Source organism: Trichosurus vulpecula, chromosome 5 (genome assembly GCF_011100635.1).
Source record: "Trichosurus vulpecula isolate mTriVul1 chromosome 5, mTriVul1.pri, whole genome shotgun sequence".
In the NCBI taxonomy this organism is placed as follows: domain Eukaryota; kingdom Metazoa; phylum Chordata; class Mammalia; order Diprotodontia; family Phalangeridae; genus Trichosurus; species Trichosurus vulpecula.
Genome location: NC_050577.1, coordinates 119326826 through 119398270, shown reverse-complemented (window position 1 = coordinate 119398270; position 71445 = coordinate 119326826). Strand labels below are relative to the sequence as shown.

General features: G+C 40.3%; 3 protein-coding genes across 4 annotated transcripts; 2 read left to right on the top strand and 1 right to left on the bottom strand.

Moving 5' to 3' along the window:
• The first annotated feature begins 606 nt into the window (after nt 1–606).
• On the top strand, nt 607–22957 carry FAM71F1 (family with sequence similarity 71 member F1). The gene is made up of 7 exons (XM_036761226.1): nt 607–858; nt 1764–1969; nt 4391–4649; nt 5457–5581; nt 9894–9940; nt 18518–18687; nt 22273–22957. The coding sequence occupies exons 1-6, from the start codon at nt 607–609 to the stop codon at nt 18685–18687; spliced, it is 1059 nt and encodes a 352-aa protein (XP_036617121.1). The 3' UTR covers nt 22273–22957.
• A 6582-nt stretch (nt 22958–29539) lies between these two features.
• Nucleotides 29540–64141, top strand: CALU (calumenin). Of its 2 annotated transcripts, none has more exons than XM_036759441.1 (7): nt 29540–29688; nt 44972–45205; nt 50232–50425; nt 54266–54432; nt 55534–55594; nt 59914–60113; nt 61672–64141. In XM_036759441.1, the coding sequence occupies exons 2-7, from the start codon at nt 44985–44987 to the stop codon at nt 61774–61776; spliced, it is 948 nt and encodes a 315-aa protein (XP_036615336.1). In that variant the 5' UTR covers nt 29540–29688; nt 44972–44984; the 3' UTR covers nt 61777–64141. The 2 variants fall into 2 exon arrangements, with proteins under 2 accessions (XP_036615336.1, XP_036615337.1); XM_036759442.1 differs by lacking the exon at nt 50232–50425 and adding an exon at nt 50493–50686 and having other exon boundaries at nt 29562–29688.
• Nucleotides 64142–65285: 1144 nt separating this feature from the next.
• Nucleotides 65286–69155, bottom strand: OPN1SW (opsin 1, short wave sensitive). Its single transcript, XM_036761795.1, has 5 exons — nt 68810–69155; nt 68076–68244; nt 67371–67536; nt 66716–66955; nt 65286–65405 (listed from the first exon to the last, which is right to left on the bottom strand). Exons 1-5 carry the CDS (start codon nt 69153–69155, stop codon nt 65286–65288), a joined length of 1041 nt encoding a protein of 346 aa, XP_036617690.1.
• Nucleotides 69156–71445: the final 2290 nt, after the last annotated feature.

Sequence of the window (71445 nt, the reverse complement as noted above, 5' to 3'; positions counted from 1 at the left end):
CTGCACTCACTACCCACGTCTAGTGATCTGTCCCCTTCCTCAGTGATGTGGTGGGTTTTGTCTTGCAATGCTTCACAGCAACTCACTGCATTATCCACAGGATCCTGGAGGGAGGACAATTCTGCCCACATCCATAGAAAGTCTAGGGTATTTAGAATTCAGATAGATTAGAAAATATTATATAGGGAAGAAAGAACGAACCACCCTCTTTCTTTATCTTTCCTATTAAAGCATCAAGGTTTTTAGTTATCATAATAGCTCATGTTTAGATGGGATTTTTAAGGTTTACAAAATAGTTTATTCACTACTCTTTGAGGTTGTTGATGTAAATATTTTAAGGTGAAGAAACTGAGGCTCAGAGAGGTTAGGTGAATTGCCCTTGGTCACACAGTCTAGACAGAGCCACAGACCTGGACTTGAACCCAGGTCTTTTGACTCCAAGTCCATCAGTACTTTTTCCCTTATACTACACTCACTATCTCAGTGATGTCATCCATTGTGAGCTGACAGACTTTCCTGGGCCTTGATGAGCAAACTCTAGGCAAGTAGAAGAGGGAGGTCGGATCAGGAACTTACAATTGGCCCCTTGACTACAGAGAAAGAGGCATGTTACCATCAACTCCTCTAAGTGGAAGACCCCAGTGGAAGTCAAAAAAGACACTGGTTGTCCCAAGATGCTATCAAGCCTACCATTCCCCTGATGCAAGAACGGTCATCAGGGGCCTCCCACCTGCAGCAGAAGAACCAGACCCTGGAGTGGGCCTTGGGGTAGAACAAGGGCTACTCTGCCAACTGCTTCATTCTCCAGAGTTTAACTTGTTTCCCAACTCAGCTGTCTTTGAAAGCAACTTCATCCAGGTACCCTTATCTAGCAATTTAAGCAAATTCTTTCCCCCTCTCCCAAACGTTATACCCAGGGCTTGTGTAAGACACTTAAATGAGCCTTGGAATCCCTGGCAGGAAGGGGGACCAAGGATGCATAAAAAACTCAAGAGATTAGGTCCCATGGCCCCTTTGTTTGTATACATAGAACAATGATCTCACCTGCAAGACTTCTGCTGTACAAGGCACCAGGTGTGAACTTTCAGGTAGAGGTCAGTGGTCATTGTACACTAGGGACTGATCAAACTGGATCTCAACCTCCAGCCCTAGGCCATTAGCACAAAAGTATGACTAGTATGGTAATAAGACCAAACTAAAGTCATTACCAAAATCACAGCTTTCAATTTTATAATACTCCAAGCTGAATATGAAATTTCATAAAAATGATGAGTCCTTCGGATAAAAGAACCAAGAACCTAGGTTTGAATAGTCTAAACCAGGGGTCCAAGAGTCTTAACCTGGGGACTATGGCACCCCATGTGGTCAGTAAGTAGTTTTCGTGGATTTGGATAGGGGAAGAAAATGGCAATTTTATTTTCATCAGTGTTTGGTTTCCTTTGTGTAATCCTCTGTATTTCATTTTAAGCATTTAAAAATATGATTCAGAGAAGGGATCCCTAGGCTTCACCAGACTATTAAATGATCCATGACACAAAAAAGGTTAAGAATTCTTTGTCTAAATGGACAAATGAAACAATTATTTTAAGAGACTCAAAAGTAGGTTAGATAGTTGAGGGAACCCTTTAGAGCTGAAATTTTCTTGGGGAGTTAACAACAATACAAACTGTCTACAAGGCAGATAGCTGAAAACTGACTTTCAATTAAGTGATTCAACCAACATGGTTGAAAGTACCTTCTACCCTTTCTTGTTACATGCTTAGATCCATGCCCTTGGGGCTGCTTTTCAGGTCACAAAGAATTGGAGAAACATCTATGATGCATCTACAACTGTGGCTCTTGGTGTGACCTCTTCAGTGGCATGCCTTCCTCTTCCCAATATTCTCCTGATGGCCAAAGTCAAGTGGCCCAAAGGGCAATCTCCAAAGTGGATCAGTCCAGTAGAAGCACCAACTATCACCCTCAAGAGGTAAAGAAATTCATGAGGGTGAAAGAATGAAAGGGGATACCATTGAGTGCCTGAGAGGAAGCTTGCTCTAAAATTGAATTACCTGGGAAGGGCATTAAAGATCGAGTCTTTCAGTTTATACTTGGGGAAACTGAAGCTCTGAGAGTTTTAGTAATTTCCCCAAGGTTGCATGACCCCAAAATGGCCAAGCTAGAATTTGAACCTAGGTCTTTTAGTTCTAGGCCCAATGCTTTTTCCACTATGCCAGAATCACAGATAAAAAACGTAGAGGTCCCTAGAAGCTGTATTAGCTTCTGGTCTAGTTACTTACACTTACAATGTCAGAACTTCAAGACAATTTATATAGTCTAACTTCCTCATTTTACAAGTAAGGAGAAAAAAAAAGACCTAGTGAATGAGGAAAAGGACTAGGGGTATGAAGACAGACCGCCTGGAGAGAGAAAGCTAACTAGAGACTGACTCCAATTATTGGAAATTTTTCCTTTCTTGTCATGAGATGGAATGGAAAGTTATATGACCTTGAGTAAGTGTCTCTGGGTTTGCATACTCATTGGTAAGATGAGGGGGCTAACCTAGACAAATTCTAGTATCCCTTTCCAGTCCTAAAATTTGGATACCTTAAAAAAAATAAAATTGTGCATTGTGTTAGGCACTAGGACTACAACGAAAGGCCAAAAACAGTACCTTCTCTCAAGGAAACCACAGTCTAATGGGGAAGACAATATGTAAACAGCTATGGACAAACAGGTTATATAGAGGTTAAATTCTTGTAATTTTAGAAGGAAGGTATAATCATTAAGTGAGACCAGGAAAGGCTTTTGGTTAGAAAGTAGAGCTTTAGAGGAAAATTGAAGGAAGTCAGGGAAAACAGGAGGAAGTAGGAAATTAGTGTGTTTGAGGGAGTATCAATATGTGTGTTGAAGCCCCCTAATATGAGAGCAGGGGTTGGGAAGACTATGAGGCAGGCACTAACCTTATTGAGGAAGGAAGGAGAGTGTCCTGAGACTTGGTGAATAACAGAATCCTCAGTGGGTGATAAGTACGGATTGAATGAACCTCATTATTAGGCTCTTCACCCATAAAGTCAGTCTTACTCATCAGCCCGTGCCTCTGCATCTCTGACAATTTTCCCCTCAATGGTAGGGAGGGATATTTTGGGGTTGGAAGAGAGAGGAGTAACCTATGCTGCAACCCAACCACTTTCTTTGGTAAGAGGGTTGTGGAGTGTATAGCCTGTATCATATTGAGTGCTGTCTTGGGAAGAAGGGAGGGGAGGGAGGAAGAGAAAAAATCTGGAACCCAAAATCTTATAAAATGAATGTTGAAAACTATCTTTACATGTAACTAGAAAAAATAAAATACTGGGGCAGCTGGGTGGCATGGTGAGTAGAACCAGCCCTGGAGTCAGGAGGACCTGAGTTCAAATCTGACCTCAGACACTTGACACATTTACTAGCTGTGTGACTTTGGGAAAGTCATTTAACCCCACTTGCTCTGCCTTCCCCCCTCAACCAAAAAAAACACTATTAAGTAGGGGGGAAAAGAGGGATGAGGAATGATAGCAGTAAGTAAAGAAGTCTAATGTTACTCTGTCTTCTATTTTTCTCCTTTGGTTCCCTTCCGGTAAGGTAATCCTAGCATCACTGTCCTTCTTTTCTGGAAGCTGGGATTCTCCCAGGAGGCCTGTAACATTCTAGCCACAATTAAGTTTGTAGACTTGGAGCTCCCAGCAGACTCCGTGAAATAGCAGGTAGAGTAGAGAGCCTCTGACCTGGGATCAAAGTTCACCAACCCTGTGGGTCAGTGTTGTCCCTGGTGACCCTTAGTTCCTAGACTCTGGACCCTGTGGGTCTACCCAAACTTACATAATTGCTGGTTGCTTCTTCCCCTGTTCTAGTGTGACCCAACTAGACTTGGTCCCTTTGCCTACCTAGAACTGTGTTATCTGCAGACTTTCCTGCTTAGCTAAATCCATGTCCTGAGCCTTCCTAGCCAGTCTTGACCTGCTACTGCCTATGCCCCAAAATCCTCTTGCTTCTCTTTCTATCTATCCATCTCTGTCTGTGCATCTATCTCTCCCTCAGATCTTTTATTCTCTCTCTCTGCTCTTCCCCCTTTTTCTTCCCTTCTCATATATTTTCCCCTCCCTTTCACTTCTGTCATTTTTTCTCTCTCTTTTCCTTCTTCTCCCCTATTTTTCCCTTTCTGCCCTTTCTCTTCCCCTCTTTTATCCATCTTTTGCCCTTTTGTTACCTATAACTTTCTTTTGGGGAATTGTTTTGGGGGATCACTTTATGGGATTTCATGTAGAAATTCCTCATTGTTCCACTGATCCTACTGACTAGGGATATGGCCCTATCGAAAAAGGATGACTTCTTCTGTGGAGGAGTTTCCATTTTTCCCCTTCTCTCTTGTCCCCAGGATTCTCCCACTAAAGTTTGTGGAACTTCAAGTTTGTGACTTGTCCCAGCGTATCCTGAGGGTCCGGACAGTTACTGAAAAAATTTACTACCTAAAACTCCACTTGGACCATCCTGAGGTTGTGTTCCAGCTCTGGGTCCGGCTGCTGTATATTCTGGAGAGGGGACTGTCCATTACCACTAAAGATCGGAGAATTCATGTGACTCACTGCCTAGTCCCCAAGGATCCCAGCAAATCTCCTGGGAATGCTACAGAAATGGTAAGTGTGCTCCCAGAGGTTATCCAGCCTGACACTCTAGCAGCCGGGTCATTGTAAGGGAGAACATTTTAGATGACGTAACTCTACCATGTGTGGTCTGAAGACTGCCTTCCCCAGTTTTGTTTTGTTTTGTTTTGTTTTGGATGGTTACAAATGTAAGGATCTAAAAAGGGCCAGGGTCTCCCATTGCATCCTGGGCCATCTCTAATCATCCTGATGAATATCTAGTCACTGGACCCAGATGGCTCTGGAGGAGAAAGTGAGGCTGGTGGTGACCTTACACAGCCCTCCCTCACTCAAATCAAAGTCAACTGCAAGCCATGTCATCATTTCCCTGATGCCATGGTCCTCTTTGAAAACAAAGGACAAACACAACAATGGGAGATCTATCAAGAGTCACTAACCAACTGAAGAAACCTATTTGTACAACTAAGAAGCAACTAAATATGGGGTTGGTTTTCCCCTCAGAGAAATAGAAATTATTCCATTCATGTGAACAGAAAACATAAAGCTTTATTACTCAGAAATACCACAAAATTATTCTAGTATGATAAAAAGTATTGGGCGGGAACAATACTTTTCACAGGTAGGAATCCAGGCCTGGCGTATGAAAAATAGATAGGATCTCTGGATTCCACTAGCATGGCTACTCCATGGAGCACATTTTGGGGTCCACAGTTATCATCAAGGAAAATGGTGTTTCCTCATGGCTGGGGCCCCCATAACATGACAAAGAGGCAATCCCTTTCAGACCCAAGACAGTGTGAGCCTAGCAACCTCACTTTACCATATGATCAATCTCTCCAGCTCGAAATTAGCAGACCACAACCTGCTGGACCAAGTGAGAGCCTGGCGCTTCTTATGGCCAAGGGACTGTCTGAAGCCTCTTCAAAGCGTTCAGCAGGCTTGAGCCAGCACAAGAAAACAGCTAGGTAAGTGCATTACACCTCCTACCATTCTTTTCTTCCATTAAGGCTGACAGTAGGGAGATAAGGGAACAAGCCTTGTGACTGAGGAGTCACCTGCTAAGAAACCCTAACTACTCTCTGTCTTCACACTATGACCCTGTGCAATTCATAAGCCCTTGCAGTCCACTATGACCTTCTTCTTGTATCACATGGGCAACTCAGCTTAAAACTCCAGAGTCCTGAGTCAGTGTAGTGGAATAAGAGGGAAGGTCTTGAGAGGCAAGATTTGAAAGAGAAGTTAGGAGAGACCTAATTACTGACTTAGTGCCTCACCTCTCTAATAGGAGAGGCTGGGAGGGGAGGGGAAGAGAGATTAACAGCCCTCAACTTGGAATGGCATAGAAATCTACTCTCCTTTTCCTTATAATCTTTGTTGTCAACTGGGCTTCAGCCCTTAACACCATGGACATGGGTATAGTTTTGGAAGATCACACAAAAAATCACCAGCTCCTGCTCCTTCCCATAGATGCCCTGGGAATGTCAGATTCTGGCTTACTGTGCTTTCCTCAAAAGGGACCTCCAGCTAACCAGATAGACACCAAATATTAGAAAGGTTTTATTTACACAACAAAAATACAGAAAAAGCTTGTACCTGAGCCCATAGTCAAGAAAATAGTTCCACCTTCCTCATGAGAAAAGAATCTCAGAGGCTCTAAAGAGTTCACTTCCCCTCCCCACCACCTGAACTTATATAGACCACATCGCTCATACTACAGGCAAAAAGATAGGTCACTGGGAATGTATTGCTGTAAATTTTGAATCCTCTCTCATATTCTGCTGCGCACATGACAATGCATTTTTTTACTTTTCTTATTTCATATTATTTTAGTTTTAGTATTTGTTTCCTTTTTTCTTATTTTGTATTTAAGTTTAAAATAAAAAAAAACTTGCAAATTAAAAAAGAAAAAGAAATTAAGGGGGAAAGAAAAGGATAGGTTGCATATGTTTTAGGCATACGGATTCACTCCTCTCTTACTGGCTCTGTGCCTCCTTGCTCCTTGGTACATGTAGCTCCCTGTAGGAACAATTTTGATGCACAGGCCTCTCTCCAGGTCACGTCTTCAGTATCTCTCTTTGAGTTCCGTGTGTTCCGGGTGTTCCTTCATACCCAGAAGCAAATGCCTTATGAGGCATTTGAACATATGAACATAGGAGGAACAGCTTCCCTGCACTGCTGTTACATTTTTACATATGTAAGGGAAGCTCCTGCTCTCCTTAGATATACTGTTGGCTAGTTGATAGCTTCTAAGCAGATTCAGTCAAAGGGCTGCACTTGAGGACCTAGAGGGCCACATGTGGCCTCGAGGCTGCAGGTTCCCCACCCCTGTTTTAAGTGATTCTGTTTAAATTCCAAAGCTACATTTGCTAATTGCCCAAGAATCCATGTTAACACTAGATAGCTGCAGAGGAAGCATGGATTAAAAGTATTTGCCTGAAAGTAACAAGGTCAGCCAAAATGAAAAGGGAATGGAAATCCAGGTGTCCTAGAGAACAATGTAGAGAATAAAAAGAAAACAACAGGAATGAAATCATGAGGAGAGGTAGCTAGATGACAGAAATGAAAAATCTGTAGTGGGGACTTCTTTTGGAGAGTGGGGGGATCAACAGCTTAGACACTCAGAAATCAGATAGGAGAGCATCTATGTCTTTGATGAACAAGAGGTCTCAGAGCAGGGCTTAAGATCAGCAGGTTCGCTTTAATTGTGACCTCTTTTCTTCTTCAATATTTTGCTAACTATATTTCAATATAACTAAGTTTCCTTTGTAGTCCTATAGATTTTATTTTATGCATCTAAAAACGTGATTCTTAGAAGGGTTCCAAAGGTTTCACCAGATTGCAGAAGGGGTCCATGACACAAAAATGGTTTAAAACCCCTTTCTTAGAGAGAGAGCCCAAACTTGGGCTGGGGATAGAAACAGGAGGGAAATAAGAAGACTATAGACTATCCAAACAAAAGACCTGGCAGTACAGGACTGAAATGATCAGCCCAGGTGACAGATTAATGGTATCTAAAACCAGGAGGTTTTTACATACCATTTTGAGTGGCAAGCTAGATTTAGATGAATTCTGTGTCAGCACTTTAGCTTAGCACACAGAATAGCTGGCATGCAGAATAAGCATTTAATGAATGTTTAATGACTATATTTTACTATACCTGTATAGAATTTATACTGTGATAAATCCTTTGGTCTTGCTCATGACAGTGCTGAGGAGAGGATATGGGAGAGGTAAAAGGGAATCAGGCAAGGGCACAGCCCCCAGAATACAAGTATTTATTATGTATCTATCATATTAAGAACTAGGGGTACAGAGACAGACATTAAAAACAGTCCTTGCCTTCAAGTAGGACAAAAATCTCTATGCCTTGGGTCACAATAATAGGAATATGACAGATTGCAAAGGGAGGTAGCCTGATACCATTTTGCCACTATGTCTAGGTGGGAAAACCAACACAAGAGCAAATTGGGTCTGCCCATTGGAAGATTGACAGGTGTGGTTTGTCTAAGAAAATGATGGTAGGAAATAGACAAAAAAAAACATGTAGCTAATTTTTAAAGCAAATTATTTTATTAAGTTAAAAAGCAAAATTCCTAGAAATTTTTATTCTCACTGTTTAACCTTATATGAGAGTCTTTAAAAATTTGTTTTTCAAATCACTGTTTCCTTAATAAGGCTTTTTAAAAATAATTTATTTTTCCCCAATTACATGTAAAATTTTTAATATTCATTTTTAAAAATTTTAAGTTCCAAATTCTCTCCCTTCCTTACCTTCCCCCTCATTGGGAAGGTAAGCATTTATATAGGTTATACATATGCAATCTTTTAAAACATATTTCCACATTAGTCATATAGTGAGAGAAGACACAGAACAAAAAAAACCCACGAAAAATAAAGTGAAAAATAGTATGCTTTGATATGCTTTCAGACTCCATCAATTCTTTGTCTAGCTGTGGATAGATACCATTTTTCATCATGAGTCCTTTGGAATGTCTTAGATCACTGTATTGCTGAGAATAGCTAAGTCATTCACAGTTGATCATCATTGCTGTTACTATGTACAATGTTCTTCTGGTTCTGCTGATTTCACTTTGCACCAGTTCGTGTAAGTCTTTCCAGGTTTTTCTGAGATCAGTCCACTTGTCATTTCTTTATAGCACAATAATATTCCATCATAGTCATATATCACAACTTATTTAGCTGTTCCCCAATTGATGAATATCCCCTCAACTTCTAATTCTTTTGACACCACAAAAAGAGCTACCATAAATATTTTTGTACAAATATAGCTTTTTTCATTAGCTTTATAAATTTATTTAAACTTTTTAACTTATATCTTTTGTAATTATGTCACAATGATTTTAGAATCCTAACTATCCTTTCTCCTCCCCAATCTAGTCATCCTTTATGAAAAGAAATTTAAAAAGAAAGGGGGGAAATGCATTCTAACAAAAACAACCAATAGATCCACCATGTCTGAAAGCATATATAATATTTCATGTCCATGGTCTCCCATCTTTGAAATTTTAATTAGTTTAAAAAACTCACTGTTTTCTGAATCTATTAAGTAGTCTTAAAAATTAATATAATGAACAATTTTGGTCCCAGAGGAAAAACAAGGAAATGAATTTCCTTCTTTTTCATGCAGAGGTGAAAAGTTGGGATGCGGAACCTTGCATAGAATATAGTTACTATATCCATTAGTTCTGCTTCACTATTTTCTCTTTGTCCTAAGGACAGACTTATGAAATGAGTGAGAGGGGAAGAGAGTATATCTAGAAATGATTGTGATGTAAGAAGCATCAACAAAACATGAATAAAAATTTGTATTTGAAAAATTAATTTCACTGAAGCCCTGTGTTATTATTTTCTTTCCATGGAGAGACAGGTACCAGTTTGATGGCAATCAAGGCTGTTTTTACAAAAAAAAAATAAATTTTTAAAAGACTTTTTACATATGGGATATATGCAATTTACAACAGATAAAACGAATAAATTTTTCCATTCTCATGATATGTGAGCAGATGGTACCCACTCCTTCTCAGCAAAGACAAAACTTAGCTTTTCTCTGTCCCTCTCCCCTGGCTTTCTCACTTCTCTAGTCACTTTTTAAGTAGGTCATAGTCACCAATATAGCCATTTCCATTTATATCTGTGCCTAAGTCATTTGCACTTGGAAGAACACTATTGAAAGCCGGGTTTGAAATAAAATTTCAATGCTTTTTCTTTTTCCTTTTGTCTTTTTTTTGACCCTGCCAATATTTTCTGGATCATCAGGACCAACGTCATGGAGGTCCCTAGAGATGTTCAGACAAGCAACTCAGGTAAAACAGAATGCAAGGAACCCCCCCACCCCCACCCTTTCTCTTTCTCTCTCTCTCTCTCTCTCTCTCTCTCTCTCTCTCTCTCTCTCTCCCCCTCTCTGATTCTGTCTCTCTGTCTCTGTCTGTCTGATTCTGTCTCTGTCTCTGTCTCACACACACACACACACACACACACACACACCCAGAGTTTTGAGAATCTACCAATAGAGGAACTTGGTGCTTAAGCTAGTTTCTCTTTCTGACTTTAAGGTTTTTGTCAAAAGCTCGATGACTCTCCTTTTAGTCTTCCAGGCTTAAAGACTTGGAGTCCTCTTTGACCCCTCACTCTCTTTTGTGTCCTTTGCATTCACCAAAAGTAAAGAATCAAGCCCTAGAATCAGCAGCTAGGAACCAAGGAGATAATTTAATTCTCTGACCTCCTTGACTTATGGGGTCATCCTTACTTAAGGAAGCCCCATATATGGTATTTCAGAGGTTGAAATCCACCTAATAATTGCCACCAACTTAGTCCTAGCCTTTCTGTTGTGTTTGGAATGCTTCCAGATTCTCAGGTCCAATTGGAACACCTCTTGTCCCCACCTATATCTAATCAATGGAGACAAGCCAAGAATAAACAGAATATTTTATAAGCATGTGATAGGGCAACTCACTAACCACCCACCTATCTCTGCCCCCAAGGAGCTAAAAGTCTAAAAGCTGAAAAGGCTGGGGTACAAACATAGAGCTTGATGGAACTTAAGAGGTCATCTAGCCCAGCCCTTCTTTGTCTTATAGATGAGAAAATTGAAGTCTAGAAACATTAAGTAAATTGTCCAAGATCATAAGTCAAATAAGTGACTGGCCCAGGATTTGAACTCTGGTTTTCTGACTCTATATTATGTCACACAGACTTTAGCACAAAGATGACCTTATTTGCTATGTGTAGCTGAAATACGTGTATGCAGATGACATTCATGGAGAGTTAATAAGCATTAAGTTCTTATAACGTGCCACATACTGTGCAAAACATTGGGAATTCAAAGAGGGAAAGAAAAGGAAAAGAAATCACAGTTCCTGCCTTCAAGGAACTCATATTCTGATGGGGAGACAGTATACAGACATCTATGGTACACACAAGATATGTACAAAGTAGATGAAAGGTATCTCAGAGGGGAGGCACCAGCAGCTAGGAATACAAGAAAGGGCCTCCTGCAGAAGGTGGGATCTGAGCTGAGTCTGGAAGGAAACCTGGGAAATTAAGAATTGGGAGTGAGGAGGGAGAACATTGCAGGATAAGGGGACAGCCAGGCAGTGCAAAAGCCCAGAGATGGGAAATAGAGCTCCCTGACCTAGTAACAACAAAGGTGGCCATTGTAGCTGATTGTCAAATAGATGGAAAGGAGTTAAGGGTCACAAGACTGAAAAGGAGAAAGGGACCTACTTGTGAAGAGCTTTAAATGGCAGCCAGAGTCATTTAGATTTGAACAAGGCGGGACTAGAATTTATTGAGTTGGAAAAATCACTTCAGCAGCTGAATAGATGATGGATTATAGCAGGAAGAGACTTGAGGCAGGGAGAACAAATAGAAAACTACTATAATAGTCCAGGCAAGAGATGATGAGGTACACTAGGGTGATAGCTTGTGAGTGCATGTCAGTGATGTAGCAAAGGTAGTGAAGACAAGGTTTGGCAACAGATTGGATATGTGGGTTGATTGGAAGTGAGGAGTTGAGGATGACAATGGAGGCTGTGTGAACTGGTGCTTTCAACTAGAAAAAAATAAGTTGAGAAGGTGGGGGAGGGGGCATGGAGAGTAGGAGAAGTAATAAGTTCTGTTTTGACATGTTGAGTTTGAGATCCCTATGGGACATCCAACTCAAGATATTCAAAAGGGAGTTGTTGATTCAAGATTGTAATTTAGGATAGAGACTATGTCTAGATTTAGAGATCTGGGAATCAATTCCGTATAGAGATGATACTTTAACCACCGGAGAGGATGAGATCACCTAGTAGGACAGTATAAATTAAAAAGAGAACAGGGCTCAGATGAACCTTGGAGGAGAAACAAAGAAACATCAAACAAAGAACTGCATTTCTCCACTGGGGTGTGGCACTAGAGGAGCAGCTACTTTCTTCCAAGTGCCGGCAGGGTGTGTTGCTGGAATAATGAACTACACCACCTCCCTGCTAACTTAAAGTGCTTAGATGCACCTCCTTCACACCTCTTCAATATCTTTACCAGTTACCATTTAAGATCTAGAGGAATGAATTAGCTTCCTTATGTGATCTTTTTAAAAAATTACTTTTAAAAATAACCGCTCCCCTACCCATTGAGAAGGCAAGAAAAGCAAAGCCCATTACAAATATGTATAGTTATGCAAAAAAAATTTCCTGCATTAGCCATGTCCATTAAAAAAAAAGAAAGAAAGAAAAGACAGTATGATTCTATCTTACTCTAAGTCCATCACTTTTCTATCTGGAGGTCAGTAGCATGTTTCATTGTGCCCTTTAGAATTATGATCAGTTATTGTGCTAATGAGAGTTCCCAAGTCTTTCAGATATGATTATTTTTACAATATTGTTGTTATTGTATAAATTGTTGTCTTGGTTCCGCTCACATTGCTTTATATCAGTTCATACAAGTCTTCCCAAGATTTTCTGAAACTATCCTCTTCATCATTTCTTAAAGTACAAGAGTATTCTATCATATTTATATACTCCAATATTCCTCAGTTAATGAGCATCTCCTCAGTTTACAATTATTTGCTACTACAAAAAGAGCCTCTGTAAGTAAGAGTTGAGGATGACAATGGAGTAAGTATTTTTAAAATATATTAATGCTCTTCCTCTTTTTAAAAAAAATCTCCTTGGGCTATAGTAAAAATTTTATTTTTATTCTGAACTTAAATACTAAATAAAATGAATATTTCCATATACATATAGAACACGAAAAGATTATTATAAAGAACCTGCAGATCTCTGTTACGTATATCTTACTTTTCTTTTTCAACCTCTAGCTTTGAAATATGTCCTGCTTATCTGATATTTTTTGCCTTCTTTCCATTCTCTTCATGTAAAAAAAAAAACGATGCCTCAATGACTTCCTCCTCCTCTTCTTCTTCTTCCTTCTCCTTCTCCTCCTCCTTCTTCCCTAGCCCTATCCTCTCATGTGGGGGGGGAGGGGAGGAAAAGAAAAACAAAGCTTATCATAACAAATATGCATAGTTAAGCAAAACAAATTCCCACATTAACTATATCCAAAAATGTATGTCTTTCTCCCTCCCCTCCCTGAAATGTGTGCTTTATTTTGTATCTTAAATCTAACATATCTCTGGGTAGCATGCTTCATCATCAGTGCTCTGGAATAATGTGGTTGGCCATTGCATTGATCAGAGTTCTCAAATCTTTCAAAGTTGTTTTTCTTCATAATGTTATCAATATCAATTATTATCCTGGTTGTGCTTGCTCTACTCTGCATCACTTCATACAGATCTTCTCAGGTTTCTCTGAAGTTGCCCATGTAATCATTTCTCACAGTGTAATTATATTACATTACATTCATATACCATCACTTGTTTAGCCATTTCTCAATAGATGGGTACCACTTGGTTTCCAGTTCTTTGCTACTTCAAAAAGTGCTTCTATAATATACATTTTATATATGGAGGTCTTCTTCCTTTTAAAATGACAACTTATCACAATGACTCTAGTACCTACCCACTTGGAGACCACAATTATGATTCTTTTCCACCCCAAAGAATTGGCTCATCTAGATTAAGAAATGTATTCAAGTGAAATCAAAAGTAAACTATAACTTCATTAACATCTGTAATGGCAAGCAGAATGAGACTTTTTGCTTTTTTTAGTTTTGGAGTGCTTCTCAGCACTAAGGCAGTCAAGTGCCTTTGAGTCTTGCCTTTGTTTCAATCAAGAGTCTTTGATGACCTGCTTAAGTCACTGGAAGACCTGGGTCACATGGGTTTGAGTTGCGATGTCCTCTGACTCTGAAAAAGTGTATATATACTCTGAGGTTAGCATTTTGCTTGGTGCTCACTCACTGGAAAAGTGTCATGTGATTTGACTAGATGAGACTCTGGGTAGCCATTAAGGAGAGCCGTGCCCCCTGCCCCCCACCCCGGCTTTGGAAAACCCAGATGCTAGTACTTCTCTCTCTGGTAACTATGTATGTAATGTCTTGGTCAGAAGGCTAGAAGTCTGTCTGTTCGTTTGTGTTATTTTGCACTGTTTATACAGGGTGTTCCTAAAGTCTGGACACATAGGCAAAAATGCATATTTTCAAGAAATGAAATGAATGAAATTTTCAACAACATTTTATTTAATTGGAATATTAACAATTAACATCTTCAATTCATTTGTGATGCAAAGGTTGATGTGCTTTGCAAGATTCACATGAACTCGATGCAATAACTCCACATTGATGTCAATTGCCTGTGTCCAGACTTTAGGAATAAATACCCTGTATAATTTCTGCTTGTAATTTCTGTTTCTGTTTTCTCTCAGGTTCAGGGTGTTGACTTTTTCTCTTGAACTAAGTGAATGATACATGTATGTTTAATTAAAGTAAGATTGTCAACCCCTTAAAGTTGCTTTCCTTAGAAAAGCAGATCAAAGAACCTGTGCTAGCAGCCCTCCTGTGTGCTGGTGTTATTGGCCTTACACAGCCACAGTAGTAGCAAGTAGCATTGCTGTTACAACATCTATGATTACAAGTAAAAGCCATAACCTTTTCTCGTAAAGTCAGAGTCTTCGACCTTTTTCCTTCTCTGCCTGGCCCCCTTTATGGGGACAAATATACCCAAAGGCCTTTTGCAGCCGAGTACAACCAAATATACCTGGGTCTCCAAAACAGGGTGGCAAGTTGAGGGTGTAGGAAGAAAAGAAGGGAAATCACAGCTTAGCACAATCAACTTGTACAATCTCAAAATAGACCCAAATCTGCAATTCAAATACTTGGCTGCCTATCAGGCAAATCTGATGGCTCACCTCAGTGGTCCTGGGGGTGTTAGAAGGCTAGCAAAAGGAGGGAGCAGGAGACACTTGTCTGTATAATGCTGGACCATCCTATCCTGGTTATAGTTCTAGTGTAAGATCACAATCCCATTATGAATTGGTATATTGTCTGGGAGACTTGGTGTGACTCCCCCAATCCCCGGCCCCCTCTACCACCACCAAATCCATCTCTCCAAAAGCAACCTAGAAGGGAGTGTCTCCAAACTTAGCTAGCCCGAATGCCAGAAGAGAACAGAAGGATGTAAGGAAGAAAGTGAGGACATGCAAACAGTACAGTTTTGAAAACAAACTGCAGAATACTTTTTTTAAAAGTGGTATGAAATGTCACGGTTTCATAGACAATTGTCTTTTTGTATTCTACTGTGTATAGAAATGGTTTTCTTCCTTCTTTTTCCTTTTTTTTTTGCTATTTAAGTTTAGAATTAAAAAAAAAAACAAAACTTAGTTAGATAGGTTCTTAGAAGACAGACACACACGATCTGTTTTCTGGCCCCTAGTCAAAGCTTCTCAATTTGGTAAGACCTGCCATGGATTTGTGTTCTATTGGCATAACCTTCCAGAGGTCAAGGTTACCTCCATGCCAAAAGGATACAGACCTCTGTGTATATATTTAACTGCTTCTATTTAGTCCTCAACCCTTTTAATCTGGCTTCCAGCCTCCATTCCTCTCACATGACTCTTTCTAAGGTTAAGAGAGGTTTCTTAATCACCAAATCCAATGGCCTTTGCTAGGTTTCCATTCTTCTTTGACTTCTCCACAGCATGTGTTTCAACAACCTGGCTAGCAGCTTCTGTGGGGGTATAAGATTCACCCACAGCCAGCACCCAGAAAGCTGTCAACAGCACAGGTTCTTTCGATCTGCTTAAGCAAGGAAAGCAAGGTGAAGGGGTTGACAAGCTTACTTTTAATTCAAATATCATTCAGTTAGTTCAGGGGAAAAAAACCAGCACCCTGAACTTCAAAACAAAATGCAGACAAATTACAGACATCAACAGACTTTGTCTGATTCAAGTCCCAACAGATAGTTACCAGAGTTCAACAAAGTTTCAACATCCGGGTTTACAAGCTGGAGGGCTCCTTAACTACAGCTGCCCAGAGTCTCCTCATCAACACCATCTCCAGAGCCCTGCACCAATGGCTCTGTCCTCCCTTCTTATAGGGCTTCAGACATCAAACATCATCTGAATCACCAGGGCTCAGGCTCTGGTGATTGGTTCTTGAGTTGGCCCCTCCCCTCAGGACCCTGGGATGTACACATCCACATGGATTACATTAACACCTAATGGGGTTTGGGCCTGAGGCTTAGCACCTAGTATAAAGCTCACTGAGATAAATTGAGTCACTCAAAGAAAACAAAGGCCATTCTGGTTACAGCATGTGATCCCATTTTGACCAGTTCCTTCCTAGACTTTTGTGACACTGACTTTCAGGCTCCCTTCCTACCTTTTCAACTTCTCCTTCTTTGGCTTCCTTTCCTCTCACCTCTTGAATATAGGCATCCCCGAGTCTCTGAGTCAGACACTCAATCTCTTAACATACATTCTCTTCCTCAATGAGCTCATCTGTCCTCATTCCTTCACCTTAGCTCTGTGACTCCCAATTCTCTATATTCAGTGTGGACATCATCCCTAAGCTCCAGGACTGAACTCTTAAAGTCTTCTGGAATATATTCCTAAATTTTCCACCAATGTCTCAAGTCCATGTCTAAAACAGATTCTACCATCTTTGTCCTGAAACTTGTTTCTCTCCCTAACTTTGCTAGTTTCTATTTCACAGGCTGGAAACCATGGAGCCAACGTTGTCTCTTCCTTCTTTCTCCAATCAGCTGCCAAGCCCCTGTCCACTCTACCTTTGCAGGTTCACTCACATTGGTCACAGAATCACAGATGTAGAGGTAAAAGAGACCTCAGAGGCCATTTAGTCCAACTTTCTCATTTTACAGATGAAGAAACTAATGTGCTGCTTTCCATACCCACTGCCAGTACTCCTTGTACCAGAATTCAAGTCCTGATTGTCCCCTACTAAGAATACTTCAGTAAGTTTCTTACTCACAGAGAGCTACCTCTACACATCACTGCCAGGGAAATATACTTAATGTACACCTCTGATTATGATTGCCCTGCTCACAATTCTCAAAGAACATTTAAGGCACTCCACAATCTGATTCCATCCGACTTTTCCAGCCTTATCTCACCATACTTCCCTCTAGACTCTGCTATTTCTGCTCATTCCTACTTCTTCTATTCCTATGCCTGGAATGCAATCACAGGATCTTCTCCTACCAAAATCATCCTTGTCCGTAGAGACAAATAATTCCCATAAAGTCTTCCTGAAAGATTGCATCAGCCAGAAGCAATCTCTCATCCTTTGCCTCTCCAGGAGCACTTTGTATTATGGCTATTTGTATAGATATATTCTCTCCCCTAGATTATAAATTCCCTCAGCCTTATTCATCTTCACATTTCTCTAACTCCTGGAATAGTTTATAATATATGTTGGTTGAACTATATACAACATTCTCTTTATATCAGCAAGCATACATAGCCCTTTCCTAATTTTGCTCTGGATATACTAAGAATGTCATATTATGGAACATTTAAATATTTAGAGGTAAGTACAGGGTAAGAGGTCTGGAAGTGTTTTTCTAACATCCATTTATAAGCTTTGCAGAGCTGAGGCTGTCCAATGTTTCTTCTGTCTTCACAGAAGCCTTCTCTATATAGAGGCAGCACATCATGGGTGGTGATAACCAGGTAGTCAGGAAGACCTGGGTTCAGGTCCTGCCTCTGATATACTAGCTGTATGACCACAAGGAAGTCATTTAAACTCTTAGTGTCTCAGGCAACTCTCTAAGTCACGAATTGCCAATCTGCACTGGTGGAGGGAGTTTCCACACTGGAATTTCTCCATAGGAATGGAGTCAATCACAGGTTTGGATGGGAAAAAAAATCATGGTGATTGATGCATTTAACATCAGGGTTTAGTATAACAAGTTAACTTGATCATGGTATTTTGAGAAGTTCATGTTTTTAAGGTCATCAGACAAGCTGGGATCACTGGGACCATAACAATCAGTTATGATTGACTGATGTCAATCAAACCATCTTGAGATGTCATTGGCCCTTCTTCTTTCCAATTGCCCTCTTTATTTTTCATTCTTATTCGTTGCCTCACACATACGGTTCCATCTGTAATAAGAATAAGGGGGTCGGACTAGATTCTTCAGCTTTCTTTCGGCTCTAAATCCTATGATCCTAATATCCCCTTGGGTCATATAAACTCTCCTTACCCTTGGAAGACCAAACAACCAAAGAGCCACAAACTTAAGTGCTCAGCTAGCTCTTTGTAACTAGGAGTAAGAATCTCTTCAGAAAATAGCAAACAGTTTCAAAGTTAATTTAATTATATTAATAGTTAATTTCTATAGACGAAACCATTTTTTTAAAAAAGGTAAAAAGAGGATTAAGAGTCTTGCAAGCCACTGAGAGATAGGTACATGGTTTATCTGTATGGTTGAATGATCTAACTTGGAAATAAAATTCCTTGACTTTTGTTTTTTCATCTAGAAAAAGAAACTTCCTCCAAAGAAAGCATTCAAAGAACCGAAGGAGAGCTACGCTTAAGAGACTCTTTCTCTTATGGTATGTGGGAAAGAGAGAATCCCTCAGGGCTACAGCCACTATCTCTCCTTAGCACCCTGGCAGCCTCCACATGTTGCTTTGGCCCACAGCCTTAGGTAAGATATCTAGACTAAAATTGTTCTGCTATAGTGAGGTTGGGTTCCTTTATTTTTTAGCTTTAAATATTTTATTCTTTTTCCAATTACATGTAAAAATAATTGTTAACTTTTTAAAAAATTTGAGTTCCAAATTCTCTCCCTCCCTCCTCCACTTCTCTTTCATTGAGAAGGCAAGCAATTTGATATAAGTTAAACATGTGCAGTCATGTAAAACATATTTCCATTAGTCATGTTGTGAAAGAAAACACAGACCACAAAAAAAGCACATGCAAGAAAATAGAAAAGAGCGTACTTCAATGTGCATTGACTCTATCAGTTCTTTCTCTGGAGGTGGATAGCATACTTCATCATAAGTCCTTGGGAATCGTTTAGGATCCTTGTATTGCTGAAAATAGCTAAGTCATTCATAGTTGATCATCATACAATATTACTGTATACAATGTCCTCTGGTTCTGCTCATTTCACTTTGTATCAGTTCATGTAAGTCTTCCGAGGTTTTCCTGAAAACATCTTGCTCCTCATTTCTTCCAGCACAATGGTATTCCATCACAGTCATGTACTACAACTTGTTTAGCCATTCCCCAATTGATGGACATCCCCTCAATTTCCATTGTTTGCCACCACAAAAAGAGTTGCTATATATATTTTTGTATATATAGATTCTTTTTTAAAAAATCTCTTTGGGATACAAATCTAGTAGTGGTATTTCTGGGTCAAAGGGTTTTACAGCTCTTTGGGCATTATAGTGAGGTTTTTAAGGTCTATATGGTATCCTGGATTTTCCCCAGAATATCTGGTCACTGGAAACATCTGCTGAAGTGTCAGAACCCATAACAAGTACTCCTAACCCTCCTCCTTCTATTCAATACTTCCACCTGACCTCTTTTCTGAGACCTGGATCCCTTTGAAAGTCCTAGAGAGACACCTTGAGATTTCACAAAAGGGCTTTCTGGGGAACACCTGAGATACTCCTCTGAGCCAAGGCTGCTTTACATCCACATCAGGAAGGGAGAAGGTTAGGAAAGATGGAGCCAGAATCTATTGTCTCATCTCCTTTAATGGCTACTGTTATCTTGCAAATGAGAGTCATGTTCAGACTTGAGAGTCGCAGATGAGTTGCTGATCAGCACAGATGGAGGGAGTTTCCCCACATCAATGGAATCACAAAACTGGATGAAAAAATAATGATGGTGATGCACAGAGTCATGCTGAGGCTTGGGGTTAGGAGGATGGACAGGAGTGAGGGAGAGAAGAGTATATCTGAAAGGGTTATGGGGAAGGAGAGGCAGAATGCCTGCACACTTGTGGCTTCAGCCCCTTTTCCCCTTTTCTTCTCACTGAGCAGATCTTATTTACCATTTCATTTATCTGACAAGTGTCTATTGAGTAGTTATTTAATAAATGTTTGTTGAATTATCTATTGTTTGTCCAAGTTTGAGAGGTACAGAAACATGTGCTCTTCTTCCAGACTAGGTCTAAATGGTCCTTTCCAAAATCTTGTCATTTCAATTTAAGATCATGGTTCTCAATGCTTCAAAATGACTGATGGCAGAACATGAAGGCTCTGTGGGTCAGTAGAAAGAATGCTGGCTCTGGAGTCAGAGGATCTGGGTTCAAAGCCTTCTGCTGACTGTGGGCAAGACATTTTCTGGGTGTCTTGATTCTTCCATCTATAAAATGGGAGGTTGGATCCAACATAGCCTCTGAGGCACCTTCCAGATCTATGTCTATGATTCTTTTACCTGATTTTGAATTCTGACTCTGTTACTACCTGGATTACATTGGGCAAGTCACCTAAACCCTATGAGCCTTATTTTTGTCATTTGTCAAATGCGAGGGAGTTGAACTAGATGATCTCTAAGTAGCCCCTTCTAGCTCTATATCTATGATCCTATGAGAATGTGGCACCAGCAGCAAAGCCAGATACCCAACATAGATGGATGGCTTTTTTTAAAAAAATCTCATATCCTTTTAATTTTTAATTTTTTTTTAGTTTTCAACATTCACTTTTATAAGATTTTGAGTTCTAATTTTCCCCCTCCTCAAGATGGCATGTAATCTGATATAGGCCATACATGTACAATCTTATTAAACATATTTCCACATTAGTCATGTTGTAAAAGAAGAACCAGGACAAAAGGGAAAAACCATGAGAAAGAGAAGAGAAGAGAGAAAGAGAGAGAGAGAGAGAGAGAGAGAGAGAGAGAGAGAGAGAGAGAGAGAGAGAGAATAATAATATGCTTCAATTTGCATTCCGACTCCATAGTTTTTTCTGGATGTAGATAGCATTTTCTATCATGAGTCTTTTGGAATTGTCTTAGATCACTGCATTGCTGAGAAGAACTAAATCTATCAAAGTTGGTCATCACATAATGTTGATGTTACTGTGTACAATGTTCACCTGGTTTTGCTCATTTCACTCAGCATCAGTTCATATTAAGTCTTTCCAGGTTTTTCTGAAATCTGCCATATTTCTTATGGAACAATAGTATTCCATTACATTCATATACAATAACTTGTTCAGTCATTCCCCAACTGACAGGCATCCCCTTAATTTCCAATTCTTTGCCACCACAAAAAGAGCTGCTATAAATATTTTTGTACATGTGGATCCTTTTCCCTTTTTTATGATCTCTTTGGGATACAGACCTAGAAGTGGTATTGCTGGATCAAAGAATATACAGTGTTTTATAGCCCTTTGGGCATAGTTCCAAATTGCTCTCCAGAATGATTGGATCAGTTCACAATTCCACCCAACAATGCATTAGTGTTCCAATTTTCCCACATCTTCTCCAACATTTGTCCTTTTCCTGTTTTCTCATGTTAGCCAATCTGACAGGTGTGATGTGGTACTTCAGAGTTGTTTTAATTTGCATTTCCTCTAATCAATAGCGATTTAGAGCATTTTTTCATATGACCATGGATATCTTTAATTTCTTCATCTGAAAACTGAATAGCTTTTTAAAAAAGCAACTCAATATTATATAAAAGAGACAGGGAATATATACTCACTTCTCAGACTTCTGAGTCGTATTTCTTGCTGATGCATCAGTACTGTATCTTGGCTTGCTCTAACCTCTGGCCAATAGTGCAGTCCTAGGATAGTGCTTATTTTCCTACTACAACTCATATTCATCTAGAACATTGAGGTTTACATAGCACTTTCCTCACAACAACCCTATTAAACATAGATAATGCAAGTATTCTTTGTTTCTTTTTTTAAACATACAAGGAAGTTGAGGCTGAAGGAGAGGTTAAAAGTGCTTTGCCCAAATCACGAAGCCAGTAAGGTCAGAGCTAAGACTCAAACTCAGATCTTCTGACTCCAGATTGGGCACTCTTTTCATTGTATCTCTCTATTATAATAAGGTGTCCATGGTAAGAAAGACTAGACATAGGATTTTTTAGTTGTGACAAGAATAGATCATCATAAGTGGCCCTGTTTTACATCCATTCAAAGGATTATCTCCTTTCTTATTTACAAACTCTGGTTTCCAGAACAAGAATCCAGTTGCTCAAGATGCTATATTTACTTGCATAATATGCACACTTTTTATACTATCTTTTTCGGTCCCAAATTAGGGGGTGCAGTCGTGATCATACAGTGGATTTTGCAGCAGAAGGTGTTCAACAGCGACAGGAAAAGGGATGGTTGGCAGAACAACAAGGTGCTCGACAACAGGGAAGACAGTCTGGAACTGTCTTTGGACTGATGGTCCAAAAAGGTGGCTGATGGCCTTGGAGGGATTCAGGGTTACCCAGCAGAGGTGTCTAGAAACAGCAGCAGCTAGTAGCAACAGAAACCTGCAGTTGTCCATCAGCAACAACAGCAACTGGTAACTAGAGTGGGCAAAGAAGACAGGTGACGGCAGAGGCAGTGACCAAACATGGACCTCTAGAATCAACTAGGTTTCAAAAGGCAATGACAACGGTGGAAACGAACCCAAGAGCAACGGAAAGGATGAATTACAAAGCTGCCCCAAGGGAGTACAGAACTAGGACTATCAAGGTAGACCTTTTAAAAATTATGATGGAAATCGGACAAGTGATACTAAAATGGCCAAGCTACACAACTACTCTGACGATCTATCTTTAATGAGAAAACTAAGGAAAAGCAGTCTTAGTGCAGGTGTTGTGATAAGAAAGCAGACAAAGCAGATAGAGCTTGCTGTATCTGAAATGTACTCCCTTTCACCTCCATCTTATAGAATCCTTAGCTTCCTTCAAAGTACAACTCAGGTGCTACATATGTCCTCCCAATTCCCCCCATTAGTGCACTCACACATGTTCTCATTTCTCTCTCTCTCTTGCTCTCTCTCTCCTCCTCTTCCTCTTCTTTTTTCCTCTCTCCCTCCCTCCCTCCCCCTCTCCTCTTCCTCTCTCCCTTTCTTTCTCTTTTCCTTCTTCTCTCTCTCTAAATCACTATGCATATATTATTTATCTGTGTACATGTCGTATACCCTGGCAGAATGTAAGCTCATTGAGGGCAGGGGCTTTTTTGTTTTTGTCTTTGATGTATCCCCATCAGGATGTATAGTGCCTTGCATATAGTAGGCACTTAATAAATGCTTGTTGAATTGAATTGAGCACAGAAAAATTAAACACATGGAAAGAAATTAGCAGTTCATAAAATCCTAACTCTGATGTCCCACTCAATACCGGAATCTCTCCTCCTGATAGCATCACATTCCTATCAACACAGATTATTCATCTAATTTCTGCCACATATCTTGGGAAAACCAAGGAAATTAAAAAAGGCAGATGTGTAAATATTTGCTTTACATGCATTATGTTATGTGATCATTGCAACAACCCCATGAAGCACAGGTACTGCTAGTATTTTTATCCCCCTTTTTTTTAAAAGATGAGGAAATGGAGTGAAAAAGCTCAAGTGATCTGAGTTAGGGCTGCCTGACTCCAAGTCCAATAATCTTTCTATTACATCTCTTTGTTTCTTGAATTAGCTAATAAACTTACAGGACGAACAGCAATTGTTTCAGGAAAAGCACAGGAAATGGGGGAAGAGATGGGGAATTGTTCCAAAGCCAAAAGGGAATCAAGCTGCTCAACTCAGAGTTGGAACAGCTCAAAATTTTAAATGAAAGGTTAAAGTTATATTAAGGACGCTTAAGGTATCTGTATGGAAACACCATCAGACATAAAACAAGTCTGACATGAAAAGGACAGTAGTCTGGGAAAATCAGGAAACTTGGGACTTAATTTCTCTCTGACTGACCTTGGACCATTCACTTGTAAGAGGAACTATCTGAACTCCCTTCTAGACACAAATGGTGAGAAATCATTCAACTCTTCCCCTCACCCTACCACTTCAAATATATGATTTTCAGTATTTTGTTCCCTGCTGGAATTATATATGGATAGTGAAGAAAAAGTGGCAAAAAAAAAGAAAAGCTAGGATTGCTTCATGGTGAGCATAACCTTTCTTCTTGGAGTAGCTACTTGGCAGCATCCCTCCTGGATGGAGAAATTGTTCCAGCTACGTTGTAGTTCCTGCCCTTACCTCAACTTGCCTCTGAGTACTGAGGAGGTGCCATACCCTGAGTACCCAGTGCTCTCCCCTGATTTATATTAAGCCACGTAGGGAACCCAGATGATTTTTACACTCTTTCTAGTCCCACTGATTGAAACAGGTATGACTTTAAGGGGAAATGCACCCACAGAAATCCAGGACACCTGGGCTTTCCACCAGTACAGTCAACTTTCAGAGTCCTGGTTGTAAGGTTGAGAGATGGAGGTTAGAATTAGGTAGTTATCCTGCAAATGAAGCCTGCCTCTGGGTCCCCAGAAATTCTCACTTGTTTTCATTGTTTACCTTGTTAGAGTTGACAGGAAGGCAGAGGTCTAAAGACCAGGGGAAAAGAGGAGATAGAGGAAAGGCTAGGAGAATGGGGAAGGAGGAAACCAACCAAACTTATTTTATAACTAATTACATTTAAATAGTTTAATTTCAATTGCCATAATAATTACTAAGTAATTTTCTTTAAATCCCTATCAGGATTCTTTATCCATTCTTTTTTTTTTGTAAATTTCATTCTTAATGTGAACTTAACAAACATAAAATAATCATTTCTGTATACATAATACAACAGAAAAGCCCTATACACAAAACTATAGATCTCTATCATGTACAACTTGCTTTTCTTTTTAAGTATATGATAAATTTAAACTGTGACTTTCAAAGCTGTCCTGCTTGCCTGTGGTTCCTTTTGACCTCTGTTCTCTTCTCTACATTTCTTTTTTTAAAAAGATGCCTCGATGACCCTCTTTCTTTTCTTTTTTGTTATTTTACTTTACTCCATCTTCCCAGGTACCTCCTCCCCCATTGGAAAAAAGAAAGAAAAATCCTAGAAGCCCTAGAAACAAATATTCTTAGTTTTGTTAGAAACAGAAGGGGGGAGATGTGGAATAAACAGAAATGTACAGACAGAGAATAGGAGAGATTAAGAGAAAAACCTGGAGAAGAGGTAAAGAGGGAAGGGAACTAGAGAAATAGAAGGGAAAGGGAAATTGCCAAACTTCTCCTTTTGTAGAAGGAAACATCATGTTTTTACTCTCCCAGGGTTTGTAACCTTGGCATCATCCTGACCTTCTCACTCCACATAGCTAATCACAGCGCCCAAGTCTGGTTTCTACCTCCACAACATCCCTTCTCCAATCCAGTCCCTTTTTCTCTACCTCAGCTCAGGCTTTCATTGCCTTTCACTTAGATCATTTGAATGGCCTTCTCTTTGAAAGTCTCTCTGCCTCAAGTCTCTCCCCACTTCAGTCTACCCTCTACAATGTTGCCAAAGTGAGTTTTCTTAAGCATCATGCCACTGCCCTACTCAATTATCTCCAGTAGCTTCCTATCAGCTCTACAATCAAATATAAACTCTTCTGTTTCAATTTGTAAGTGCTTTATAATTTGGCCCCAACCCTTATTCTATATTGTTCCCTCTCCCTCACTCTGCAATATGGCCAAACTGGCCACCTCTCTGCTCCCCACATAGGACAGTCCTACTTCGACCTCTGTATCTTTGTATTGGCTGTTCCTCAGTCTTAGAATGCACACGTCCTCACCTCCACCTTAAAGAATCCCTCTCTTTCATTAAAAAGCAGCACAACCTGCTTAGAGAAACTTAGCTTGTTCCCCTCTACTGTTAGTGCCCTCCCTCTCCACCTGCTTTGTAATTGTTTATACTTCTATATTTCCTTGTTTTTCCCATCAGAATGTAGACTCCTTGTGAGTTGGAATTGTTTTATTTGTATCCCTAGCCCCTAATATAATGTCCAGCACATGTAGGTGCTTAATAAATACTTATTGATTGAAGTCACTCTGCTAGAAAGCCTATAGTCTTAGGACTGAGAGGCAAAAGGGACCTAAGAGAACTTCCTCATTTTAAAAGATCAGGCACTGGAAAGATAAGTGACAGATCTGAGATTTGAACCAGCTTCTGACTTTTAACCCAACACTCGATCTAGGACACCACATGCCATCAATGCAAACAAATACAGTAGCACTGAACCCTTCCCCAACCCTCAGCCCAGCTGTCCTGGACGAGTGGTGATGAGCACAACTGTGAGATGACTGTCTTTAAGATGTGATGATACAGAACAAGAAAAGGGGGCATTGTGTTTGGGAGTACAACCTCAGCTCCCCAGAGGGTACTGAGTTTTGAAGCAATGATAGAAGTTGGAGGTTATCACTGAACCTACATGGGGTCTGAGAAAGTAGCTGGTGCTATAGAAGGCCCCCAATCCACAGCTACGAAAGCACACCCTAATGATTTTGCACACTTGGGCCAAAAGGAAAATCTGGAGTTGGTACAAACAAGTTCTACTGGTCCAAGGTGAATGTAAGTACTGCACACGGAGTAAAATTCTGACTTCTTTGTCTGTCATTTAAAATCCTCCACATTCTGGTACCATCCTCCCTTTCCAGTTTTTATTTCATGCTATTCCCCTCCACACATTCTATGCTCCAAGACACCTGGACTATTTGCCCATCCCCTATAAATACCCTATGCTTTCTTTTTTAAAAATAGATTTTTGTGGACATCTTTTGTTTTTACATCCCTAAAATTTCTCCCAGTATCTCTCTCCCTTCCCTTTTCTAGACAGCCATTCCATGGAAGTTAATATTCTTATATTACATAATGTTTTTAAAGAAAAAAAAAATAAAACAAGCATTCCAGAAACTCCATGCTTTTTATCATACTATTCCCTATTCTTGAAATGATCTCCTATGGCCAAACTCCTTTAAAGATCAACTCGATGCCTACTTCTTCAGGAAGGCTACCCTGATTCTCGCAGTTGAAAATTCCTACCATGGACTTTACATACTAATTTGCTTACACATCTCTCCAACACAAATATTATTGTGTGATTTGTGGATGTGTTAGACATATACATACATACATACTTAAACCTTTAGGGAAGCAATCCCCATCCTTAGCCAAAATGCATCTTTCCTAGAGCCAGAAGTGTTCTTATGACAGTGGAAATTTGATAAATAGCTATGGAAATAAATTGTCAATTAAATTCCTTCAAGGTTCCATTCAAGCCCTCGCTTCTTATGATGTCTTCTTTGATGACTCAAGATTACTATAGTTTTCTTTTTCTGAATTCCTGGAATTGCTGCCTCTATCACTCATCTTAGCATTTAATCATGGGAGCTAGGGGCCTGGAGAGGAATAGAGAGGACTGTCTTGTCGGGGTTGAACATCTGGAAGCACTTTTAATATGGGGTGGACTCCCAACTTAAAAAAAATACATATTCAAGCCCTGGGGTGTAGTCTGTCTGCTTTCTCTTAGTTTTTACTTGTTCCTCCTTTCTCCATCTGGAGCTCTCAATCAGGTCTCATTTTGAAGGGCAACCATGCTTCTAACCCTCTCCTCTTGTCTCTGATAATAACCGACCAATCCTTTCTTAGGTTTTGTATGGGTATTCATTGCTACTACAAGGAAAGAAAGACCTGTGGTATGAGATGAACAAAAGGGAAAGTAACAATGCCAAGTTTCCAACTTGGCTCCCACCTTGGAGTCTGGGAGAAACAAGTATAAATATGTACATTGCACCTCAGCTGGGGTTCTTCAGGGTGGTTAATTTTTTTTTTCCATTGTTACTTACTCCAGGAGTTTAAACTAACAAACAACAAAGGAAAGTTACAAAGGTTTAAAAATCAAACTGAATACATGTTTCTTGTATTCAGTAAAGACACAATAGGAACTAAATTACATCAGCTATTTCTTTTGCTTCTGCCCCTCTTCTACCCCAGTCTGGCCCGGCAGTATGGAATTTTCACAAGCTTCCCCCCTTGACTGACAGGAGTTCATGCAGCCAAAAAAAATCATAATCTGAGGGATACCCTTGCATTGATGAGGTCTAGTCTAGTGTACCATTCTCAGGCCTGAGCAAAACTTCCAAAGCTGGCACTCCGCTAACGCAGCCTTCAAGAATCCAGTCAGCTTCATCCCCATGGTCTCAAATGACTTCATGCCCTGCCGTTTATTAACTTTTAAACCATTTTCACATACCTTGTCCCAATTAAATTGAAAACTCCTGCGGGGAGGAACCTGAACATACACCAGTCAGTCAACAGGCATTTATTTTCTAGAATCTTAAAATCTCAAAACCGTAAAACGGTAAAAAATCCATTCCAACCTGTACCTCAACGGGAATGTCCTTCATTACATTCCTGAGCTGGGGGGGGTGGGGTGTGTTGGTGGGGGGGGGGGGTCCTCCAGCCTTCATACAAAAACCTGCAGCAATAGAAAAAGGTCAGTGCAGTTACTAATTGTTAGCTTCCCGCTTGCTTTGCTGGGCCAAGCATTCAATCAACACTCCCTGAACTTGGTGGAACCAAATTAAAATTAATATGCTTCATGCACCTCTCGGGTCATAGATTTGCAACAAGGTGATCTTGTGCTGGGCCAAGTATTCAATAAATACTTGTTGAACTGAAATGAATACTTTTTTAAAAAGTATTCAATAAACACTTTCCGAACTTAATACGGAATAAAGTAAAATGAACATGCTTCATGCATCTCTCAGGTCTTGGATATAGGAGGTGACAGCTCCAAGCACAGCAAGGAGATTAGATTTGGGGTGGTAGGAGCTGGGTTCAAATACGGTCACTGCCTCTTACTTGTCTGTGTGACTGGGGTTAGGGCACTATCCCACTCCAAGCCTCAGTTTTATCATCTGTAAAATGAGAGGGCATGAAGCAGCTAGGTGGCACGGTGGATGTAAAGCTGGCCCTGGAGTCAGGAGGACCTGAGTTCAAATACAGACTCAGACACTTAGTGGCTGTGTGACCCTGGTCAAGTCACTTAACCCTGTTTGCCTCAGTTTCCTCGTCTGTCAAATGGGCTGGAGAAGGAACCGACAAACCACTGCAGTGTCTTTGCCAAGAAAACCCCAAAAAGGGATCAGGAGGGGTCGGACACGTTTGACTGAAAACGACTAAACAATGAAAGGCGAGAGCGGCTGGCACCGGAGGACCTGGAGTATCAAAGCTACTTGTTGCTGATAAGATGAAAGCGCATCCCCCAGTGGGGGAGGGGCAGAATGAAGACGTCCACGCAAAGACCCCAGTCCCTTGGCTCGTGAACTAAGTGAGCGGAGAAGCAAGGAACATCCCGTGGGGAGCACGGAGTCCCAGGCAAGGCGGTTGGGCGGGAATCGGGTCCACGCCACTCCGCGGGCTCGTGGGGACGTGGCGCTTTCCAGCCAATCGGGTCTACGTGCCCATCGGACCAATGGCCGCCCGAGGAGGCCGGGCGTCGGAGGCGGGACCTCCGAGGATTGGTCCACATGGAGCCGGCCTCGAGGATTAGGGCGGTGCGTGCGTCCTCTTCCGGTTGGGTGGTGCGTGCGCGCGTGAGGCGAACCGGTCGGAGCGAGGCGGCGGCTGCAGCGGCGGTAGCGGCCACGGTAACGGACGGCGTCTCCGACACTCCTCTCCTCCCACAGCTTCGCTCGCCCCTGCCGGCGTGGTAAGCGTGCCCCGATCCCCCTGCCGGTCCTGCGGCGCTCGCCGAGGTTCGGGGACTTGGGCCCAGAGGCTCCGAGGCCGCCTCGGCTTCCCGGGACCCCCTCACCCCTCACAGGGCTCTCCTTCTCCAGGGCCGCTTCCCTCCGAGGCCGGGTCTGAGAGGCCGGGGGGCGGCCCGCCGGGAAGCAGCGGCCCGGCCTATTCACGGGGGGTCGTGGGGAGAAAAGGGACCAAGGTACTCCCCTGGTTGGCAAAGCCGCCGGGCCCCCGGGTCAGCCGGGGACAGAACCCCCGCCACGGTCTGGGTGAGGACGGCGAGCCGAAGCCGCCTCTTTCAAAGAGCCAAGGCCTGGGCACGCGCTGCCCCCGGCCTTGCTCCGCTCTTGGGTCGAGCCAGGCTGGGGAGTGACCGGCGTGCACCCCGCACCGGTCCCTGCGAGCCCGAAGGCCGGCCTGTTTGAACGGCATCCACAGGTGGGAGAGATGTCCAGTAGAGCTGGAAGACGGTGTAAAAACGCGAGGACGTGAGGTTGAACGCACGCCGGTGGACTTGGGAGTCAGGCAAGACCTGACCTTGAAACTGCCTTCTGACGCTTAAGACCCGCGGGACTCTGAGCACAGGTCCTAAGATCTTGTAGCTTCAGGGCTGGAAGGGACCAGAGGAGCCCCGAAAGGCAGGTGGCTTAGCCAAGGTCACTAATCTGAGGTGCAGTTTGCTGGTCTGTGTAATTGGGTTATATATTATATTAGTGTGCCTGTATGTGTATGATGTGTGTATGTATGTGTGTGTGTATAAGTATATCCCAGTGAATTGGAATGTTTACATAAATATGCAAAACAGATAAATTGGGATATGTAAGTATATCAATTATATATAAAATGGGATATATAAATAGTAATATCTGTAGAACCTATGTTACAGGGTTTACTCAGATGATATATGTAAAAGGATTTCTCTACCCCCCATTTCATTGGCTTAGGGAACCTTGCCCCACCCCAGGAATCTCTCCTTATATATTGCAACCGCTTTTCAGTTTATATCCCTAGAGAGTTGCTCTGAGTCAGAAAATCAGTGTCTAAAGCTGGATTTGAACCCATTATTTTTAAAAGTTTCATAATTTTTTTTTTACACCTTATTCATTTTACCAATATTCCTCTGGAGCCAGCCCCTTACCCCTCCCCCCCCCCCAAAAAAAGTTAATGAGATCAACGTTCTGTCCAAAATCTCTTTGCTGAGAACAGAATAAAGTTTCAATCATCTGTTCTTCCAGACAAGATTTTGTCTTTGCGTTAAGGTCATCTCACCCGTATAAAATGGCTTGGTCCCACTGCACAACTCTTTGTTGCTTACTTTCACCACTCCTCCCACCACACAGACTCATAGGAGCTCCCCAGTGGAATTCCTCTCTGAATTTAAAGAAAGAATGGAACAAAATTTTTTGCCACGCAAGCATCGAGATTTAAAATGACTTACCCTAGTCGTGCACTCTGTAACTGTCAGTAATGATGCTAAAGAGAGATTTCTGGCCATTAAGGCCCAGGTTTTTTTGACTTACAGGGTCAGACTTCTGTATCAGAACATCCCCAGGTATAATGTTTAGAAAAGTATTTGTACATAAATGGAAATGAGTTTGAACTTCAAGTAACACTATTAGAACCAATAGGAGAGTTTTGCTGAATATCGGTAGTCCTTATTAAGATTTTTCTAAGGCTCTTATCCAGGAGTGATGATATAGTTAGGGAAACTAAAAGCATATTTGCCTAAAGTTTCTTAAAGCAGCACTTTTTCCTGTTATTTGAGTATGCTTACATAGGCTGCTAAAATGAGTTTCTTAACCAGTTTTGAAGTTAGCTTTTTATTACTACTAAACAACCCTGGTGGTTCTTTACTCATTAGTAATCAAATATTTACTAAGAGCCCAATATGCAGAATGGTGTATATAATTATGATAACTCAATCCAGTACAGTTTACAGTGGATTTTCCTTACAACAGCCCAATGAAGTAGGTAGTACAAATATTATTCCTGTTTAGTGGGGAACTTCTTGTATGGAAACTCTCCACAGATAAGATATATACACACCTTCAATTTTTTAACCTGAGAAAGTTGCCTGGGATCACAGAAACAATCTAGCCGCTAAACAGTCCTTTTTCCACTCCACCCCCTCCTATATCATAATCGTAAATATATGGGAAGAGTTGGTAGAGAGCCAGGGAAAAAGGGAGGGAAGTAGTGGTCAATGAAAATGTTTTCCAGGCTCATAAGTCCCTAGATTATTCTTCCGTGGATCATAGCACCTAGCTTAGTGCTGTATGTTAATGTGAACACTTTTATAAACAGTAGTGATGGTAGCAAAGCACATGTCATTCACTTAGAACAGCTGAAACAACATATTGACCTGTTGTTGGATCCTAGCCAAGTCGAAGGCAGGTGCTGTAGGGATATCCATAGAGGGGTATATGAGACCTGGTTCTTGCTCATCATATGCAATCTGTTATAGGAGATAAGACATGTACATATATACATAACTACACCACAAGGTAGTATGTGATTTTAAAAAGTGGTATTGATAGTAGGCCCTATAAGAGTTTAGAGGCCAGAGAGATTATTTTGAATTGAAATGATCACAGCAAACTTCATGGACAGCTTAATATTTAAAAGACACTTCAGTCAGGCTCTTAAAGTTCATTGTAGATAAATGTCATTTGTCATTTGGAATTATAATATGGAGAACTAAAATGTCGATTTTCCAAGGTCACAAGAACTTTTTGAACATAAGTTATTATTTCTATCTTTTGTTTTAGTTAGTATTTTTTGTTTGGCTATTCTTATAATGCAAAGTTACACATATTTAGCTGATGGGGGAAAAATGTGTTTTCTAGAATTTATTTTTTTATTTCACCTCGTGAGTTTTTATGTCTGTTGCTTATTTCATATCGTAGTACTAATGATTTCAGGATCATGGATTCAGGCACTGTCTGGCCTATTTAATTTTTCACTATTCTGTTAATATGTTTTACACTCTTAGATCCTATTAGCTATTTAGGTCCTCGATCATAAAGATATATGGAGTAAAAGCAAATGGATCATGGGTTCTTAACTTTTTTTTTTAGTGTTATCTGGAGCCTTTTGACATCCTGATGAAGCGTATGGATCGTTTCTTAGAATGTTTTTAAATGCATAACATACATAGGACTATAAAGGAAACTGATTACATGGAAATAATTAACAAAATATTTACAAGCAAGCATAGGGACCCCAGATTACAGCCCTTGAAGTAGAGAGACTAGAGTGCTACAAAAACAGCTTAAAAAACACGGTGGATCAGAGACATCTTTTTTTTATGTCAGTGAAAAAGCATTTATTAAGCCCTTAGTATGTGCACAACACTGCGTTAAACACTGGGGATGCAAATAGAAAAACAGTCCCTACTCTTGAAGGATTAATTCTAATAGGGAAAGAGAATACATCTGGGAAGTTGGAGCTTCAGGGCAGATGAAAAGGAGTACAGTGGCAAGGCAGATGGTCATACATCTTCTTTAGTGTCATTTCCATTGATGATATCAAATCTATTTCTACTGTACTCAGGACCCTTGGGTTTGCAGTTGGTCGACTGTTGGCCTGAGTGGTAGCAGGGCTTCACAGGGTTTGTGTCACTTGGATGATGGCTTCTAGGTTGGGTTGGGAGCAGGGCAAGTATTGGCCGTAACACCAACACTGAGGTGATGTTAGAATGAAATGAAGCACTTGAAAGTCGTTAAATATTTAACACAAGTTTGCTTTGTCCCCACACAGCGAGGATATTCAGCAAGAATACAGTGGTACTCAGCTTCTCTTGGACTTCCCCACTCTCTGTTGACTGGAAGAAGGTTAGGAGGAAGGAAGAAATTAAGTATTTATTAGGTGCCTTCCATGTTCCAGACTCTCTGTTAAGCACTTCACAAATATTATCCCATTTAATCCTCAACACCCTTACAGAGTAGGTACTATTTCTCCCCATTTTACAGTTGAGGAAACTGAGGTTAAGTGACTTGTCCAGTCACACAACTAGTAAGTGTCTGGGACTGGATTTGAACCTACAGCTTCTTGATTCCAGTCCCAGTGCTCTCTATCCATTGTGCCACCTAGCTGCCTCTGAAAGGAAGAGAAAAGGAAGCTGTGGTCACAGAACGAATGAATCATACAGGCCAATGGGGTCTTAGAGTCACCTTTATCTTAGATAAAGCCTCCCTATGTTGTAGGTGAGAGGAAAGACTCTCTTGGGGAAATGCTAGACCTTACATGTTGTCACCACACTTACTGAATATGAGAAGTGGTAGTTGCAGTGGTTGAGGTGGTTAGCAATGGCTTGACTTGCTTGGCACTTGTTGCTTTGACTAGGCTGGTTTACCTGCTCTGGCAGTAGAAGGTGGTTGATAGTGTTGATAATGGCAGGAATGGAGGCATCTTCGCCGCAGCATTGCTCCCCTGGGTGACAACTAAAAGGGCCAACCGGAAGAGGGGGGATACTTGTAAGAGTGCCTTTTAAGTTACGCTCTTATGTTTTAGATGAATGTGACTTCTCCAGTGTTGATCTTTCTTGGGCTCATCTTAGTTTGGGAAGGTTATTGGAATCTGTTAAGAAATGTCCACTTTTATGCAGTAAGTCTCTTTCACTAATTATGGAAATCCTTTCCCTTCCAAATCTAGATCAGAAAGGAGGTATTTTGTCACTATTTTCACTTCTTCCATGCTTTAGCATTGAACATTAGGTATTTTGTCAATTAGAATAGTTGTTTGCTCATTAAAGTTCCTTAGATAATTTTAGTTGTACCAAAAAGCTATTAAACTGTACATATCCTTTCACCTAGCAATATCACTACTAGGTCTGTAACTTCAAAGAGATTAAAGAAAGAAGAAAAGGACCCATACTTACAAAATACCTATGGCAACTCTTTTCAAGGTGGCAAAGAATTGGAAATTGAGGGGGTTCCTATCAGTTGGGAATAACCAAACAAATTATGGTATGAATGTGATAGGATACCGTTGTGCTGGAAGAAATGATGAAGGGGGAGCGGTTTCTGAGAAACCAGAGAAGACATTTATGAATTGTTGCAGAGTGAAGTGAGCAGAACATTTAATACAGCATTAGTGATATTGTAAAAGACAAATGACTTTGGAAGACTTGGGAATTCTGAACAACACAATGGCAGTCACAATTCCAAAGGACTCATGAGGAAATATTACCCACTTCCAGATAGGTAATGGTCTCAGTGCAGAATGAGGCTTTGGTGGGGGTACGGGGGAACATGGGCAATGGGGAGATTAGTTTTGCTTGATGATACTTATAACAAGTTGTAGTTTTTTTCCCTCTTGTTGGGAAAGAGGTAGAGAAATTGAGTGCTGAAAAGAAAATTGAATTTAAAAATAAAGTTTTAATAGTAGTTAGAAGGTATCATTGAGAGGTTTTTTTGTTGTTGTTCAGTTGTGTCTGACTCTTCATTACCCTGTAAATCATAGCACCCCAGGCCCTTCTGCCCTCCACTGTCTCTTGAAGTCTTTCCAAGTTCATGTTTGTTGTTTCCATGACACTGTCTATATCTTCACAGCATTCGACTTTCCTTTTGTCACCAGATGCATCCCCTGCAGCTGAACTTCTTTTAGCCTTTGGCCCAAAGGCTTCATTGGTACTGGGGGGTTACTTGTAGTTGTCCTCTACTCTTTCCAGTAGCATATTGGACACCTGACCTGAGGGGTTCGTCTTCTAGTGTCTTCTCACTTATCATTTTAGTAGTTCATGGGGTTTTCTTGGCAAAGATACTGGAGTAGTTTGCCATTCCCTTCTGCACTTACTGAGTTTAGTCAAGTCACATTTTGACTGACTACATTTCTTCGCAGTTGGTCTCATTCTGTCAACAAATAACCTTTTACCCCAAATCACTAGATTAAGTGGGAGTGAAGAGAAGCATAAGGTAATGTAGATTTTTTTTAAGGAAAGTGAATTCCTAGGATTTTGTTATAAACAAAACTTCATGCTACAAGTCATTAATCTCTACTTACCAGCTATTGAAACAATTCATGAAAATCAACTGTAAAAATTAGGCTATTACTAATATACTAGAGAGCACAGCTAGGTGGTACAGTGAACAGAGGACCTGGCCTGGAGTCAGGAAGACTGATCTTCCTGAGTTCAAATCTGGCCTTAGACACTTAGTAGCTGTGTGACCCTGGGCAAGTCATTTAAGCCTGTTGGCCTCTTTTTCCTCCTCTATAAAATGAGCTGGAACAGGAAATGACAAATCACTCCAGCATCTCTGCCAAGAAAACCCCAAATGGGGTCACAAAGAGTTGGACAGGACTGAAAAAATGACTGAATGTAATAGAGAGGTGTGACTTTTAGGAAGTGTGGTATAATGTAAATGACTGTACATCTGGAAGCAGAAGTCCCGTGTTCAAATTCTAGTTTCAAAACTTAGTAGCTGGACAAGCAAGTCACTTAATCTTTTTGATCATGTGTATAAAATGAAAATAATGCACTCTTTACCTGGTGTGTGTTGTTAAGGGCAGTAAATATTATAGGTATTATAGGTAAATATTATAGCTTACTGTGTAAAGCTAGTATTAAAGCTTACTATCGCTACTTGAATTTTCCCACATTTCCTATGTCTTCTATATTTTATATTTTTCTGAAAGCAGGCATACTTTAAACATAGTCCAAGAACTACTGATTCATGAGGTTTTTCCAGTTGCTGGTATTAATTTTTCAAATGTGACAATTTGGCCATGCTTTTTAGTGTGAGGCACATTAAATCTAATGCACTTTAGTATATATTTTTTTAAAAAGTATTACTTTTCCCATTAGTTCCATTGAGGAATTTAAAAGGGAAGGGAAGATGGTAGGTTAGGGTATGGTTCTCTTTTTGCCCTAGTGAAGTGATCCATGAATGGGGAAGAATTTGAGAAAATGATTGATTTAGATGGGAGTTAAAAACTCACATCAGTAAATGTGTGGGCAAATGTCATAATATGCTATAGATAGATAAAGGAGATAGGGAGAGCCTTTTTAGAGTCATCTATATAGAACTGAAAGGGATCCTAGACCACAGGTCATCTAGACCAGGACTGTCCAAAATGCAGCCCACAGGTGATTTATGCAACCTGCCTACAAGCATAGAAACTTATGTAAATGAAGCTGAGCTCTCACTAAAATGGCAAATCAAAATATATGGTCTGTTGTTTCAATAAAAACCTAAGGTTGGACAGCCTTGATCTAGACTACCACCATCTTTATTTTACAGATGAGGAAACCAAGGCCCATGAATGTTAGGTAACTTGTCTAGGCTCACATGGAAAATGAATGTCAGAGCTGGAATTTGAAACTACATTCTCTGACCCCCAAATCTAGTGCTTTTACCACTGTCCCATGCTTTAAGGCAGGATTCAACAAGTTCTAAGTGCCAAACCTCCATGTTCTAGTCCAGAGGTGTCAGGCATTCAGAGTGACCAGAAACAGATTAAAATGTATTTGGAAAATATTTGACAAAATAATAAAAAATACAGCAGAACAAAAATAACAAATACGCGGTTTCTAAGTCATTATGTGGCCCACTAAGATCCTTTTGTACAGTTGGGGGGGCTGGGCAACTTTCTATTTAAGTTTGACATCATGGTTCTAGTTCTTTGCAGGAGTTTTGGGTAGGGTCATAGCACACATTTAGAGGTGTTATTAGAGGTTATTCTGGGGTAGGCCAGTCCAGTGACTCAAACTCAAGATTAGAATACAATGAGGCACTAGTGGACCATAAATTGCAATGAAATGACTTTACTGAAAAGGATTAAAAGGCTACAATTCCTAAGGTCAGAAGGGTATTGTTTCCACCGGGCAATGGATATTCTGCTAAAACTAAAGCCTCAAAACATCAACTCCTCATAGGCTAGACCTTTTATGTCTTTTGTCAGCAAGAAAGTCAAACCAATGGTAACACTAACGATGGCTTTCCGTGCTCCCTTAAAGGGAGCCTACATAAAACTTGAGACCACTTCTACAGCATCCCATCTAGCCCTTCACTTCTTAAACTAAGGTCCAAGGACCAACTTCCCAAAAGCTCTGTGGATAGATGGGGGGGGGGGGGTCTAAACTTGGATGGGGAAAAAATATGTCTTTATTTTCACTAACCTCTAGTTGAAATTGAGTATTTCATTTACTTGAAAACATTCTAAGAAGAGATCCATAGGCTTCAGATTACCAAAAGGGGGAGTCCATGATATAAACAAGGTTAAGAATCCTCTGATCCGAGTCTAGCCCTCTCATTTTACAGATGAGTAGACCTGGGCCCAGAGAAGTTAAGTATTTTACTCATGGTCACAGAGGTAATAAACAAAAAATTATTTTCAAATTTTGGAGACTCCCAGGGCTGGGAATAAGGTTTTACAACCTGGCAGCAACTGACACTTTACTTTAAAAAGGAATGAAGTCCCCTACGTAAACCTCCAGAGCCAACCACAGCAATTGATCAAGAAGTGTTTATTAAGTACCTGCAACCTCCAGTACTTCTGAAACCCAGGAAGGGATACAAAATAACACCCTTGCAATTAGGCCTGCTCTCATGAAGGAAGCTCTGGGCAATCAAGAAGAGCCTATTACCACCTGAGAGGAACATGAGTTTTGTGAGATGAAGGGCAGGGTCATCTGATTTTTATTTTGATGTCATAAGCAGGAAGCTTAGGTATTAGCCAGGGAGGCAACACTTCCCCTCTCCCAGGCCTAGAGCATGGAGGTTATTATGGAAATTATGGGAGAGAGCAGGACCTGAGGAAGAGGTGTTCTTAGAACAGAGGTATCCTGTAAACTTCAGAGAGGCCCAAAAAAACCACCAATGTTTTTTGGGCTGCCACACCATAGCACCTAACAATTTTAAGTTGTTGCCTGGTCTTTGGATGGTAATCTTAACTAAAACTACAAAAGAGCGTTTCCCTCTTCCTGTTCATGTCTTTGCATTTCACTATTATAACAACTTAAAAGGAAATCTCTTAACACCAGATCTCCATAGTCTGTATGTCTGCTTTAGCATGCTTTCTGCATGTATTGGTGGTGGTGGTGGTAGTAAAGAAGGGATCTGGCTGCTGAGGCTTCTTTCTCCCTACTGAATTTTGGCAGAGAACTATGCTGGCCTAATATGTTTAGCTCCTTCTCTGAACCTTAAAGAGTTCTTTAGATCTTCACTAAGGGTCACCCCTTTACTACTTCTTATTTAACAATTCAACACAGCACACACATATGTACATACATACATACTCTTTTTCTTCAAAAGCTGAAAATTTGGCTCCTAAATTTTTGGATTAGTTTCTAAATCAAAAACAAATTGGTTTAACAACTTAGGTTTTAATAAGAGAGGCAGCTAGGTAGGTGGTGACGTGAATGGAGACCTGGGCCTGGAATCAGGAAAACCTGAGTTCAAATGCAGTCTGGGATAGTAGTAATAAAAGCTTTGTGACCCTGGGCAAGTCATTTAATCCCTCTTTGTCTCAGTTTCCTCTGTAAAATGGGAATGCTTGGCACAGTGCCTGGCACTATATATACACATTCACCCTCCACCCCCCACCCCAAGGTAACCTACAAATGAAGCTCTAACTGGCCAATTCAGGCTTTTCCTACCTTAATTTCTTTACTCCTGTGAAACTAGGCTTTGGGTCATTACTTCCTTTCAAGTTGTCTTGATTGGTTGATTTGCTTTGGAAGTGATTCTGCTGCCAGGTTACAATTGAGTGTTCTGACAGAGACTCCCTCTTGTCCTTGTTCTTTTTGTCATATAGACAGACACTTGATGAAGTAAGGGGACTTAATTTGTCATACTGAGTTTCTGAGGTTGACTAAGATTTTTGCCTATAATGAGACAAACAACTTCCTGTAACAAGTTGGGTTCAAATCCTGGTGTTGACTATATTGATAACAAAGAGCATAACCATATCAGTGCCAACTTGTAGTTCACAAAATGTTTTGTGCATCATCTCATTTAATTCTGTCAGTTTGTGAGAAAAGTAGTGTGCGTATTACCTCACCTCATTTTACAAATAAACCTGGAGCCCAGAGAGATACAAGCAACTAGTCCAAAATCACAGTCACTGACAAAGCCAGGATCTTGAACACTCTTCTGACTCTTACCCGTAACATTCTTTCCAGTCTACCAGCATTCCAAGCATCTAGGCTGTGAAACCTTGGGGTGGGGTAGGGAGAGGATTCCATGTTATTTATCCCAAGGGATCCTTGCATGAATGTGCATTAATGTTTTTCAAATATATAGATTATTTCTATTTATGAAAACAGATTTGAAAGTTGCTGAATTCATAGTAGCTTTCTGTCATTATGCATTTTCTTAATGTATAGGGGTCACTGTGAAACTGAAGGGATTTTTCCCCCCACATTAAAAGTGATTATAGTCGTACTCAAAGGTTGGGAACTGTTACACACACCACAGCTGCCCCAGATGAGTCATGCTTGACATACAGTTCATTTTAAAGTTTGCAAAGTGTTTTTTCCTTATAAGCCTGGAGAGTTGAAGTGGTTATTATTATTATTCCCTTTTTACACATTAGGAAACTGGGGCTCAGAGATTAGATGACTTGCCAAAAGTCGAATAGTAAGTATCAAGGCTGAGATTTGAACTCATCTTCTGACCTAAAGCCTGTGCCCTTCCACTATACCGCAAGTTAGGCCAGTTCTGTTTGATGACATCAGCAAATTGCAGTTTACTAGACAGGATACTGATGTATCCAATGTAGCAATGTATATACCCTTAGAGAAAACTGGCTTTACCCATATTCCTCTCTTACCTGACTTAAATGTTTTGGCAGAGAAACTGCTATTTCCCTAAACAAAACTGCTCTCCTACAGTAGTCTCTTTAGCCATTTGTTTAAATGTATTCACATGCGGACCCAAAGCAGTTAGGAGCCAATTTTGTAAATACGTATTATGTATCTTGAAAAATCAAGTATAAAATAGCCATCACATTTAAGGAGCTTTAGATTAGTTTCACTTCACAGCTCCCAAAATATACTATTTTTAGAATTCATAGCATTAAAGTTTTATTTCAAATCCTTTTTTATATCATTTTCATTTTATTGGCAGTTTGGTAACATAATGGATAGAGTGCTGGACTTGAAGGTTGGGAAGACCCGAGTTGAATCTTGCCCAAGACACTTATTAGTGACTTGGGACAAGTCACTTAACCTCTCAGGAGAAGTTTGAGCTGTTCACAGAGTTGTTAGGATCAAATGAGATATAAAATAAGGTTGCAAACTTTAAAGCTCTTCTTCTCTCTTTCCTTTTCCCCCTCTTTCCACATATATGTATGCATGAAGCTGCTTTTATTTCCAAATGTATCCCAATTCCTACCCACCAAATCTTTAAAAAAAAAAAAAAAGAATTTGGTACAAGGGAAGTTCAGCAGAATCAACCAAAACATAATCACCCTTGACAGCATATGCAACATTCCATTCTCATAGTCTTGCCCTTTCTAAGGCCAGGTTTGATAATAACAGTTATATAGTTTTCAGCTTTTATTGTTTCTGTTTTAACATTGTAGCCCTTGTGAATAGTTTTCATGATTCTGATGGCTTTATTTTACATCAGTTTATGTCTTCCATGTTTCAATTCCTCATGGTGTGTGTTACGGAACAATAATATTCTATAATTTTCTTGTATGACAATTTAGCCATTTCTCAGTCTGTGGACACCTACTTTGTTTCCAGTTCTTTGCTATCACAAAAAGCACTGCTGAATTAATAGCATTTTGGAGCTAGGAGAGGTCTTTTGATGGAGGAATTTTCTACTCCAAACCCCCTCCCCCTTATCAATAAAGAGACAGACCCAGGGAGGTTTTGACTTGTTCAGGATCACATAGTCAGTGGCAGAGTTGAAAGGAAACCAAGCTTCTGCTTTCCTGTTTGGCATATTTTCCTGTACACGTAATGGCCTTTCCTCTTTGCATTTAGTTTCCAAAGAATTTAACACATTCTATAATAATGCATATGAACTTACTGACCCTAAATAATAAGTCACGTTTCATAGCAATTTTAAGGTTGACAAAGCCTTTTACTCATAACTCTACTCTTAAGTATACAGTGCAGGTTATTAGTAGTCTCAATTTATAGATGAAACAGGTACAGAAAGGCTTAATTATTCTCAAGCTGGTTATAGTGCTAGTAATTGTCAGAACTAGAACTTGAACTCAAGTCTTTTGACTCCTAGTCCAGTGCTCTACCACACCAGGCTGCTATTCTAGAAGATAAGGTAGTAACTTCTCTTTTATAAATGGGAAAACTGAAGCAAAAATTTGTGACTATCCATCATACAAAATCATAGTCAGTGGCAGAGTTAGAGTACTGAAGTTATCTAAGATAACTAAGTTATCTGACTCTTAAATGCATTGCTTACTCTGATGTATCCTGCTGCCTCTGAGTCAAAATGTCAAATCTCAAATGTTGGCTATTCATTTTGTTTTTTCTTCTAAAGATATTACAATACATGAAGTGTTAATTTTCACTAATTGTTAAGTCTTACAAGCTTTCTGCTAGGCCACGTCCAATCATTAAGTAGGCTTTAAACATTTATTCCTGCTATAATGCTTGTTGTTTATAAGAGTTACTAGTGTACAATGTTCAATTTCTCATGAACGTAGTTTAGCATTAAGAAGTTTTGTTGAAACTGAAATCCTTTGCTTATGTGATGAGTAGAATGAGCCCTGTTGTGAAGGTCTCTATTAAACCTGCACTTCTGTCGACTTCTGACTTTGTATCTCCTGAGTATCATCTACATTGGGATAGAGTTTGCTCTTTGGCTCTCGGTGGATTTTTGTTTAACAGAATTGTGTAGTCTCTAGTACTAGGAGATCATGACTCTTGCCCTGGGACTTTTCTTTAATGCTTAAGGTAACTTCATCCTTCATTCTAAATGCCTATTCTAAACATTTAATTTGGCCAGGTGGTTTAAAAAAAAACCAGATCTATTGATTCTCAGGGGACTTTCATTTTTCTCTTTATTATTTGTATCATCATTTGATTTCTTGTGTAAATAGTTCTGTGTCACTTAAAAAGTGCCATTTTACAGAAATAATGTTATATTTTAAAGAAATAGTTTTCATAACATTAATACAGAATATAAACTACTGTCTCAATCTGGAAAAAACAGAAGAGTTCCTTTACCACCTGGGTAAAGAATTTTGATCTACCTTGTTAAGTTGTCCTGTGTTTGTTCTAGAAACCCTCCTCTTCATGAAAAACTTTTATTAACTTAAGGGTGCCCTTTCAGCTAATTTAGGATGAATCTCTTCATTCTTTCTCCTGCGCATCCATCCCCCAAGATTTTTTCACATTGTATTCTGCTGTTTGGTAACCTAGAAATCTTTAATGAAGAGTCAGGGTTATTCCTTAGTGCAATCAACTTCCTAAGTTGTCTTAAAAGTAAGTTATCTTTTATTTCCATCTTTTCTTCTCCTTCCTATGGCTTTAAATAACATACTTGTCATCCTTTGAGCTACTTTAGGGGAAAAGCTTTTTTTTTTCTGGCTTAAAAAAATACATTGCTAGAAGATAAAGCAGTGGAACTTTATATATTCAGTTTAGAGAACTGAGAGCATTCTAGATGTATTTCCCCCCCATGATCTAGTTACACTCTGTTTCTCATACATGATATCCCATTTCCCATCTCTGTACCTTTGCACTGGCTGGCCCTCCTTCCTGAAATGAACTCTATTTGAGAATATAGAATTCTTGTTTTCCTTTATTCATAGCTCAAGCACTATCTTTCCTGATCCTCTCAATTGCTAGAACCCTCCCTCTCAAACTACGTTGTATTTGACTGCTTTGTGTGTGTGTGTGTTGTTAAGTCCCTTGAGTGTAGGGATTGTTTCATTCTTTGCATTTAAATCCACAGTGCCTGGTGCATAATAGGCCCTTAATAAATGCCTGTTGGTTGGTTGATTGATTACAGAAATTCAGATATGGAGGAAACTACATTTCTTCTACTGCCATTGATTTTTCCTAGGGCACTAACCCTTTTCAACCCTTCCCTAGTTTCCCTCACACCTTTTTTCCTCCTAGTCCAAAATTTTGGCTAAACCATAGAATTTAATGGGGGTGGTAATGCTCCTTAGTATTTCAGAATAGGTTCTTTGTGACTGTCCCTTAATATAAGGTCAAGGCCCACAGTTTAAGAATGCTAAAGGGGTCACAAGTGGAAAAAGTTTAAGAAGCCTTGCCTTAAATTATGCTTTAGAGTCAGAGGGACCTATATCAGATCCACTACCAATGACTTCCTGTATGATGAATTAAAAGTCCTTTGGTAAGAGCACTGTATTCATTAGGCAGGGTTGTAGATTTACATTCTATGTGGGCCACTTTATTCCCCTTTGCTCTGTGCCACGTACTATGCATTTAGCTACCAGTCAGTTGTCTTTCAAGTAGATGCATTTAGTCACCACTGAAATGGAGGAAGAGGTAATGAATGAGTGAGTGAATGAATGAGCACAAACCTATTCTCAGTACTAATGAAATAATTCAAATTGTTTGCCAATCTGCTTTCTAGTTAGAAAAATCCAGCGGAAAAAGTGCTAGATGGGGAGTCAGATCCTGACTCAGCCACTTGACTGATTGACCCATAGAGAAATCACAACTTCTCTAAGCCTCGGATTCCTTACTTGTTGGATTAGATGACTTTGAAGTCCCTTTCAACTCTAAATCTATGATCCTCTGAGACATAAAAACTAGAGGAAGAACTGAAATAAATTTAGGTGAAATTGTTTTCTTTTTAAAGCTTCAGAAAAGGTTGAATGGGGGAATGACCTTTACATGATTTTAGCCAATTTTTTTTCCTCACCTGGGCCTTCTTACCTCTAGTCATTATGGCATATCATATCATCATTAGCTCTTCTCATTACTGGAGTATGAACTTTTTGAGTGAAGGAACTGTCCTATTTAATTTTTTTAAAGCTCATACCTAGCAAATATTGTATGGATATAGTAGGTGATTGATAGTAAGGGTCTAGGAGTTTCAACAGAAGTTGATCTATCCCTTCGACTGTAGCTGTACTTTGCCTGTGTACTTTGGTGGTTTTGGTTTTGGTTTTTATCGTTTCCAGATTCTGTCCCACCACCCCTTTCCCCAAGGCCATATGCTTTGAAGGGAAGATGAACAAAACAAAACATTAACTTAAGTGATTTGCCTAGATTGGTACAATAAGAATATATTAGTACTAAAACTAGGAAACCATACTACCATATGAATTCTCTTCTTCTTCCTTTTTTTAAGATCTGATCAAGTCATGGACCTGCGACAGTTTCTCATGTGCCTGTCCCTATGTACAGTCTGTGCCTTGAGCAAGCCCACAGAGAAGAAGGAAAGAGTACACCATGAGCCTCAGCTCAGTGACAAGCCTCATGATGATGCCCAGAACTTTGACTATGACCATGATGCATTCCTGGGTGCAGAAGAGGCAAAGACCTTTGATCAGCTGACACCAGAGGAGAGCAAGGAGCGACTTGGGTAAGGGGTTAGCTCTGAGAGGGGTATCTAAATCATTATTCTCCTTTTTCTTCTCTAGCTTTTCTCTCCTTTGGATCTTTGTTAAAGGTTGAGAGCCTGCTTCCCTAAATCTCCTTATGAAATATTTCATACCAGTACATATTGGCAAAACTAAATCATCTTTACATAAATATGAAGAGCAGCTAAAGGGTTCTTGTTGTACTGTACCATTTTAATACAGTGCTATTTCTTTATGTTAGTTTTAATGCCAGCATTCCATCACACAGTATATGACCTGAGGTCACATGCTTGTGTGAGCAGTAAACTACACTTTGGATTCTTTGCCTTCCATTAAGACTGCCTTCTGTTAGCTCCTAGCTTCTAGATATTCCAGTTGTTGCTAAAGAGCTCTTAATGGTTTCAGATTTGTGACAATTATAGCTTTTAGTGCCAGGACATAGGACTGACACAATAAGAGCAGGACCATGGTAATTTTGGAAGCCTTTCCATTTGTCATTTTGCCTTTTTAGGACCTGAATTTTTTTAGTTCCTTGTCCCCTTAGTTTAAGAGCTATTAAAAGTCCAGGTTCCATAGCCTTTGGGAGCATATCCTCTGCTATATACATTAAATTTCAAACTTGAATGAGCCATGTTTTCACTGGCAAATGAATTTGTACTCTTTACTGATAAATTTCATGCATTTTTCAGAGCTGAAAATTTTACCTGTTACCTTTGGGTGATTAAAACTTTTACATCTTAATTAAACTGGCCCTCAGATAAAAGAGCTTATCACTAATTTTCCTGCCAGGTAGGATTTATCAGGGTAGCACTTCAGTAGAGAAGAAGTTATTCTTTTAAATATCATGCCACCTATTTGCTTTTGTCTAGTGAGAGCTCTTCTGGATAAATGTGTTAATCTGCAAAACTATTCCTATTTCTATTTAAGCATGATCGTTATTTCATTCTAATTAAACCACATTTGTTTCCAGAATCTTCTTCCCTATGCTAAAAGGTTTAGGGTTTTTTTTTTTGTCCCTGAAGGAAGGAACAGTTATTATCTCCATCTCAAAACTACATATCCCCTAGGCGAAGGTCAGTGAAGTAGAAAAAAATGTTTTGCATTGAATATAAGGAATACATGTTTTAAATTGAACCATGACTCTTTATATGAATAAGTTGATTTTTCTAAGATGTAAATACCTGTTTTCCAATGTAACCTTCAAAAAAGTACTTGACTCTAGTGGTTTGTTATAGGATTTCTTGTGAGGAATGTGTAAAGATTAACTTCTGTTGGGTATTGAAGCCTTCCTCACAAACTTGTTCACAGAAAGGGGGATAGATCTTTGAATGATAAGGAAAAGCAGTAAAATGTTTTTACTTTATAAGGCAAAGATTCTTAACTTATTTCAGTTGCTCTGTGAACTGAATCTATTTATTGCATCCATAATCGCATCCATTTATTGGATGAGAAAAAACCGTACATCTTTATTTTCACTGAAATTTAGCAGTTCCTTCAATTATTATAAAACTTTATTCTGAGAAGGGATCCATAAGCTTCACCAGACTGCCAACAGAGTCCATGGCACAAAATAAGCTTTAGTTTGAACAAGTGCCACACACAAAAAAGCTGTTAAATAGAATGTTTACTCACACAAAAGTTTCATGTTCAGTTGCATGCTTACTTTGTATCTTATAAATCTTGGAAAGATGGTAAGTATATTTTTAAATTGTACTTAAGGCATTTGCCCACCTGCCAGTCCATACAATTTTCCATTTTCTTTTTGTGCCCTGCTCAGCCTACTTTGCATTAATATAACTCACTTCCCAGGATTACTCTTAAAACTATTAAGGGCCTTGAGATTTGGTTCTCTTCTCATGAGAATGGCTCTGCCTGCACCTTTGGTTACAAAACTTATCTTTTGACTTGAAGATCACCAAACCAGGAGTAGCCCTGTAGAGAATACAGTATCCTAGAATTCTAGATAGGGAGCTGGAAGGAACTAAGAGGCCGTCTGGTCCAGCCCCCTCACTTCTAGTGTGGAAACTGAATCCCAAGGAAGTCATAGGGTATTAATGAAAAACAAAACCTGAATAAACCATATACTGTGGTCCTCAACTTTGAGCTGTTTTTGAGGCCAGAATTTAATACTCTTGATGCTTATTGTTGCAAATATGTAGTGACTATTTAAGTACGAATGTAATACCTCAAACAGCCACTAGATGAAGTTGTTACTCTATGAAAGTCAGCTCTTTTTTATCTCTTTGTAATAATAGCTAATATTTATACAACACTTAAAGAGCTTCTTTTACAAACCACTTTGCTGATTTTAACCCTGTGAGCCTGGTTTTCTTTCCCTGGCTTTCTCCCCTTCTCCATTTTCTGCTGTCCTCTTCCCATTTGCCTGTTCTACCTTAAACAGTCCATAATAGAGAATTGAAGTATATGTAGTCTTCAATGTCAATGAATACAATATTTTTTTGTTTTTTTTTTTCTTTTGTCTAAGTAAGCTTTGAAATTTTTTTTGGCAGGGAGGGAGTTTCCTGTTTTTTTCTTTGTGGGTCTGTGTTTTTTTAAATAGAAAAATGGCTTCTTCTACTCCTATAGAACTTAGAGAAACACTTTGGGTTTGTTTGTACCAATTGCAATGGGAAGCTGCCAGTCAGTTAAGGAGAGGAGTATAATCTTATTTGTGTCTAAATATTTGCATGGTGTACCTTACCATAACTATGTAAGTAATTTTCCAGGGTCTTGAAGGACCTCTGGCATCCTTACACTATTATTAACTTTATGAATTTGTAAAAATAACGATCAAAGTTTAAAACTTTTTGTTTAAATAGGACTTCCCCATCTTCTTGTAGTCCCGATTATTAAAAAATAAAATTTAATCTTGTCTTTTGTTTTTACATCACAACCTTTTCTGCATATGCCACACTCCTCCCTTGTAACAAAGAAAATTAGTCCTATTTTATGAAGAAACCAGTTAGGATAATCCTGCTAACGATTATATAAATAGAATCGAGTCTCAAGAAAGAAATTCCATCTTTGAAATTGTGATACCCCTATTTCAGGAATCTTTCTCCCGTTGTTGTACACGGCCCCTTTATTTAGTTTGATGCAATACTTGTTCTGTGGTTATGATAACCTGACTTTTTCTTAATTGTGCTGTGGTGTATGTTGGCAACCAGTACCATTCTAAGCTCAGCACTCAGTCCTCTTGTAGAAAACGTTCAAAGCTTAATTATGGGGATAATACAACTGTACTTAAGATTTTGGCAAAACTTTCATAATACTTTGCCTCAATCAAAATAGCAAGTTACTGTTGTAACAGTATTTATGTGAAAGCGAGAGACATTGTGCTGAAGTTGGTAGAACTGGCCTCAAAATTAAAAAGACCAGGGTTCCCACTCCTGCCCCCTTACATGTCAGGCGGCATGAGCCTGAGCATCTCTTGACCTCTCAGCACTCTAGGCAGCTTTCTCAGAACTCTGAGTTTCAAAGGAGTTGTTCACTTGCATTGGTAGAGGGAATCTCCTCACCCAAGAGTACTTATACCATTTAAATCGAAAGTCTAGTCCCCTTTTACTAACTCCCATTCCACTGTGCATGAAATGAAATTGTTAATTTGATTATTCCTTCTATGTAGGTTATGTAGATAGCCCCTTTTTTGCAGAAAGAAATCACCTTTGAGGTTTTGGCTTTCTCAAAGTCCCACAGCTAGTGAGTGGTAGACTTAAACTGAGACCCTTTGACTCCCCACAAACATCTTCGAAGTTCTTTAGCAAGAACTAGTAAGTGCATTTGGCTGAAGACTGGTTTTTACTTGTCGTCCCCTCTGTAGTAAGGCTGACAGCAGCATGGGGACAGGCAATGCTTCTAAGTGCCACCATTCTTTCCTGACATTTTTATAGGATGAATCCTGGGTAAGTAGGAAAGACAGTGGGTGTCACCAAGGAGAGAGTATTTCAGATGCCAGCCACCGAGCTGTGGCACAAGTCAGCTGTGTGGCATACCCTGCTGGTGGCTGTGTGTAACCGTTCAGGTGATGGGGATCGGACAGAATGCCTCCTATAAAACAGGGATAAATTGATGTACACAGGGCTTTGAAATTTCCACATTGAAAACTAGTTTAACTTGGAAGGAAATAAGGACCAATGAAAGGGAGAAAGCCACTTCACAGGCCACTTTAGCTTCCACACTTTGCTTTTAGCATCTTGGTTCACTAAGCCCTCCCAGCTTAACATGCTCACATTGAAGGGTGTGTGTCCTTGCTAAGTACAATACGTATCCATAGGGCACATTTTTATTGGAAGTTGCCTTTCTCTGTAGCTACACATAAAACTCAAATTAACAGCTTACTCTCTGGCCAACCTGCTCACCTTATAGTAAGTACCCTTTTCACTGCCTGGACTAAACTGCAGCAGTAATGATTTTTTTCCCCTGGTTTGTCATGCACCTGAACTTGGTGGGTGATACATTATTCCAGAACAGTGGTTTTTGTTTTGGGTTTGGGGAGGGAGGGGGTTTGAGTTTCAGAATTTTGTTTATTTCTCCGATATTTTCTCTCCCCTCCTACGCCAAAATAAATCTGCTTTAAATCTTAAAGTATTGTAAATTATAAAAAGAATTATGTCAGTGGTTGTGCTTTACCAAGCACTGGGAATTTTCCTGTAGAATAAGTAAATAAATATTGAGACTACAGTGTTATATACACAAAGTCTGGAGAACTTAGAAGAAACCATATGTTTACTCTCATAGTCTGATCATGGCCTATGGCCCACCACTTGCACTGGGCCGCCCTTATGGTTGCCAGTGCTAGCTAGAAGAGGCAGACCATAACTTTACTTGGTGAGTCACCACAAGAGCAGTGGCGGGCTGTTTAACCCACTACAGCACTGGCCTATTCTGCTCGTATTGTTGCTTCGGAGACATTAGTTTACTTCTGGTGCTTAGTTTGGGACAGCACATGTGGTCACAACATTCAGCACTGCCAACTCTAGAATCTTGTATGCTTTAACCTCTTGCTGGATTTTTCTGCATTTTCTACAGAAAGATTGTAAGTAAAATAGATGGCGACAAGGACGGGTTTGTCACTGTGGATGAGCTCAAAGACTGGATTAAATTTGCACAAAAGCGCTGGATTTACGAGGATGTAGAGCGACAGTGGAAGGGGCATGACCTCAATGAGGACGGCCTCGTTTCTTGGGAGGAATATAAAAATGCCACCTACGGCTACATATTAGGTAGGTCTTGTCTGGGCAAAAGTCTTGTGGAGCCGGCACCTTGAAACGTAACTGTTTTGTCTTGTAGAATTATTGTAGATAAAATAGACGTGGATAAAGATGGGTTTGTGACCGAGGGGGAGCTGAAATCCTGGCTTAAGCACACCCAGAAGAAATACATGTCTGACAATGTTGAACGCCAATGGCAGCAGTTTGACATGAACCAAGACGGCTTAATCTCCTGGGATGAGTACAGAAACGTGACCTATGGCACTTACCTGGGTAAGGGGCAAGATGTCAGCCTAACAGAGGCTGACATGGTCTTGAATCAAAGAAATAAAAGGGTCGCAAATAAGGGAAAGAGTAAAAAACTTTGCTGTGCCTTTAACAGCTTCAGTCCAAAAACTGAGCTAGTTTCCCTAAATCTTAATAATTTTAAGCATGTGCAGTTTTTGTTTTGCTCTTGGGATTTTGCTGTTACTCCAGGTTCGATGTTTCTTCCGCAAGTATATTTTCCCCTGACCCTTTTTTCTTCTTTTATGTCCTTTACAAAAGTTTATTTGCAGTAGACCTCACATAAGCAGTTGTGGCTCAAAATAAGAAACTACAGCTCTTCATGAAATTTGATTAATGACATTCACATCACATAACAAATTCACATCCATTATCTTCTTGACAATTAGAATAAAAAAAAATTTAAGTACCTTTTTATATACAAGGTTCTATGCGAGGTACTAGAGGAAATAATAAGGATTAAGAAGGTAGGTACAAAATGGGAGGGATAGGGCCATTTTATTTCCCTGACAAAATTTAACTGCTGTGGATTATTTTCTACCAAATCTTTTTGAAGATTGATCCTTCCTCTTACATTCTTAAGTTCATGAATTTACTTGACTGCTTTGTAAGTGTGCTTACAAAGCAGTGGTACTTTTGATTGCTTTCTATTAGCTTGGTGGGTAGGCTTAACATTGCTTACCACCTGTTAGCAATTTATACTTTTTGGATTGCTTACTGCTAAACACTGGGTGGCTGTTTTAAGAATTTTATTCAGGAAAGGTTATAAGAGGTGAGAATTCCCCCTTGCTTTGGTGATATGAACTGCCAAGATGATAACCAAGTAGTCATTCCTTCCTACATCTTTAGCCTATAAATTAGGCAAGCTTCTTTTTTTAAAGTGGTCTGTTTCACACAAACACATACGTATTAACAGCTGATGCCTGTGTAATGATCTTTTCCTGCTAGAGAACCAACTGCTCGTGTTAATTGTAGGACTGGATGCATTTCTTGTAAAGAGGCTTTCATGTTTGTGACCAGCTTGTTCTCATTCCTAAGTCTAAAGTGGAAATCTCTCAAATGCTTGGCATATAGCCAAGAACTGCATAGATAGATCCCTTCACCTAATTTAAGAACATGTGTATTCCAAAGTCAGGGCAAAAGGAGAGACATCAAGTATGGCTTGCCTAGCTAGATAGCTGGCATGCAGACATCTTCTGATTTATCTGGTATTAAGAGCAAATATTAAGCAGAAACTAGGCTGTTGGTGATCTAAGCAAAATGGCTTGATAATAAATTGTGGTTCAGTCTGAGGTGCACTCTCACCTTTTTCACTGTGTGTGTATGCGCATGTGTACCCTTTGAGAGCTCTGAAGCCTCACAGAGAAGATGATTCAACATAAAGGGTATTTGTATTTCTGTGGATAGACTACACAGTTCAGAAGCACTGGCTGGGAATAACAATGTCTTTATAAGGCATCCCTTCCTGGAGTATGGAAGGTATGGCTCTCAGGGGATTAGGAGTCTTTTTTTGCCTTGTAAATTTTTTTTAATCTTTGGTTAACAGTTTTTGTTCAGAACTACATAAGAATGTCTTTTAATTGAAGTTTGGCATAGTGAAACAAACTTCATTAAGGGAGAGAAAGAAAGCTTTGTCTCTGCTACAAGCAAAATAAATCAACATTGAAATCTACCCTACCTAGGGCAAGAGATTTAGGTCCTACCCATGGTGTTGTATAAGTCAGGTAGGGCAAATCTCTGCCTAGGAAAGATAAGGAGTAATAGTAGACATCTAAATTTATCCTTGCTTCCTTTTTCTCCTACTTTTTGCACATCAGAGTTCAGTCTTTTAGATTTTGTTTAAGCCTTCATAGAAGGAATGGAAGATTGTATCTTCCATATATTTCTTTCATAGTTGCTACTATATATTTGTTTAAGAGTGAAAGGATGATTTGCTGTTTGAAGAAGGTAGTTACTAAAATGGTTTTTCTTGAAGTGTCATTTTCTTTCATTGAAAGGGTAAATTTTTTTGACAGTGATAGAGAGTTAAAAGTGCTATACTTGGGAAGAACTAGGTTCAAATTCTTCTTGACACGTTATTAGCCATGTGACCATGAACAATCACTACTTAATCTCTCTGGGCCTCAGTGTCTTTATTTGTAAAATAAAGGGGGAGGGAGGTCGTCACATACTAGATAACCTCTAAGGTTCCTTTGGCTCTAAGTCTGTGATCCTATGGATCTGTAATTCTATTACCTTATGGAATGTTTTAACACTAAAGAATGAAGCTTTAAGTTCTATTCTTAAAATAGAACCGTAATATTTTTACAGCTGTGCACCAAGTATATAGAAAAGCTGGGCTCAGAACTACTTTAGTAGGTCGCCAGTGCAGTATTACTGGTGAAGCCCTACAGTTCTTTTTATAAAACTGATGTCACATCTGATTGAATTTGATTTGTGTGTTGTAATAATAATACCTTACACTTTTGGAATGCCTTTTACTTTTAAGAGTGTTCTGATATATAGGATTATAGAAGGGACCTTAGATGCCAGCTATCCAACTCCTTCATTTTATAGACCATGTAGCTAGTAAGTATTAGGTGAGACTGGCATCCAGGTCTTCCTGACTTGGTTCCAGCACCTTTGTCATCTTATTTTATCCTCACAATAATCCTGTGTGGTAGGTAGAGAATAAACTTTTATTCTTGTTATTTAAAGTGGTTCTTTCATAGTTTCTCAGTTTAGAGGGAGTCACTATTATCTACAGAGAATAAATTGTTGTTCTTCAACTCAGCTGTTTTTTCAGTTCAATTTATTAAAAATCTGGGTGGTTCCAAATCCAGACTGGTTAAAATCTTCATGAATTTATTTCAAGGGCAGACGCACTTCTCCATGTTAGATTCCGGGAGTTCCATGAGTATTTGAACTTTCTGTTTGGGAAGAACACCAAATGTACCAAGTGTGGCATCTCCAAATGAAGAGGAGTCACGCTTAAATAAGTCTTTACTTTTTCAATATATGGGAATCTTATCACATGAACTCATGGAGGAGTTAGAACTTAACTAACTATAGGGTTAGGATTAAAGCCAAATTAGCTTTGGAATCTAGTCTTTTAACTTGGATGGGATCTAGAGCTGGAAGGAATTGGAGCCTTAGAAGTTATCCCTTCTGAACTCCATGCTTTACAGATGAGAAAGCTTGAGGTCCAGATCATTTAGGTGATAATAAGTAATTGGTAAATGACCCAAGTTCCCTGACTCCAAAGGCAAAACTCTTTTTGTTGCCTCACTCTGCTCCATACACATGTGTATTTACGTGTGACCTCTATAAATCCGGTTCTTCAGTGGGCAGAATGTTTATGTTAGGATGAAGCCTTCAGTGTTAGTCTAGGAACTAGGCCTCCAGGTTGGCCAGCAGCTACTAACATAAAGCTAGGGCCTGATAATCCTTTCTATTCTCTTGCTTCAACCTAAAATATGTTTTGGTATTTAGGCTGGTGAGGTTTGTACTTACCCTGATGTGTTTCCTGTTCCAGTATATTATGTTCTCACTGGATTCTAATGGATATAATCTATTGTTATTGTCTAGATGATCCAGACCCTGATGATGGGTTTAACTATAAACAGATGATGATGAGAGATGAGAGGAGGTTCAAAATGGCTGACAAGGATGGAGATCTCATTGCCACAAAGGAAGAGTTCACAGCTTTTCTTCACCCTGAAGAATATGACTACATGAAAGATATAGTTGTTCAGGTGGGTGCCAGGCCAGGTGATTCCATGACTATAAACCAAACTTCTTTCCATACCGCTAGTGCTATGTGTCCCTCCTCTCCCTTTTCCAGTGTGTTTGGCTGAATGGTCTTCTGTATAGAGTGGCTATTAGTCTTTCAAGTCAGTGCTTTGACGCTTCCTGTGACCTTGAGGGAACAGTTTCTTTTTAGTGTACCTCAATTTCACCATGTATTAGATAGTACTTTTTACCAGGTTATTTGAAGTCCTGATAGTGACCTATGCAAAAGGACAAGGTCTACTTTCAATATAACCTTTAATCAGTTGTAAACCTAGAATTATCAGATACCTTGAGAAATAATAGTGATTTTTACCAAAGGTTGGACAGGCTATCTCATTGTGAGCCACATGTTTGTATTCTTTTAAACTGAGAGGAGTTGGTTTTGCCTATATTGAGATAAGGGGCAGCTATAGGTGCATAGTGAATAGAGTCAGGAACACTCATCTTCCTGAGTTCAAATCTGGCCTCAGATACTTACTAGGTATGTGACTCTGGACAAGTCACTTAACCCTGTTTGCCTCACTTTCCTCATCTGTCAAATGAGCTGGAGAAGGAAATGGCAAACCCCAGTATCTTTGTCAAGAAAACCCCAAATAGGGTCATAAAGAGTTTGACGTGACTGAAAAAGCAACTGAATCGCATGCCTTCAGGTCCACATATTTAATGGTCTTAGAAGCTGCTCAGCACTATCTAGCTGTGAGAACCACAGGTAGAGAGGAGGGGATGGAGATGAATTTGGGGATATAGAATCCTCCCAGTTTTATTCCTTTTTTTAATCTTTGCTTAATCTCATTTCTGTAGTGGAAAGCAGTCTAGACTTGGAATCTGGAGACCTGGGTTCATATCCCAGCTCCAGCACTTTCTGGATGTGTGACTGTGGGCAAGATGTTTAACTACTCTGGTGCTCAGTTTTTTCATCCATAAAATGGGGTGGTAATACTCTCTAACTCAGAAGGTTGTTATAAGGAAAGAACTATACATATGTATACTCGAAGTTAGAGTATGCTCCCTGTCCCACAAGTTTTCCCGAATACAAAGTAACTTTATCCCTCTCTCCTCATTAGGAAACAATGGAGGACATAGATAAGAATGCTGATGGTTTCATTGATCTGGAAGAATATATTGGTGAGTTCCTCTTTTGAGAGTGTTTCCTTAAAAAAGCTGAGAAGCTTTGGGAGTTCTGTCCACCTAGAGAAACAGTTTTACCCTTTAGGCCAATCATAGTTGTTAGCAATTTTTTTTAAAAACTCCTGCAAAGAGGAAGGTGGTAGGGACTAGTGTTAGCAATAACAGATGTGCATTGACATTTAATAATAGTTATCACACTGCCGTAAGGTACAGAAAAAATTACAGTAAGCCCAGTTTGCATCTTTGGAGACCCAAGAATGAGACAAGGAACAGAGGACAGTAGTGGGAATCACGTAGCAGTGGTATCAGTTACACACAGTTGTGGCCAGATAACTGACTTCTCATAATAAGCTGTTTGAGACTCCATCCGCTTGTTCCATACTTTGTAGAATCTTCTTGTCCTTCGTTAACAGCAATTAGCAATCCCTTATTCTAGTGCTAACTAGGTATGTGCAGTCTCACGTATTAAACGAAGCAGTTTCACAGGCCACTTTCAGGTTCCTGATGCTTTACCTAGAATGCTTCCTTTTAAACCAAAGTTCATTTCTGAAGGGGAGACCTTAGCCCTGGTTAGGCATACCAATAGTTTTCTCAAATTGCATTGGGCAAGTTTATCATGAGCTTTAATGTTTCCAGAAATAACCTCTTCAGACTTTGCAGTGGAACGGATGATCCAGTCCTATTATTTGAGTAATTGTGACATTTTGTCATTTTCTTCCAAGCCTTCGTAAAGGACTTTCAACCACTTAGGAAGGAGGGAGAGAGAGCAGCTTTTTGGGGATGGTTGCATAGGGCACAATGGAAGTAAGTGCCATGTTTATGAAGAGATTTGGAAGGTAGAAGTTTCCTTGGAAATTGTGGATTTTCTTTTTACATAGTAGTGCTTTGCTCTTTTAGGTAATGAGCTTTTACCATTTGGTCCTGCTTGCTAAAACCTGATGGGGACTGTATAGGGAATTCAGTATAAGGAATTCTTAAATGAAAAAACTCATCAGTGCAGGTTGGCAACTTTTCTGCAACTTAGGAGTCTTAAAGAGTTGCTCCAGAGCACTGAGGAGTTAAATGATTTGTTCGTCGTCACACAGCCAGTATATGTCCAACAGGATTTGAACCCAGGTCTTCCTGATTCCAAGGCCAGTCCTCTATCTACTCTACTACTACACTGCTTCTCCCTAAACCTGAATAACAATAGTTTTCTGCCTTTTTTTGGTCTCCCAAGTCACAAAATTTCAGGGTTTTGAGCCCTTCATTCCAAGTATACCTAGTTTCAAGAGGACAAACTTAAGGTTTAGGATCTCAACTGATGGGACCTTCTCCGCTTGGGATATATAGAATAGGGAGTTATGTATGAAGATCATCCACCAATTTAAATACTATTAGAAAGGTTTGTGCTGCGTATCTGTGAAGACTTTCTTTGATAGATTTGGCTCCTCTCATCAATGCAAGGTTCAAAGACAGCTCCAAAAGACTCATGATGGAAAGAGCTGCACACATCCAGAGAAAGAATTATGGAGTCTGAATGCAGGTTGAGGCAAACTTTTTGCACTCTTTTTTTCCCTTCTTTTTGTTTCTCCTTTCTCATGATTCATTCCATTGGTTATAATTCTTCCTTACAACTGGACTATTATGTAAATAAGTTCAGCGCAAACATAAATGTAGAACCTACATCAGATTACATGCCATCGGGGATGCAGGGAGGAGTGGGAGGGAGAGAAAATTTGGAACCCAAAAACTTGTGGAACTGAGTGTTATAAACTAAAAAAATAAATTTATTGTAAAAAAATAAAACAACTGTAAAAAAAAAAGGTTTGTACTACATTTTTTTGCACATGAAGACTCTTTAACAAAGCAGCTATTAGTTTCTGTCTTACTTAAAAGAAATCATTAATGGAAGAGGCCTTTTGCCAAAAGTCACTTGTTGAATATTATTGGAAAGCAGAACACCTTTGTTTTAACCACTTGAATTGAAAAAGCACATAAGTTGATATTGAATATTCTGACTTCCATTAAAATTATTTTTTTCAAATTAGGTCCTTCAAGTACAGGATTTCAGAGAAAGGTTAGAGCTACTAATTGCTGTTTAACTGCTCTTCAAAGAAACAGGCGTTCTCTTGGAAAATGACCGTTGCTTAACCTTCTGATTACTGCATCCTGGGCAGCTAGGTGCTGCAGTGTATAGAATGCTGGGCCAGGAGTCAGGAAAACTCCTTTTCATGAGTTTGAATCCAGCCTCAGACACCTACTAGCTGTGTGATCCTGGGCAAGTCACTTCACCCTGTTTGCCTTAGTTCCCTCATCTACAAATGAGGTAGAGAAGGAAATGACAACCCATTCCAGTATCTTTGCCAAGAAAACCCCAAATGGGGGTGTTGAACACAACTGAAATGACTGAGCCAACATTTTGTGTTTGCTTAGAGGAGTTTGGAGACAGTTTTAGCCCTGTCCAGTACCACATATTACACAAGCTTTACCACACCTTGCAGTGAATACAGAGGACCAGAAGAGTTGAAAGTGCAAAGAATACAAGATCCCCCCTCGACACGTTTACTGATTTTTACCAAAAAGCATTTGATTCAGTAGAAGAAAGTGTACCCTTAAGGGCTCTCATTGAATAAGGAATCTTTGATGCATGTGTTAAAATTGTATAAGATTTCTTGATAAATCAACCACAGATTGTACCATTTATTGATGTAATAGTTCTTAAAATCAAGCAAGACATAAAACAGAAGTGTATGTTCTTCAGCAGTATTCATCATCATGGCAGTTTTTTGTAAAAGTCTCAAATGGAAGAGGGATTCCACATAGCCCTCTACATGCTCCTTCTGGTAGATGATGTTGTCCTGTTTGCTTCAAGCCCAAAAATATTACAAAAATGTTTCTTAATGAAAACCATGAATATTCAAGAGAAATTGGTTAACAAACTGTATAGAAAAAAACTAAATGGATGAAGAAACTCCTGTTGTGCAGACCATAACATGCTATTGAAGTCTAACCCATTGAGCTACTGAGTCATACATATCATTGTATACGTATGTGTATGTATATCTGTGCCCATACACATATACATGTACATTAAGCCCAAAATTAAATTAAGAGGAAGAGAGTTCATTGGTTTGCATTTGAGAAGTTGCACAGAGCTTTAAAAAAAAAAACCAAACTCCCAACTATTCCCCCTTTTAAGATAAATATTTTCCTAGTGGTGATTATAAATTTTATAAAATCAGAGGCTCCAAGAAATCAGAGCTGTATGTGACTCAGTGACAATGGAAAGACTCCTTGTGGGCCTAGTCATACTTTCAGTTGTGGAACAAAATGCAAAAAGTGATAAAAGGCAATTTTTTGTTCTGACCTGAAATTGCATTGGCATGTACCCAATGACTAATGCAGATCGGCAGTTTGTTTCTAACTTAGTTTTAGAGAGTTACCTGGGCCACCGGAAGGTTAAGCATCTTGTGTGTAATAGACACTCATTCTTCCAAGGCTGGCCCATCATTTATTTCAAGTATACATGTATGATCAGAAATGGAAGTAAGGTGAGTCATTTGGTGAAAGGCAGCATAGGGACATGGGTTTACCTGGTTCCTACCAAAAAAAAAAAAAACAACCAACCTAAAGGAATAATGCTAGCCTCTCAGATCTTCTGGGGAGGAGCTAGAAGAACTTGTTTCCCTGTGAGGTAAAAGTCTCCCAAAAGAAGGTATGACTGAGTTGCAGCCTGTATTAGTGGAAGGACCACCCACATTGATGAGGTCACAGATGTGTAGTGTGCTTATTATAAGCACAACTAGGGTTGAATGTTTCATGGTGCTTAGATCTGTCCAAGTTAATTAGATATGGTAGAATGCTGCACACAAATAGTTTTGATGGACAGTGTCACTGTCAGGAAAATGTGTGAAAGACCTGTAATTTCATGCCACCTACATATATTAGGGAATATATATGCTACAATTCTGACCACCACTGCCTTCAGCTATCAAATACAGCTTTTACAGATCTCTTGTAATTTAATGAAATGTTTCACAGTGGTGCTTTGACACCCAGAGTGGTATTTTGGGAGTCCTTTATATAAGCATCTTCATCTTTTTAGGTTTTTTTGAGTGAGTGTTCTCCCACTATTTTTTATTTTTCAGCTATAAAATTCTTCTATCCTACACACAAATTCTTGTTAAGTAGGAAAAGCAGTACTGGAACTTGAAGAATGTCTGAGGCTTCTCTGACCAGAATAGCTAGTTTTTGTTAGCTGGTCTGGTTGGCACTGGGACAGCCATTTGACAATCATATGTACAATTCTGACGTGTATCTGTGGGTGCACACAGGTGACATGTATAGCCACGATGGAAATGCTGATGAGCCAGAGTGGGTGAAGACTGAGCGTGAGCAATTTGTGGAATTCCGAGATAAAAACCGTGATGGGAAGATGGACAAAGAGGAAACCAAAGACTGGATCCTGCCTTCTGACTATGATCATGCCGAAGCTGAGGCCAGGCATTTGGTTTATGAATCAGACCAGAACAAGGTAAGTCTAGCCACACCAATATAATTTGGAAGTTATCCAAGTCTATTTCTGGTCCATTACCTGAATAATTTCCGTAAAGCCATAAAGAATAACTGAAGTCTTAGCAGAGCCTGTTAAGTATTTAATTTTTGTTGAAAAGACAATTGAGGGCAGTACCATCTTCTTGGTCACACCTGATAGACTCCAGTTGTCCAGTGCTAGTAAAGGTGTGCCTTGCTTGTGTAGACTGCTCTTTCTTAAAAATGACCCGCTCAGTGCAGTGATCTACCAGTTTCAAAAGACTCCATGAGGGAAAATGCTGTGCACATCCAGAGAAAGAACTATGCATTCTGAATGCAAATCAGAGTTGACTGTTTTGTTTGTTTATTTCTCATGGTTTTCTCCTTTTGTTCTGATTCTTCTTTCACAACATGACTAATGTGGAAATATGTTTAATATGATTGTACATGTATAGCCTTTATCAGATTGTGTGCTGTGTATGGGAAGGGGGAAAGTAGAACTCAAAATCTTATAAAAGTGAATGTTAAAAAACTAATAAGAAAGAAAGAAAGAAAAAAAATGACCTGCTTGATTGGCATCCTTAGAGTCTAAGTTAGGCCTGTAAGCCACTTGCAGTGGGTGAAAGGATTTGGGGCTCCCTGCAAAAAATGTAGAGGATGTAAAACAGGCCTGCACAGCATGCCACCCGCTGGGCTGGTCTAAGTAATTACTACCTTTCTGTAGTCACCCATATTTTTAGGAAATAAGGTAGAATATTTTTATTGATATTTTGTATACTGTTCAATGAAATTTGTCCTTTTCCTTTCCAAGTCAGATATACTTTTTACTGTCTCTGAAAGAGAATGTCAAGGTCCTGTGTGCTGGGATGTTAATTGGCATTTCTTTAATATCTCTTACTGTCCTTGGACACTTTTGAGGTCTTAGGTTTAAATACAGAACAGTAAAGAGATTTCTCAACCATGGTAACCAAGATGTTTTACTTAGGTTAGGCTGAGATGAGATCTTCACAAAAGTCCAAAAATTTGCATCCTTTTATCTTAGCCAAACCAGAGCCTCATGGGCAAAATTTTCTAGCTTGGAGTCTTTGTCGGAGAAGGCCCTTCTTTAAGGTCTTGACTCTCTGTCACTTGAGAAAAGGAAAGTGCCACTGAGAGGTTCAGGTGTTTGAAATCTGTCCTCTGGCTCTTGTTAACCTTTGAGATGAGGAACAGCAGCACTCTCAATTGCAACTGATACAGGCAGGAAGGTGGGAGGTGTTCTTGGGGTTTTAATAAGCGAATTTCCATTTGATAGTGGTCAGACATTATAACGATTGAGCCAGTTCTGTCACTGAGCTAAATAAATCGTCTCTAACTGATGTACCCATTTCCCTCTGCCACACTTTATTTTCTTCATAGAATAGGTGTATTACTGATTATTTCCTTTCTGGTGGTGGTAGGGTTTACATTTAGTTGTAGTGAGGAAGAGAATCATAACCTTAAATCTTGATTAGATTTAATGCTTCTGAACTTGGGGTCGGAAAAAATCTACCTTACTAACGTGTCATCTTTGGTTTCAGGATGGCAAACTTACTAAGGAGGAGATCGTTGACAAGTACGATTTGTTTGTGGGCAGCCAAGCCACAGATTTCGGCGAGGCCTTAGTACGACATGATGAATTCTGAATTGTTGACAGACAAAACCCATTTTTCTTCAAAAGTAATTTATTTTTTACAGCTTCTGGTTTCACATGAAAATCGTTTTCGCTACTGAGACTGTTATTACAAACTTTAAAGCAGTGAAAAAACACAACAGCAAAACATCCCGTCCCCTTTCCTCCTCCCAAAGGGAATGGAGGGACATTCTGTGCTTCTGATGAGAAACTGTAATTATGACACTTGTGTTTTTTAGATTTACACTTTGTTTTATGTATAACAAGTTGTGTGTATTTTTTGTATTTGTTTTCTGGTTGGGAGTATGAAATGAAGGATGCCCATCCTCACCTCACGCTCACATTAGTTTATTACCATCCCCAACCCTTTCTATAATTTTTTGTACTTCTTACTTAGCTAACTAATTTTGTAAAGCCTAAGATCAACAAGGAAAAGTCCAGGGGAGGGAAAAAGAAAAATGTGCCCCATGTGTCATATCAAAGAGACAGCCTCATGGCACCGTCTGCCTAAAACTATGACATTTCCCTGTTCGTTGTGACCTGTTAACTCTCCAGCACCTGACCTGCCCTCTTCAACATGTCCTGGGCAAGGAAGGATTCTTATTTGTAAACCTGGACTGTGCTTGCCCTGATGCAGTTTTTCTGCTGAAGGAGCTGCATTTACTCATTCTGACAAGCACAGCTGGACTGAAAAGGGTTAGGACCAGTGACTTGAGAAATCAATCATGTAGTGGGTGGGATCTGTCCTGTCACAAATCTATCACTAAGGACAGCTGGGGAACTAAAGGAAAAGTAGACGAGTTTCTTCACTGTCTCTGAGGTCTGTGGATTTACTCGTTGAAATACCCAGGGCAGGCTTGTATGACAGCTGTTGAAATCATCTTTTACTATCTGCTGCATGACCAGCCAGCAGGCAGGCGGGTGACAGATCCCCTGCCCTATGCTCCCCAGGCCAGCCTGGTAGCACTGGGCAAGTGACTCCTGCTTCAAAAAGTTAGTTTACTCCTTTCCAATCATGTCATTGAAGTGCCTTTACCTGCCAAGAGAAATGATCAGCGAAGGCATTTCTTTTATGGAACCCCAAGGTAAAATGTGCTCAAATAGAATGTGGTTTGGAGCAGAGAAACTCCAATAAACCCGCCGTGTGAAAGCTGCTGAGCTTGGAAACACCCCTAGGTAGGATAGGGTATTCTTATTTCCCTCTTACAGTGTTAGTAAAAATCTCAATTGCAGTGTTCTCAATGTCCTCGTGGGCTGGTTTCCTGAAACCACATGCTGCCGAATTTACCAGGGATCCTCATACCTCAAAATGCAAACCACTTATTCCCATTTTCTCTTAGATGAAAATTGCCCAGGCCTCAGTCAGTGTCAGCTAGGGGAACTGCGTGGCTCAGGTCTAGAGGAGATGGGAATACCCCCAATGGATGGCTTTCCTGGCAGGGACCCTATGGTTTGAGTGCCATTGCCCACACCCACCCACCCCCCAAAATAAAACTTTACATGGCTAAGCAGGCTGCCAACCCTTCTTAGAGGAGAAGGGGAATTTGGAAAAGGCTTTATATTTTCCAGTTAAGTATGGTCAAACAAATGACTTTCAACTCCACAGACTCCCTCCCTGCTTCATACAACACTAACTATATATCTTTTGAGGGACCTCAATTGTAGGTAGACCTCTTAAGAAAACACATTTTGTGTTCCAAGTGAGCAGTTTTGGGGTCACCAAGACATGTATGTGTATATGTATATCCTTTATTACTTCATGTATCTCTTTATAGATAACACACCTTTGATATAACTTGATAACATCAGGTAGAACTGGGTGAATACTCTAAACAAGGTCAGGACTTTGATCTCATGGCCATGTTGAGAAAGACTGGTTAGTGTGGGTGACTCAATCCATTAGGTTCAGCCCCTGATTTGAGGTCCTATGCCCTACTAGACCCCCGGTTTCTGTGCCAAACTGGCTGAAGATGCCTAGTGGTCCGTACCCCAGCCCCGGCTTACTACATGCGGTTCAGTCATGAATTGTGTGGGGAGGGTTCACGCAGCAGTGCCCAGAGCCCAGCTCCGGTTTTTAAATCGCCCACCCAAAGAGTGAATCTTAGCATCTTCCAGCAGCAGCGATTTCTGCATGCTGGGTGCCCAGCAGAGTGCATTCTACTTCAATCCCTCATGAAGCCCCTGGGTTATTTTTGGTTTCAAGAAAGCATGAAGCTGATGAGCAAACAGGCCACACCCCCACAGCCTGTGTCCTGTGAATGCTAGTTTTCCTTGATTTGGGTGTTTTTATTTTTTATGGAGTGTAAACCAAGTTTTATATTCTGTAATGCAAACAGGTTCCTATCTGTTTCTCAATAAAACCGTTTACATTCATTGTATCTGTGTATACATATATGTATGTATATATCCTCTTCAGGCCGTGGCGATAGAACTTGGTACTGTGAATACTTGCTTGATAATCAAGGTCACCCAGAAGAAGGGGCCAAGGGAAGTGGGGTGGATAAGAGGGAAACTCTCAAGTTGTTGGCATCCACTCAGGCACTGCCATCTACCAGCTTGACAACATCCTTCCTAAAAGCTTGTAAGCAGTTTTCTCTCCCACTGCAGCTGTAACTAATCTTACTGATTTTCCCTGTCCCCGGCTCTACCCTGCTAGAATAAGGCCCAGCTGAGTGCTGTGGTAATACGAGTGCTTACTGTGTCCTGATGCCAAATCACAAGCCACTCCCAGAGGCACATGCTCCATTTATACCAGTTTGATTGTTTCATAATGATAACTAGATTTTTCAGAGCTGTAGGTCAGGCTTTTAGTAAAATCGTCATACCTAAGAAGGACAACTTCATAAATAGGCTTCGTCTGCCATTTTTATTCCAGGGGATGTGGATTCTTGAATAAAATGCAAAGTGTGTAAATAAAACATCCATCTCTCAGCAAAAAAAAAACAAAGGTGGTACTTGAAGTACCTCATGCTGGCTCAGGGCTTTCTGGTAAACAGAAGTTACTAAAGCACCGACTGGCCTGGAGGAAGCATGAACAAACTATTGCAGGACGCTGCCCTGTGCCTGATGCGCTGTTTCAGACCTCATTTTTCAGGGCCTTGTAAAGGCAGAGGAGGAAAGGAGATTATCTCAGGATACAGTGATCCCAGGATAAACCGATAGAGAAGCCTATACTCGGTGTTAAAGGAATGAGATTTAATTCCACAAGCCACTGTGAAAATAAGTAATTCTTTCAGAGCTCCGTGTGAAAATTGTTTCAGAACAGAAACTACTCTGATGCAATTCGTGACTGTTTAACTCAGCCAGATAACCACTAGTCTAGGGAGGCAGCTAGTCAAGAAGAGCTATTAACCATCTCCTCTCATTAACATGAGAGTAGGAAGGATTTGAAGAAAAAGGACACTCTACACCCACTGCAATTTTCCCCACATGTGGCCACCACCTTGTAGGAGTTCGGCAGAGGAGACAAAGGAGTTGAAAACCCAGGCAGGTTTCTCTGGGTAAGGGCCACTATGGAATCCCTTAACTAGGGCCCACTTGGCTGGAAGAAACAGTAGAGACTTCAGTTTTCTGAGAGCTGGATGTTTCAGAGTCATCTGTCATTGGCTTTCTACATACCATCTCCATGATGCAGGCATGGAACTAGAGGGATAAGACAATTGAAATCAGTCTACTGAGTAGGAAACAATCTGGAATTCTAATATAAATGATTTAATATGGAAAAGAGAAACTGCTCATCTCCCCAATCCAAATTTCTGGCTTCATTTCAATTTGGGCTAATCGAGACCCGAGGTCCTTAACCTTTTGTACCCCTTTTGGACCCCTTCTCAGAATAATGTTTCTTTTTAAAAGTAATTTTTTTTTCCCTAATTACATATAAAAACAATTTTTAGTATTTTTTTAAAATTTCTGAGTTCCAAATTTTCTCTCCCTCCCTGAGACAGCAGTTTGATAGAGATTATATGTATTCAATCATGCAAAACATATTACCTTATTAGTCATGTGAAAGACCCAAGGGGGAAAAAAATAGTGTGCTCCATCTGCAAAATGTTTCTAAAAGCATAAAGTGTGTGGGATTACTAGGAAACTGATATGTTGAAAGTTATCAAATTTGCAAACGCCAGGGTAAGAACCTTTGGTCTAGAGACTCAACTCTAGACTGAGATTCCCAGCCTAGAAAGCCAGATTAGTTTGGAGACTGCCCAAAGGAACAACCAGACTCAGGAGCTAATCGTAGAATGGCACCAGCCTCCCAGGCCATACTGTGGAGATGGCTTTTGGCTGAGTAAAACTTCCTCCACCTCCTGGAATGTAGGTTCCCATCCAACCTCCTTTAGTATTGAAACTGAATCATTCTTTGGAGGGAGGAGCAAAATGGTATCCAGCAATATTCCAGTGTGTTGGGATTTGGGGGTTTTCTTTACACCAGCCTAGTGCTGGTCTTCTCTTTAGACTCAAGCCAGCTCTTCAGAGAACATAGAGAAGTTTAAGCCAAGAGGGAATTGAGGGCTGAGCAGGAGCTGTCAGTTTCTTCAAATAACTTGACTCAAGGCTTCCTTCATTAGTACTTAAGAGATTTTTAGATAGCCTAGTAGAGAGCTATGGTTCATCATACTCCGTGGGGCTAGGAAGAGGAGCCAAACTGGTGAGGTGGGAGGACTAGAAGGACTCGAGATGAGATAGTAAGTATGGCACACAAAGTTTGGGGAAATACCTCGTTATTCAGAGCCTTTTAAGGACAGGGAGAGTTTGTCTATTCTATTCACAAAGTCACCTGTTAATGACTAATCTTGTGTTATCCCTTGGACATCATCAAGTTCAGCCATAATGACCTCTACCCTTTCTGTAGCTAGCAATTGTCTCCTAAGCCACTAAGAGTTTCTGTGGCTTAGTATATCGAAGCTCTAATATTCCTAAGGAAGGAGCCTGGAGTAGAAGCAGAGCCTCCTCACCTGCTTGTTCATGAAGCAATAGATGATGGGGTTGTAGACACAAGCACTCTTAGAAAAGAAGGCAGGCATGGTGACAAGCCGTAGGTCCAGGCTGTGGTTCCGATTGTTGACCATATACATGGCCAGGGCAGCATAGGGCACGTAGCAAAGACAGAAGGAGCCCACCATCATCACCACCATGCGACTCACCTCCCGCTCTGCCTTCTGTGTTGTGGCTGACTCTTGTTGTTGGGCTGCAACCTGGGCAAAAATGGGAGGTGTGAGCCCTAGGCCTCTCTTCTCTCTGACTTCAGGAACTTGGGGCCTTGTCACTCTCACAGACTTTCACCGCAGATTCTGGCTTGACCTCTCTGTGCCCAGGACCTTTGCCATTGGTTCCAGGAGGGAGTCACTGCTGGTGATCTCTGATATCTTACCTTCGCATTATTCTCACACCTGGCTTATAATCTTCTACCTTCCCACTCCCCTAGTCTTATAGCTCCTGCCTTGATACACACACTTCATGTGAAGCACTTTTGGACTCACTCTTCTCTCTGCCACAAGGATTCACAGCACAGTTATGTTAGAAAATATTCGCCCTGACCATCACTCCAGCCCTCCTTCCAGCAGCCCAGACCCCCTGCCTTCTTGATCTTCAGATCAAGCAAGTACTCACAGCTCTGAGGGCTCCCAGCAGCTGGGAGTAGGAGAAGCAGATGAGGGAGAGAGGCACAATGAAACAGAAAATGAAGAGGAACCAAGTGTAGTATTCGCTGCGGTATTTTGTGCCAACGGTGTACCAGTCAGGGCCACAGGAACACTGTAGACCTTCGGGAATATACCTGCAGTGGGCAAGGAGAGTTCATCGTATGTATTGGGAAGACGGTTCCAGGAAAGCTCATCATGGCTGAGGCCAGGATGTGTTCCACATATTTGCTATACATATTTGTAATGGGTTTGGTTTTTCTTGCTGTCTCAATGGATGGGGAAGTGGGCAGAGGGAGGAATAGAATTCAGAACTGAAAATAAAATGTAATTTTAAGAAAAAGTTAATCCCTAGGTGTTAGGGAGAAGTCAGGATTTCTGGATCTTGTTGGATCTGTGACCCTGGCTGTCCAGAAACTCAGGGCAGGAACGAGTTTTCACCATGTATCAGTGATAATATAGACTAGTTTGACAGAGAACGATTCTCAGTACTCATTTCTCTCATCTGAATCTTCTCAACTTCCATCTAGGGCCTTAGCTCTTGAACTTTTCCCTGAATTCAGCTTTAAATTTTAGGGGATGAAAATCCTGGTGGGAGTAGATCACATTTTAGCTCCTTTCCCTGGCCCCTAGCCTTAGGATCCCAGGTTCAATTCCACCCTCTCTTTGCTCTCACCGGCTCCAGCCAAAGAAGGGTGGGATGGAGACACCAATGCCAATGACCCAAGTAGCCAGGACCACCATCATTGCATGCTTGGAGTTGAAGCGGAAGTTGCCAAAAGGTTTACAGATGACAATGAAACGCTCAAAGGCAAGGAAAGCCAATGACCAGCCCGTCACCAACCCTGAGGCCAAACATGAGAACAAGCTGAGTATGTGGGTCACGGAAGGGCAGATGGAAAAATGATAGATGTTTGGTCTGGAACAGAGGATCTAAAACTGTTTTTTGTGTGTTGCAGGTTCTTCTAGCAGTCTGGTGAAGCCTGTGGACACCTCAGAATGCATAAAATAAAATACATATGATTACAAAGGAAACATATTGAAATAAAGATATAACTCCCATACAGGTTCACTGACCCACTTGAGGAGGCATGAATCCCAGGTAAAGAACCCTTGATCTAGAGAAAGCCAAATATATGGACACTCAAGTTTAGGACATGGAAGAGCATCTTCTGAGGAAGGCACAGATGGAATGAGAAAAGAATAGGTGTATAGATGTGTATGTCATAGACATCCCATTTTGGTAAGAACCAGGCTAGACTCCTGCCCCCCTCCCTGTCTTATGCTTCATTAACTCTCAAAACTCAAAATATCCCCAATATTCTCCTTCCCAATATGCTTCTTTGGTAGTGTACCCCAAGTCCAACAGCCTGACCTTTGGAGGGCCCAACATTTGGGCCCTGCCAGTACCTGCCACAGAGCCCAGGAAAGCCTCCATAGCACAAACATGGCGGCCAAAGATGAAGTAACCTTGGGAACTAGAGATGAAGACAGTGAAGACAGAGATGATGCAGAAGATGAAACCAGCCAAGGAGACATTAACCAAGATGTAGTTGAGTGGCTGGCGCAGTTTCTTATAGCGAAGTGTAGCGATGAGCACCACAGCATTCAGTGGCGTCCCTACAAAGAAGACAAAACCCATGAAAGCCGTCTGGAAGTGGAAGGCCCAGACAGGAGCGATGTGGTACTGAGGGCCGTCCCACGGTCCCACTGAAGAGATGTTTTTGAACAGGTAGAACTCCTCATCCCCTGACATCTTGCTCTTGGATTGTCCATTGATATACCCACTAGCTTCTTCTTATAGGTTATATTCCCCCACCCCTACCACAAACCACCTTGAAAAGTCCCTCAAAGCCACTTATGGGTCCCCTGGAAGATCAGTGATGATCTTAAATCCTAAAGATAAAGTTTGGGATTAGGGACCCCTGAGCTTCCTAATCCTCCTGGGTTTTTTGTTTTTTTTTTTTTGCTCCCTGTCCCCAGAGCTGTTTGTGTGTTGTCAGAGAGTTTGTTTGTTTTTTTTTTGTAACATAATGCAATTCTTTATTGTTCTTTAATTTTCAACAGTTATAAAATTCTCCCCCTTGATAACGTAAAAGCCCTACCTGCATAAAACATGGAATCAATGAATATACCTTTATTCAATAAATTTCCCTTTATCATTTTTTTTTGCAATTTCCAGGGATAATTTGAATGGCAAGCATATTTTGCTGTATTCAAAATATCTCATTCTAGTTTGAGAGTTAGGGGGTTAATTGTCCATTATGTTATTCATCCTTTACAGCTAAACAGAAAGATGGCAGTGGTAGGGATGTTGGTAGAGATAAGACTGCCATTCCATATGTTAATACTTGGTTTCTCTACTCTCACAGAGTCAGAGTTGAAAAGGACCTCAGAGGCCTTCTAATTCAACCAGGACCTGAATAAGAATCTCTTCTGTCACATACCCACAAAATGATCATCGAACCTTTGCTTGATGATCTTGGGTGGGGGAATTCATTTATCTCCTGAAGCAGCCCATTAATTTTTTTTTATGTCAGAGAGTTTGTAGCTGGGATTAGGGCATGAGTAGAAAGACCTGAGATCACCAGGACCTGGGAAATGTTCAGACAAACTGGGCTCTCTTCACTACCTCCTTTATCAACCCTTTAAGGCACTAGAGGCCACCTTCCCATTACTCCACACCAGTATGTCCCTTGAGGTCCTGCTCAGCAGCAAGGCTTCCTGCTCTCTGCCCTTCCCCACCTCAGCTCTGGCAGAGGAGGCATCTACCCCCTGCTTCTGCCCTCTCTCCTGAGCCCTCCCTGTTCCCCAAATCACCTGCTCCCCACACCAGGATGAGAACCTGGGCTGAACAGGAGGGTCAAGGGCCGCAGGATCAGTACTGCCAGGCTGTGATGGGCCAGCTCAGGAGAGGCTTCAAAGAGTCAACAAGATCACCACTAAGAACATGTTGATAGTGACATGTTAAAGCCCAGTGCTCTAAAGCAAACTTTTTGCAAGCCAGTCCTCTTCTGCTTCTCTTTCCCCTTATCTCTCACTATTCTTTTTTTTTAATTAGTTTATTTTTGTGTTCCATTTTGTGTTCTGAGTTTTTTTCCTTCCCTCCCCCCACCCCAACCCTGCATTATGGAAGGCCAGCACTGATATGGATATATATGTAGAAACATAAAATACATGCTTCCACACATCAGCTCTTTCTCTGGAGGTGATAGTATTTTCCTTCATAAGTCCTTCATAGTTGACTTGAACATTCATATTACTAAGAATAGCTTTTGTGGTTCTGTCATTTCAGTCATGTCCGACTCTCCATGACCCCACTTGGGGTTTTCTTGGCAGAGATACTGGACTGGTTTGCCATTTCCTTCTCCCGCTCATTTGACAGATGTGGAAACTGAGGCAAACCAGAGTAAGTGACTTGCCCAGGGTCACACAGCTAATCCAAGATATGAACTCATGAAAATGAGTCTTCCTGACTTCAGGCCTAGCACTTAATCTGCTGCTCCACCTAGCTGCCCTAGACTATCCCCCAGAATAGCTTAGTCTGAATTCACAGTGACTCTTCAAGCGATACTGCAGTTACTGTATGCAATGTTCTCTCGCTTCTGCTCATTTCACTCAGCATTATCCCATGCGAGTCTTTCCATATTTTTCTAAAATCATCCCGCTTATCATTTCCTACTGCACAGTCATATCCCACCCATACATGTACCACAACTTCTTCGGCCACTCCCCAATTGATGAGCATCCCCTTAATTTCTAGTTTCTCACTATTTGAAGGCATTAATGCTTTCCCTGCCAGGTTCCTTCGCTAATTTAATAACTTTAGAGACCTATGGTTCTGTTGGTTTACACTTGTTCCACTGATGGAGATTTCAACCCCTGTCTACTTGGTGAGTGATCTTTTTTTTTGATTATTTTTAGTTTTCAACATTCATTTCCATAAGTTTTAAATTTTCTCCACCCCCCCCCTTCCCCAAGACAGCATGCAATCCAATATAGGCTCTACAATTACATTATTAAACACATTTTCCCATTAGTCATGT

Excerpts from the sequence above, each read along its gene's own strand:
- CALU (XM_036759441.1), top strand. The coding sequence starts at position 44,985 with ATGGACCTGCGACAGTTTCTCATGTGCCTGTCCCTATGTACAGTCTGT. Across the intron at positions 54,433-55,533 it reads TGAAAGATATAGTTGTTCAG|GAAACAATGGAGGACATAGA; the intron begins GTGGGTGCCAGG and ends TCTCCTCATTAG. Across the intron at positions 55,595-59,913 it reads TGATCTGGAAGAATATATTG|GTGACATGTATAGCCACGAT; the intron begins GTGAGTTCCTCT and ends GGGTGCACACAG.
- OPN1SW (XM_036761795.1), bottom strand. The coding sequence starts at position 69,155 with ATGTCAGGGGATGAGGAGTTCTACCTGTTCAAAAACATCTCTTCAGTG. Across the intron at positions 66,956-67,370 it reads TGCTGGGAGCCCTCAGAGCT|GTTGCAGCCCAACAACAAGA; the intron begins GTGAGTACTTGC and ends ATTTTTGCCCAG. Across the intron at positions 65,406-66,715 it reads ATTGCTTCATGAACAAGCAG|TTCCATGCCTGCATCATGGA; the intron begins GTGAGGAGGCTC and ends TTATCCCTCTAG.
- FAM71F1 (XM_036761226.1), top strand. The coding sequence starts at position 607 with ATGTTACCATCAACTCCTCTAAGTGGAAGACCCCAGTGGAAGTCAAAA. Across the intron at positions 859-1,763 it reads TTGAAAGCAACTTCATCCAG|ATCCATGCCCTTGGGGCTGC; the intron begins GTACCCTTATCT and ends TTACATGCTTAG. Across the intron at positions 5,582-9,893 it reads CAGCACAAGAAAACAGCTAG|GACCAACGTCATGGAGGTCC; the intron begins GTAAGTGCATTA and ends CTGGATCATCAG.